General features: G+C 40.7%; 1 protein-coding gene across 5 annotated transcripts; it reads right to left on the bottom strand.

Annotated features, from left to right (window-relative positions):
- Positions 1–18,483: 18,483 nt before the first annotated feature.
- Positions 18,484–64,677, bottom strand: LRRC3B (leucine rich repeat containing 3B). 5 transcript variants are annotated; one of them, XM_038128440.1, is made up of 2 exons: positions 64,280–64,677; positions 18,484–20,883 (listed from the first exon to the last, which is right to left on the bottom strand). In XM_038128440.1, exon 2 carries the CDS (start codon positions 20,716–20,718, stop codon positions 19,939–19,941), a length of 780 nt encoding a protein of 259 aa, XP_037984368.1. In that variant the 5' UTR covers positions 20,719–20,883; positions 64,280–64,677; the 3' UTR covers positions 18,484–19,938. The 5 variants fall into 5 exon arrangements, with proteins under 5 accessions (XP_037984368.1, XP_037984365.1, XP_037984364.1 ...); XM_038128437.1 differs by lacking the exon at positions 64,280–64,677 and adding an exon at positions 64,074–64,239; XM_038128436.1 differs by lacking the exon at positions 64,280–64,677 and adding an exon at positions 63,536–64,067.
- Positions 64,678–72,089: the final 7,412 nt, after the last annotated feature.

Below are 72,089 nucleotides of genomic sequence, written 5' to 3'. Positions count from 1 at the left end.
CAAACTGGAGATTTCAGAGACTCCCACACTGGGAACACCTGTGTGGGGAACAAGGCACAGCTCCAACCCCTGCTCTGGCCATGCCCTTGGCCCCCATTCCTGGCACTCCCCTGGCCAGGGAATTATTACCAATATTTTCCAGGTGCAAATACAAAGCTTCCTCTCAGCTAGTTGAAAATTACTTAGCTTTTGGCAGATTGTTGCTGCAAAAAGAAGCTTTGGAAACATTAGCGGTACAGTAAATAGTGCTGAGAAGGCAAGTGTGTAACCCTGAAAAAATACCATGTTATTCAACTCTCAGAGTGAGTGACATGTTGTTTAACTTCAGCACTTTCTTATTTTAATTAAACATGTCCCTTTCTTTCTTTCTTTCTTTCACGAAGATACTGTCGGCTAAGGAGCATAATGATTAAAATAAAAATTAATTATTCAGATTTGCTGAGGACAAAGAAAGAATTCTTTCTCAGAAAATTTACAGTCAATCTGCCAGGGCCAAGAATTAGCACTAAGTGAAAAGAAACTCAAGTAAGCAATTAACAGCAGTGACAGCAATACCAGAGATGGAGCTCAAACCACCTGAAACATAAACGTTCTTTCGGTGCTGTTTTAGTTCAAACTGACTGGAAAATGAGAGCAGTGCACTTCTTCAGAAACTGACTTCAAACACTGAATTCTTAACCCTTGCACCATAACTCACTCCAACCCTATTCTCAAGCATAATCTTAGACACACATCTTCACGATCAAAATCGTAATTGTTTTACATTGTTGAGAAATAGGCAATTGGAGACAACATTGCTAATGTGTCAAATTCAGTGCCATATTTGGAAGAGAAAAGGATTAATCTATTACTAGTAGAATTTTCACCCACTACTTACTGTTTTGTTCCTATTTTCCTCTCAGGGCCATTTCATTGTGGGATCCAAGAAGTCATGCTAAGTCTGACACAGCTCAAATTTCAGCTAGAAACCTGTAGGTTTCTATGGTAAAGTGATGGTATAGGTAAAATGATGCAGAATCAAAGATGAAGCACAAGAAACTGATAGCCTTATTTTGATCTTTACCTGATTGTGGTAAAATACAGACCGAATACTGATGTGGAGAACTCTGATAATTGAATAGCCTGAAATGACAGTGGCCCATCCTACTGCAAGAGCAGATTTTTGGGAAGAGCTGTCCTTTTTTGAAATTTAAGTTTCTTTGAGCATATGAAGTTATCTCTATACATCATGTTGGAAATATGCTTAAAATCTGCCACACTTGTAAGTAATTCTAGTTTTACACTGCCATAGATATATCCGTACAGCTTATTTTTAAGGATAAATTATAATTATTTAAGACAAAAAATACTCTACACAAAGAAAGTTGTGTTTTACATATAATAAATTAGATTAGAAAAGGTCAGATGATAACAAAGCCTAACTATATGCCAAGACCTCCAAATACTCATTCAGCTATTAACTGGGCACTTCACACAGAAGAGCCTTGGCTCTTGGCCATTACATTTGACAGTACAAACTTGGTAACTCCAAGTGAGTGCTCTTTGAGGGTCAGATGGTTGCTGCTTTGGTTCACTTTCCACATTTGTCAGAAGCAGCCAGTCTGACTGCAGACAGAGACCAGCGCCACATGCGTGGCTCCTCTCCACTTCTCCGACATTTGGCAATGCGTAGCTGGCAACCACCTTGTGAATCAAATTACTTCTGTCAGATTTTTCAAGAAATGCAGAAACTGGAGATTAGAAAAGGAAGGCAGCCTTTTGTGTTTCCTCCTGGTGGTAAGGATCCTTCTTAGAAGCAGCCAGAACCTGGCTTTCCAGGAAGTATTCCTTAAAATATGATTTTCCTCTCAACAAACCTTGCCAAAGTAACTCATGCACAGCATTCACAGTAAAATAGGATCTTACCATTAATCACTTCATTTAAAAAGGAAAGTATTCTCCTTGTGTGCTTGAGGATTTTGCCTTTGTTGGGGTTAACCCAGAGGTCTCCTGTTAGCATTTTTCTGCTCAATTAATTCTTTCAAAGGGATTATTGAATCTACACAGATATTGTGTAATCTAGGTTAAGTCAGGAAATAGCATAATGAGAAGGAGCTACATGGAGAAGGGAGGTCAAAAAAAGCAGCAACAGGAACTCAGAAAATATGAGGATATAAATAAAAGGACAGGTGCTATCTTCAGTCCTGTAATGTGATTTGGACTCAGTAATTGACCTAAAAATAGAGGAGACTAAAAGAAAACATTCTGAAAAGCACAGTAGAGGCCATAATCTCAGCTGGTGTAATTCAATGTACTTCCAGAGGAATGAGTACATAAGTGAATCACTACAGCAGAATAATAATAACCTATATATTTATAGAAGAAGTGGCAAAAATAGCACTTGTCAAAAAAAATTACTCAAATCTAAAGCAAAATGCTTATCGAAGTAGACCGCATTCTGTGAACAGAGCTGTGATTACTATATTATGATTACACTAAAAGCAGGCGATGCATAGACTCAGTTAATTTTAAATGCAACTTAAGCAAGAAATGCTCGGTAACCATGATACAGATGGTAACAATCCCAAAAAGGAAGGGATCATGTTTATATTTTCCTCCATGGCAGTATTTTGGGAGTGACAATAGCTAAGTCAGAACAAATACTTAAGTGGCTCCTGCTCAGCTGGGTACATATCTGATCACATTTCAAACCTTGCCAGTTTTGCCTTGGATATAATTATCTCAGGCACTGGAGAATTACTGAAGGAATTTTACTTATCAGAGGCAACTGGCGGTTTCAAAGGAGGGGCATTCCCAATCAGCCTGTGGACAAAAGGAAACCAAAGCTGAGATTGCCTCAGATAACACAAACCTGACTTTTAGATTTCTTGCTTTGAAATGAGATATTAGATCTCCGATCTTCCCTGTTTCAAAACCACCCTGCTCAGTTCCTGAAAAAATTTACTGTTGAGAGACAGAATAGATGAGGAAATGCTACTTTCCTCTTTGGTTGATTTTTTTTTTCCACTTGAATAGAAAACTTTCATGAAGTTGGAAAGATTCTGCTCCAAGAGGAGTAAACAGGAGGAGAAACATGCTTTCTGGCTGGCATCCTTCAGGCCAACAATACTGCTAAATCTGTGCTTTAATCACTGACATTTTATGCAACCGTCTATAATTAAAAGCAGAGTTTTCACCCAAAATGTATCTTATGCAAGCAACATATGTTTTGTGCAAGTGAGCTTAACTGTTCCCATGCACTGAAGGAGCAACTTCATTCCTGGAGAGCTGAGACCAGCCTCCTTCCAAGGCTGCTGTGCTCCAGGAAGCCAAGCGTTACCCTTGCCAGGCTTGTGAGGAGCGATACCCTCGCTGCTGTAAATCAACGTAGCACAGTGCTTACTACACTGATTTAAACCCCCAGAGACTGTGACTCCTGCAGAAGCAGCACTGTCTGACTGCTGAGCCTTCTCGCAGTGCCAGGATAATTGCATCCAGAAGCGGTTTTCACCCACAGTGGCTAAATGCAAAGCCCTGTAGCAGAGCCAGCTCCCCAGTTGCACTGCTGGGTCATTGCATCCATTTCACACATTCGTAGCTGAGCAGCCTCCTATGAACCATTTCAGGATGGTGCACCTCAGCATAACACAGGAATGACAACTGGCAGAAAGGGCTCTGTTATCTCTTTCAATAAGGTTAAGGAATAATTCAATAGCACAAAAATCACACTGTTTAATTGAAAGTTTTCTTAGCTTTTAAAATGTTAACAGAATAGTGTTCCAGCCTTCCCAAAGATCAATGAAAGCTGCATGTGTGTGTTATTTCTTTGAGAACTAGCACAGTCACGAAGTGTTATGGAAGTGTTAGGGTTATTGGCTTTAAATGGAAGCCCACAAATTATAAAACATCTACACCAACAGCTTTGATTCACACTACTTGCTTTGCAGCTGAATAGGCTAAAATGAAATAAAACTAGTGTATATGCCTCAAGGTTAAAATATAATTTTTCTATGGAGTAGTAAAGTAAGATACTTTATTTCAAACTGAGGAATAACATCAGAAAAACCAAAAAAAAACAGGAAAATTTAAACACTACTTGGACCTGTTTGCAAAACATCAACAACTTCTCAAAAAGAAAAGAAGGCAACTTTTCCACATCAGTTTGAACCAACTCTTCTGAAATGCTTAGAAATCTCTACTAGGAGACAAGAATTGGCACCAACTTCAATCCCGTGCTGCAAAATCACAAAACACAGTTTAGTAGGATAATATAGCTCTTCTTGTTCTCTTAATATTTTCCTCTTGGCTTCTTTTGTGCAGAAATGTCCTGAAGATTCTTTTTTCATTAGTTCTGTTTTGCTTGAAACACTGATCTGTTGCTGATGTGCTCTGTGAACCCATTACCTTATCCTCTGACTAATGTGTCACTGGCTGTCCCTGCAAAGCTGACACGATGGTGCCAAGATGCCTGTAGAGCAGCAAAAATGTTTCCATGGTTTGATTATTTATACTTAATCACTTTAGAAATATCAGAAACCGTGCAACTGGTCACACACTGTGTCACCACTTCTATTACATTCTATTAATGTAGATTTTGTTCAGGTCTTTTCTAGAGTGAATCTGTTCTTTATGTACATGAGTACACTGAGTATACTCTGCCTTCTGTGCACAAGAGGCTTCTTGTTCCTCACTGGAAATTCTGACATTAGCCTTGCACATGGTCACTTAGGATGGTGCAGTGGCACTGAAATGCTAGGGAAGCCTCACTGGGTGATTATACTCTCCTAGCAGAGACAAGGGTGTCTGGGGCTGTGCAGTAACACAAATTGCAGACCAAGTCTGCAGCAACGACAGATGTGCTTAGCAAATCTGTCCAAACTTTGTTTAATAATAGGCAAACTCTTTCTCATCATGTAATGAAAATCATTACATTTGGATTGTTTAAAATCCAATTTATTCCATATTTACCAGTTCATGTTTTCTCCAACTTGCCAGAAAACTCTGTCTTAAATGTTGTCAGTGGGCTGGAACAAAAATATTGAAAAGTGGACAGTGGTGTTTGGGCTGTTTTGAGACAGACTTGTAAAATAAGCAGTTGATTAGTAAACCAATAGTCTCTTCTATGAATATCAATATTCGTGGGATGATGAATACTATTTGCTCTCAAAAGTTGAAAACACTGTATCCATTTAAACAGCAACAGCATTGTTTTAGCTGTCATAAGGCCTCTGGCAAAATGCATGGGAGGAGTTGACATGTTTTTGTAGCCAACTGACATAATTGGGAGAAAAAAAAAACAAGCAAGAATTTTTTCAGTTTCTGCAGTTTGAAAGATCTTGTCTATTGGGTCCCCCCCCACCTTTTTCTCAGCTCTATTCACAGGTCTAAGAAAAGACAGTACCTTTTACTTTTATAACAAGTACATTAAGCAAGGGGGAGCAAGTGCAAATGTGCTTGAGGGCTTAAGAGTAATGTAAGGTCTTTGATAATTCAATTCAAAACCAGGCATCTGGAAAACCTTGAGTGAACTTTAGTGTTCTTTAATGGTAGATAGGGATGATCAAGAAAAACACATTGCATCCCCCTATATATAAAATTTTGCAAGTGTTTTGCTGAATGTCATACCCATCATCAGCAGTGGAACATCTTAGCAGATGTTCCCTATACTGGCAGGTCTCAGGTGAGTGAAAATAGTTTAGACAGCTGGGTGTATAAGGGGATAACATAAAACACGGTTTATTCCATCATAAAATTCTGTCACAGAGTATATTTTTTTATCCTAGTCTGTATTAAGGTTTCCTGTTGTTTCCTCAACCCCTTTTCCTAGGATAACTGCAAATACAAGACAGGAAGGTGAACTCAGATATTCCATATCATGTAACAAGTCACAGAAGTTTGTCTCTGAGCAAACAAGCCATTCTGTTGTCAGCTACTTTTGAAGAGGTTGCAGATGCACAAATTGATCTTCATGCTGAATTTGTGAGCAAAAGTGGAAGCATTTCAGCATGTCATATATTTCTAAAGCCAGAATTTCCCAGCCAGATGATTAATTAATACTCCATTAGGATAAGATATCTGATACCAAGACCTTTAGTTCTAATGAGTAACCAAGAGTTTGGATACTCTGAGCCCTTCATCCTCATTCAAAACACTGAAGTTAATGCAGTTTTCCTCTGGCAATAGTCTTAGAAAAGAGGATATAAAAGCAATGTCCTCTCTTTAAAAGTGGTTACTAGCAAGCTGCAGGTGTTTTAGAGGAGCTCTTTAGGCTTTGCTCTTACAATGCCAGAGCCCCTCTTGCCCTGTGTGCAAAAGATACAGACAGCACATTGCCTGTAAAAAACAGCACTCTCAACACGTGAGACTCCTTATCTAAACATGCTTCCTCCCATTACGGGAATCACGAGTGGGGAAGACAAACTGTTCTGCAGGGCTTGTCATTGGATATATCTGCAGATTAGTCCCCAGCCCTTAGACCCTGCTGGGATATGTCATTGTTCTGCATTGACACAGAGGACTGAATCTTGCCTTTAGTGAATGACAGGAAGGAAAAAGTCTAAGTGGAAAGGGAAGAAACACTTGCCACAAACACCCCCACACCTAGGATGACCTGGGTGAGCACCACAGCAGTCCCAGGCTGTGGTGGGGAAGGTTCAAGGCATGCAGGCAGGAGCAGTGCAAACTCTTGCTGATGACCAGGCTGACAACCCACCAAACTGGCGAAGCCACACCTTGCCCTCACCCCAGGCAGAGCCAGAAAAAGTAGCTCCCATCTGCTTGATTCTCAAGTAGCTGTATCCCCACAGACCCACACTCAGCATCTGTGAGCACCACAGCTCAGCACAAAAATAAGGAGTCCTGGGCTTGTTTTCATTCTTCCAGGCTGCCCTGCACTTTTGAAATGAAGAATTATGTTTATTAAAGAAAGATGGTTTGATTTCTGGATTTTACCATCTTCCCAAACAGGCATTTCCAATCTTAGTCTTCAACAAGAAGGTGCTACAGGATGCCTCCTTATTTAAGAGAAATTTTTAATCACCCTGACTTCCAAAACAATCTGAATAATCCATCCTTAAAGCTCCTAATTTAGGCCAGATTTATAAACTCAATCAGACTTTTGCCTGAGGTTTTGCAAATTTGTTTTAAGTTTCTGTATACTTAGAGCTGCACAGGTCAGTTTGAAACTTTGGGAAACTAAAAGAAATTAAAACCTCTACACCAAGTCATCCTTCCATTGTAGCTACATGAGAGAAGATACATATTTTGTTGAAGTTTGTCTTTCCCATCAATTTGATGGCTAAATTACAGCTGCTGGGTCAAGGAGATAGAGGATAAAGCTAAAACCTTCTTGATTTTCGTCTCCTTTAGATCAATTTGAAAGATCAAGAGTTTAGTCTTTCACACTTTCCATGGCTTAATAAAGGATGCATCAAGGATGTTGGAGTTCCTGCATCTTCATGAAGAACCAAAATTGATATTAAAGACTTTACTATCTCTTTTATCTGAAGTTAATTAGCCACTGGAAAAAAAAATTAGCAGAGTCTAAGACAATCTGACTTAAAAAAACCTCTTTCCTTTCTCTTATTACACATCCTCTCATCTGGCTGTGGCAATTCACTACTTTTCTATTTCTCCAATCACTGTAAAATTTTGCAGGACTTCATTTTCAAAAGTGAAAAAGAAGAAAGAGGGAAACAATAAAAGTGAACCATCTGTTTTCTGAACAGCTTTCCAATCATGCTCCACAGATTCTTTCCTTCAAAGGTGAGCTTCACCCAGGTAATTCTGTTTAAAAATGGAACAATTTTCCTCTATTTCAACAGGAGTTTCTCAGTCTTTTTTGATATCAAGCACCCCAGCAGTTCAGTCTCCCATCTGCTCCCACCTAGAAGACGCTGGCAACAGACAACAAGAGTTTACATTCATGGTGCTTGAGTACATTCAATAGAATTAAGGGTGATAATAGACCTGAGAAATTCTCATTTCCTTGACAATGATGAAGATCTTAGGTAGAGACAGCCACTGTATCTAAAATTAGCTACATAAACCTGCAAAACAAGGTTTTTTAAATGCAGGATGCCTGCTTGTAAACTATTTATTCATAAATTCCTCATAGAAGCAAGTGACATAATCTTAGCATTTTAAACACTAACCTTAATAAAACTCTGGTTTAAAAGTTTTTAACTTAAGACAAAGCCTGAGACTGATATTTTAAAAGTAACTTAATTTTTTAAAAATCTTGTTGGGTGAGGGAGATACCTCTAAACTGGGAGGGAGGCATGTCTTCAGTCAGCTGAAGAAAAATTTTGCTTTTAGTGAAGTCTGTTTTACTGTCCTTGCAGTATAGCAACAACATTTTCAGTATAGTAATAGTTTTGAAACAATAATATTGAACCACAAAATTCCAGGAAAAAGAACAGGAGTTATATTGGCCTTCACAGGCTTTGGGCTAAAACAAAAGACAGGTTTGCTCCTACTTTTAAGATGGAAGAGTTCATGTTGCTTCTTGTCCTTCTATGCACTGATGAAACAATATGATATTTTCAAAATTCAGTGAAGATCCTAATTAAAATTAGATTCTCTTATCTACAAAGCCTTGAAGCTGTCATAATTTGAGTGTTATTCTTCTTGATCTACTTAGCCCTGACAGCTTAAGTCAATGTTGAATTAAACTTGTGCTAAACTATCCCCTTTATCAGCATCTTTTTCTCTGATAGGAATCCCTAGGCACAACTGAAATAGGAGAACCTTTAAAGTAGACGGGCTAAATAGTCCCCCCAAATTACCATGGATTTCTTTCCCTCATGCTCAGGGAGGATGCTGGCAGTTAAAAATACTTTCTGCAAGAAGACCTTTACTGTGATAAAACAGAACTGCTCCTTTGATTTTAATGGAATTACATTAAACTACTGCAGGTAAGGATCTGACCCTCTACACTTTTGGATGTCACCCAGGAAGACATAACAGCAGGGTAGGTGGTGTCCCAGCTTAAATTTTTTTTAAAACACATACATAGCAGATAATAGCATACAAGGGATGAATTCATTATATACACTACATTTTCCCTGTGTTTCAAAGGGCACATGCAGCTGGTTTCCTTTCCCACTGAAAAACCTTTCAGTGGGAAAGCAGAGCATGGACATTATGTATGATTCACCTCCTAGAAAGAAAAATATCTTTCCTCTTCAGCCTTCATGAAGGCTGGGCAGGGAAGAGCCAAGTATCAGCTTGAAGAGCAAAGCTGTGGGGTAGCAATATGGCAGAGGCAGATCCAGCAGCCCAGATAGGCTGGAACCTTTTTTCCTCCACCCCACTCAGTGGGAAACAGACTGGCAGCAGGAGCAGCACTGGTGGTGGGATGCCTTCCACCAAGCCAGGTTTCAGGAGCTCCAGCTGTCCAGGTAGAAGCACTCTGGCCAGCCCAGGTGGGACTGGACAACTGACCATCAGAAGCATAAACCTCCTAAAACCAAATTTCTGGGTTTTATTCACTTTTCCAGGCACTCCTGTAACCCCTTGCCTCAAATCAAGTTCTTCATCTACCCCAGCCACTCTTTTCTCCCTGGGAGCATAACTCACAGATTCTCATCACCCTTCACCTATCTCCTCTGAATGACATATTTTCTCCAACAAGAAATGAAGTTTACATGTGGAAATGCCCAGTGTTTTAGAGATGAGTAGATAGTTTGCCTCTGACACACACAGAGAACCCCTCTGAGTGCAGCTGCTAGGTGAACAAGGTGTGCTTTGCTCAGTCATGTGCCCTGCAGTCAGGCAGGGATGTACCAAGAACTTTGCCGACTCCTTCCCTGGGGAATCTCCCAGAGAAAAGCAATGTGACAGGCTCTGACATGACATGTAACATACAGTAATTAAGCGCTTCTTCATTATGGCAGAAACATTATGGCATTACTGATAAGTAAGGATTTAATTACTCCTTCATTTTTACAGAAGAGGCTCCAGTATTAAACCAGTAAGAAAACAGCAAACAGAAGAAACATGAACCACTTATATGAATACTGCAACAGCACATGATTATGGCAAGCACCCTCTGACCCTCTCCCACCCACTCTCCAACAAGTGTGCAGAGAGCTTCCCAGGGATATTGTTGCCATCCAATATTATCATCTGTACACACAGTAACTCACAACATCCAGCATAGAAATTCTGCTCTCCCACCAGCAAGACCCAGCTGAGTCAAATGTTGCTGTACCCACACAAGTGCACGTCCACACACACACACACACACAGAGACACACACACATGTATGGGAACAGAAAGCTGGAACAGCTGAGGTCCATGTGTCATGAACCACTGTGGTTTTCCACAAGGGATGAGAACTAGTGTTTCAAACCAAGTTCATCAGGAACAGCATCATCAGGCCTGCAGCGAGGGGTGCCATCTGCTCACTCTCCCTGAATTCAAGCGGCCCACACAGCTCAGGCATCTTCTCAGTTTGTGTGGCAAAGCTGGTTCTCCGTTGAGCTCAATCCAGCAGAAGGAGCGCACTCGTCAGACACCCAACACTGCGCTCACGTAACGTGAGCAGTCGTCACCCATACGCCTCTACCAGCTAAAACTGACTGCCGTACCCAGAGCCATCACCACGCTGTGTCAAAACAAATCTACTGGCAGCACATGGAAAAGCATTTCAAGACTGATTAAAGACTTGCCTGCAGGATTTTCCAAATGTAAAGCCTATTTAATCATTGCATTTCTGTGTGCTTTCAGGAAAAGCAACTCGGCTTTGAATGACTCACCCTTCTCAGCCCAAACCATTTGTTCTCTGTGCTAAGTATGGCATCTATTTACTCAGGCAGTCAGGGGCCAGGCGTGAAATGTGTGTCAGGTCTCCTCAGGTCCACGATTATGTACTGTCATATTTTTAATTGAGGTAGTTTCCATGAAAGACCTTTTTTCTACACCCTCAGGACAGCTTGGAAATTCAGAACTTGTTCCTCCCAAAACAATCACCTCTACAGTGGTGCTCACAGAGAGAACACAATGCTGCAGAAATAAAAATAATTGTGGAAAAATGCTGGAACACAAGCATTTAAACAATAGTGGTGAGTATTTTCCAGAAGCCTGCTGACTCCAATGATTTTGCTATACAGTAACTTTGTGGGTGATGGCTGCCTGAACTGTGATCCATTACTGGAAGCTAATTACATGCAGTCAACCCTCTTTCCTCTTAAATTCCTCTTTTTTTCACTCTAAAAGCCTGTCCTCATACACACATACTTAAGAGATTCTAGGGGTCTTTGTAGAGCCAAATACAAAAAAGATACTATATGTCTTTTGTCATATAAACAATAAAAAAGTTAAGGTAATTGTCATGGCTGCCAGCAGGATAAGGAAAGGATAGTTCCTTATTGCCATGCTAGAAGTCTCAGGGTGCACCACTGCAAAGCTGTGCGATGTCATTATTTAGATGTTAAACTCAAATTAACCATTTCAAAAGTACAAAAAGCAATTGCCAGAATGGTGGCTTAGTTCACCCTAAATCAGTAATACATTTATTGCAGAAATGCTGATCTCACTGAAGGCAATCTCAAAATTTCTGTCTCACATACAGTCCAAAGTACATTCCTGAACCTGGGAAGAAAGCTTGCTAACTAAGAAAGCACAATTTTAAGTTCAGCCAGGAATTTTGGTACATTACACAGGGTGAGAACCTGTGGAGAGATGGATTTTCTTTAATTATCAATTAAAGACCAATTAATTATTATTTTCAGCATTGCAATTTACATCTACTATCCTGCAACTATAGTTTCAGGGTTGCCACAGCTCTTGAAAACAAAAAGATGTTTCTATGTACTTCAGAGCTTGTTGTTTGAAGGAATACCTTTATACCTCACCCAGCTCTCCTAAATAGATGATCCTTTTTTACTTCAGAACTTCAGAATAGAATCAGCAAATTTCACTTTGTTCAGTTCTTGAATAGCCCTGTTTTTAAAAAAAGCTTCTGCATACATATATCATCTGCTCTGTAAAAATCCTTACTATATTACTCAGTTCATGAATCTTGCAAAAAACATGAGAAAAGAACAAATCTCTGCTGACCTGTGAATACATTTCCCAGCGAGGTTTACCATTAATAGCAATTGGAAATAATTTCTGGTAAGTGAAAACAAGCTTGCTTGAAGATTCAGTCTGAAGAGCCATGAAGTTTATTCAACCACAAATGTAATACTAAACAACAAAAGACTAAAGACAGGGCAAAACATTTGAGTTTGAGCGCAGCTGCAATGTGGTCAGACACCCTTGTCTTGAAAATCAAACAGGCTGTGCTGTTTATAATACTGGAACGTTTGATGTACCAAAAATAACTTGTATCATTCGGAAGGAAAGCAAGCTCCCTATGATTTTAAAGGATGAAGTCTCTGGAATCCTGAGATCCAGATCTCAGATCCTGAGACCTGTGATGTATCTGCTACCAGCGGTAAGCAAGTCCCTTCAAGAGTGAGAGGCTTCACAGATCTCATCCAAACAGCAGTTTCCCTCCTTTTACAGTGGCCTAAACCAACACAGCTGGCAGTGCTGAGGTGAGACTCTGAACAAACTGCTCTCAGTGAGGGTGGCATTTCCCAGATACAGCGTTCCCCAAAGCCCTTGTCCTTAAGGACTACACAAAGAAAGGGACAGTGGGTTTTGTGTCCTGTAACAGCCACCGGACCCAGAGCTTCTGAAATAGAATAGTGAAAAGGTGTGTTGGTTGCCCCATACGCAGTCACACTAGGAACATAAAACCCAGCATTTACTTGAGAACCTGAAATCTCTCTAGGATTACCTTAATTCAACAACTGCTTTCCTTTGCCACTAAATTTAATTAACAGGGTATAGAGATACTGTCTGGAGGGCTTATTTGTTGCAGTCACAGGTTTTTTTTTTTTAGACAACATGATACGTTTCAGTATTCTCTGTGGCTAAGAACTCCATTTATAAGAGACTTTGCTGAAAGTGAATGCTAATCTGGCTTAGGTACAGAAATAAAAAATTGGTAAACCATGAAATGCAGCATTGAGCACAAAGCTAATCCTCAAAGGAAGAAAAAAGAATAGGTTTTGATAGGGTTTTTTTTTCCCCCTCTCCTTTTTGTCCCGCTTTGATGTCTGAAGGCAACCTGAAAGTTTTGGGGTCTGTTATTCCTTCCCAATTTTCCCCTTGCTTTTATATATTAAAAACTTCCAAAGCATATTTGAAAGAGCATGATTTTATAATCATACCTATGTACAGAAAATGTGTATTTTTCTAATATATACCTAAAGGTTTTTTTACAGATATGCAGACAGGCATAGAAACAAACCTCAGTGCAGACAAGGCTTAGCTAATACGTTCAACTTCAATCTCCATTTAAGTATGAGTAATGCCAGTTCATACACTACCAGTGTTAGGGTAGATGAATTTAAACAGACCTATTTTTTTTCAAATTAAAATGGAGCTATGAAGAATTCAAGAGATCACAACCTCTTTCATTATAAGGCAGTGACTACTAATTGTGAAGGATGAAGATACCTAAACAGATGGCTTAACATGGACTTTTTGTTTGGTTGTTTTTTTTGCTTATCTGGGTTTTGTTATTGTTAGTGGTTTTGTCATGCTGGATTGGTTTTGGCATTTTTTCTCCTCAATGTCCAGTTTAATCTGCCCCTAACAGGCTATGGAGATTGCTGCTTTGCTATGAAATCTGCTGGCAAACTGCCCCACCAAAGCAGCAGGATGCTCACAAAGTGCTTTTAAAACCTCAAAACAGCATTGAGAATAACATAGATGTTTGATTTCCCAAAAACTTAACTGCTTCTCAAGCTTCCTTGCAGTAGGGAAATCTTAAAACCATGTCATTTTTTCATTCTGGCGTTTCTTTTGGAATTAGCAGCTGTATTCAGAGCCACAGCCATCTCAAGGAATTTCCTCCAAGGGTTATAACTATCTCCTAGGAGAAAAACACAGCCAAACACACTTGCAATGCCAAGAACCTACTCATTTACAAGTGCAGAAGAGGAGAACTGATCCAAGAACATGAGCTGCACTTGCCCTGCCTGGTTTTCACAAATGGGGCAGTTCCTTATGAGCTTGAAGGCATTACATCATCCACCTAAATATCTTGTTTTCTAGGAAGTTGCATTCCTTTCTGAGCCAGCTGGAAAACAAAAGGTTGTTCACAAAGGTCTGTAACAGCTCGATATGGTAGCCAATGGATGTGACTAAGGATCTCAGAAAGAGGATGAGCTGTACCAGTGTCGCCTCATTTGCTTCCACATTCTGTGTAGCTGGTACTGGGATCAGGGAGCATTGTGAAAGGCTGAGGATGGAGGTGTACTTGGCTTAAATGCCGTATGAATCATGGCTTTAAAGCAACAAAGCAACTCTTTTCATGATTAAATAGGGCAAATGAAAGCATGCAAAGGAGATACTGTTTTATCTGCATGCATGTGTATGTACAGCTAACTGAACACGACTAACCACAGGGAAATATGACTGAACTTGAGAGATGTATATCCATACATCTGCACATGCACATATACACTCATGGATGCAATGGCATGCAAAAAACACCTCCTTCACATATCACTGTGGCACGGCACGTATACGCCTGTGTCTGATGCTTGTCGGTGACTTTTGCTCCTCAGATTGACTCAAGCAAAACAAAACCAAAGCTTCCAGGCATTTCCGTGTCATAAGTGGCACTGGTGAAGTACTTATACTTTCAAGAATTCATCACACCAGTTTTCACTGGAAGTAACAACAATGAAGGGATTTCTTTGTGAAAATCAAGTCCTTAACCTTGTTTTAATGAAGAACCTGCAGAGAAATTCCCATACTTTCTAAATGGACCACCAGGCGAGCTGCAAGAATAGTATCAATTTACATCAATATGTCAAGTAAGGTTTGAATTAATTTTCCTGCAGATCCCCAGTGGAAAGCTGTCACTCCTTTAGTTAACACAGTCTTGGCACAACTCAGCACAGAGTGCTCAAACCTTGTCCAGCAGTTAGTGAGAAGACACCAACACCTACATGGGATTTTTCTTTTCCTGAACTTCATTCCCAGCCCGTGCACAGAAAATCTCCTTGTCTCCACTACAAATATCCTCTCCTGCCTCTCAGGGAGGCAGCTTGATTTGCATCCCGCTGGACATACGAGAGCATCGGTGCCATACAAATCCAGCCCACCTTCCCTTCTCCTCAACAAACACCCACAATAGCATCTCAGAGAGTAAGAGAAGCACAAACCTGTAAGCTTTTCCTAGGGAAACCATCCCCGCTTCCTAGGATGAGCAGGGGCTTTCCTTGTTGAGAACTGAATCTATATAACATTAGCATTGTTAACTGCTAACAACCTTGACTTCCAAGCATTTGTAAAGTCCTACCTTTGAATATGTTTTCTTCTCTACAGTAACCTGTACTTAATTTAATGCATGCTCTCTACAAAAATGTTTAAAAAACCCCCAGCATCCATTGCCTGATATTGTCTAACCAGATTGCTGTTTTCTGCTGCAAGAAACAGAGATCAGAGGTTCTGAATTTCCCTTTTGTTTACTACTCCAGTTATTACAGTGAGTTCTAATGTCATCTCACCTCCAAGACTGGGGATGTTAGATTATCTTCTCCTATGGAAACAACTTCATATCCTTGATTATCTTATTATCTTTCTCTACATATTCAGTACTTCAAAGTAAGTTCATTTTTCTTGAAGACAAGGAAAACTGAAATGCAATGCTCCAGATGTGTGTTCATCACAGATTTTATTCAGTGGTTTATCATGCCATTCCACCACGCTGTTTGATTATTTCCCTCCTAATAATTTCTGGTGTTTGTCATTGAAGAGCTTCCCACTGTGCCCCCAAGATGTTTTTTCCATTTGATTACAGCCAATTTAGAGAATATCCTCATGTTCAGATGTGCCATCTGCAGTACTTTGTAATTATTCACACAAAATCCAATCTTCTTTATATAATCATCTGCCAACTTAGAAATGTGAGAACCTTCTGTATTTCTTCACAGTTAGCTATAGGCTGGACTGCCCTCCATAACTGTTTATAACCCACAAATGTTATCAGCTCATTATCAACTCTCTTCTCCAGGAATACACTGTACAGCATTGCTCCCATTCTGATTTCTGTGGGACATCTCAGAAATTTCAGTAACCATTCTCCTTCAAGTCAACAGATGATTTCTTCTCACTTTCGTTTTTTATCTTTTAACCAGTAACGAATTGATAGGTGACTTTTTCCCTTTTTCAAATGCTAGCCTAGTTTCTTTCAAAACATTTGCCCTACCTATTCACAGTGCTCCCTTAATACCTGATGAACTCTTGGCTCTTGCTTTAGTTGGACTCCAGTTTCTCACTTGCTTAGGAAAAAATGTTCCCATTTGTTTTGCCCATACTATGGCTTTACACGTAACCTCAGAAATTATATTCTCCTATATTTTCCTCCTTTAGATGTCCCTCCTGAAATTTAAAGATTGTTTTTAAAAGATATGCCATTTACTCTTGTTTAGTTCTTTTTCCAGGTGTGGAAGTAGAGCAACATCCTTTTTAAAACTGATTTCGATTCACTCCGAGACCCCATCGTACATTTAAACATGTTGCAAGATTCCATGGCACCTTCAAGCGTTTAAGCCTACAGCTGCTCCTTTTACTTTCCTTCTTTTTCTTTCTAATGCTTATGATTTGCCCCTTTCAAGCTGAAAAACAAATGTGGTAGATTCTCTGCATGGCATCTATTTGGTAAATAAAAATTCTATTCTCTTCTTTTTTTTTCCTGGGAAGACCAGAATGTGGATCACCACATTTTCTGTTCATACTCAACCCTCGAAATGTATGGCAATTGCAGTGCAAAATCTTGCTACCAAAGACTTAAGAGCATAATGTACATTAACAGTGAAGAGATCTGTATCTAATAGTGTACCAAATAAAGAATAAAAGAAACACATAAAGCCTGAGCCTTAATAGACACAGACCAAATGCACTACCACAGATCTTACCCACAGAGCATACCACTAGAAAATTAGCAGAGCAAAATCACCATTAGTTTTAAGAAAAAACTAATGTTGACAGTTATCTTTTACCATTTAGAAAGAAAAATATGGATGTTTTCTGTAAGAAAATAAGGGTAGAGAAATTAATCACATTTAAGCTATTATATCCCAGCTCTACTTTTCCTGAAGCATCTTAACAGAAAAAAAAAATCACTGTATTATATATATCATTCTTATTTTCTATCATGTGCTATCTCCTGTGAGTAAGGAAACATCAATTTCCTCTCATCCATATTTACATGTCAGGTATCACAGATAAAAATAAACCAAATTACTCATTTCTCAGCAAAACTGGTTTTGTAAATGAAATAACTCCTTGAAGGGTTTAACTTTGATAAAAGTCTAAAAGTTTGTGCCATTGAATTCAAAGGGCAGCACCTAGGCTTTTCTAGAGACAGTAGTTTTCGAAAGAAAGGTGTGAAGTAAACACAGTAAAAACAAGCATCTTCTTATCTTCTTGGAACCATCCCTCCAAAGCATTTCTACAGAGTAATGCTTAACTTTGTTTACATTTGTTTGGGTCAGAATTTAAAGCTGGAAAGCCAGAAGTTCAGCTAGGGTAAAACTATATCAGATCCTGTCTCATGGATCTAGTAATAAAGAAAAAAACCAGAAAACCTAAAGATAACTTATTTATATTTTTCTTAGTCAGCTTTGCAAAGAGGGTCTCTTTTTGAAAATGTTGCTTGAAATCAAATTTTTAAAACCTGCCAAGTGTTTTAAAGTGTTTTAAGACTGACCAGGATTTCTTAAATGTTGTTTAAGTAATTCTGTCCAAATTTTGTGGAGAAATTCCTGCATTCAGCTGTGAATAAACGACACCAAATTCTTGATTGTTAGTACCTCCAGCTTAGAGTCATCTTTTAGCTAGTCCCTCCTGCTTTTTCTCACAGTGGCATATGAGCTGGGATCTTAAATATTGCTTGGGGAACACAGTGACAGAAATAAGACCAATTTTACTCTGAAGGAAATTTCAGAGAAATTAGGGAGAAATACATCAGGAAGTAATTTTGCTCAACCTATACAGAGACACTACATGTCCTATTCAGTAGAGTTTGTCATAGTGGCACTACAGTGTAATATTTTATCTGTTCTCTTCAGACTCACCTATGTATCTAATCCGACTGCTTTTGGGTCCTGCAAGAGGCCACACTGAGTTTGGGGGGGCTTGGGTAGATAGTCAGATAGAGCTTGGAAACAGGAAAACATAAAACGCTAACTAAGGAGGATGTGTCATCAACAAGAGTCTCTTCTTAGAAAATAACATTTTTACTTAAGGGATTTGGTGGCAAGGACAGAAATAGCAGACAGTGGATATTTTATGGACAGACTGTGCCCTTTACAAACATTAACATTCTCTTAATTTGCCAAAAACTGCTCATAGAGATTTGCAAATGGCTAAGTCGGTCACAAGGACTCACCCTATGAAGATGACAAAAAAGTGCAAAGATGACATAAAGAGTTGACTCTATGTCCATTTAATTTTTTTTCCTCTTCTGTTATTTGCTTTGAAACAAGTTTTAGCTATTATTTTAACAGTGTTCTGAAAAAAACTAAGATAAACAAGCTTCTGCCCTCATAACAGAACCACAACAGAAGTAATAGATAAACTAATCGGAGAGATTACTCTGGAGGGTTTTTACTATTCTTTTAAGGCTGACCTTTAACACTTTCTCTTGCAAAGCAGTGTTTTATACATTTTTAATCCACCCTTCTGTAATACATATTCCAATGTCAGTTAGACTGGATCTATAGGGACCCAGAGACAAGCATCATTTTATTATGGTAATAAAGGACAAGAGGAATACGTTCTTGTGGATTTGTTCTCTTTGAAAATTTTACCTATGAAAAGAGAAAAACACTGTGTTTTTAAAGACAGCAGAGATTTAAAATATCCATTTCATATGCAAGGCTGAGTTTAACTTCATGTGGACTTTCTATTTTCCCAAACGTTTAGCCACAAAATCATACAAGAACATACATATATCCTAACACACAAGAGAATATGCCTAGCCTATATATTCATTTATTTCTTTCAATTTTTTAAAAGGCTGCTCCCTAAAAAATAGAAATCACATTTACTTATGAAACAATATACAGCTTAAACCCACCATATTTTTTTAAAAATTATCACTAGTGATACTCTAGTTTGACCAGCATACTAAGCTTGCTGCTGCCTTCTTGCTGTACTCCTCAGTGCTGAGGTCACCTGCCTGAAGCTCATGCAAGGCAGTAAGTGGGTGTAAGTTGAAGACCACCACATATCCCTCCTGGCTTACCTCTCTTTGACGTCCTGAGGTGCAGCTCCTCGAGGTTGCCTCCTCCCCAGCACTGCTGAAATGCCCTCCGAGAGGTTAAGCAAGCATCAGTCCCTTACACTCAGAGTCAGGGCACTCTGCTCTGCCCACACTGTGCCCTGTTCCCACCATGGCAGACAGCCCACAAAATGGGCCACCATTCACCAGCTGCTCACCTTGCACCCATAGGTGAGATGTGCCCTTTGGGGACTTTCCAGTCCTGGACCTCTCACAGCCCACTTCATTATCACCCTCACCTTCTACCTCACAGGTCAAGTTTCTGATCAATAAATTACTCTGCTTTACATGGTTCAAATTTAAGCTTTTATTTGGTTTTTAAATTAAAAAAATAAATTTCGTTATTAAATAGTGGAATGGGTCTAAACTAATGTTTACATATTAATTCACTTGTTTTAGGATACCACCAGAGAAATAATTGAAGTTTACCACCTGGACAAAACTTTCTGTTAGAAAGCGCAACAGTGGTGTAATTCAGTTAAACAGGAAAAAAAAGCCCCAAAAGTCTTAATGTTTACAATGAACGGTTAGAAGTAAACCTCTGGTTTTAGCGTCTTCCAACTCTAGTTTCCATCACAAAGGCAGTCATTGTATTCAGAATACTATACCACAGTGCTAATGTCATCAGCTTCGTCTGGTTTCTTTTGCCTGCTTGGCAGGGATTTCAAGTACTCAAGGTGCCTCCTTGCATCCTCCTGGTTCTGTCGGACGTAGTAAACCACGTAGGAGATCACCATGGTGAACCAGCCAAACATGGTGACCAGCATGGCGTAGTCAGTAGTCTTTTTAGGGAGGTTGCAGAGGTCGGCGTCGTTGGCAGCATTGAGGAAGGGTCTCCCTGCATGCTCATCCAGCACAGAGGTCTTGCAGATGACGTTGTTGGCCGTCTCGTGGTTGGAGGCCATGCTCCGCAGCACCTGCTGCAGCGTGCAGTCACAGTGCCAGGGGTTGTTGGCAATTCTGGCCCTGGCCTTCAGGTTGTTGAAAGCGTTTTTGTGCACGCTTTTAATCCGGTTGTCGGACAAATCCAGAGTCTGCAAGGTTTCTGCCACCCCTTTAAAGGCATGTTCATCAATAAACTCAATCCCATTTTTTGATAAATTGAGGACTCTCAATTGGTGCAAGTCCTTAAAAATTTCGTTGGGTATAGATGTTATCTGATTCGAGTCCAAATAAAGTAAGACTGTTTCTGGCGGAAGATCTCTGGGTATCTCCTTGAGGTTTGCATTGCTACAGCTGACGTTCAGACCTCCGGAGTGGGAACAGAGGCAGCCTTTTGGGCACATACTGGCAGAATGAAAGCACAGTATCATGAGGACAAAACTTTGTAAGAGCAGACACATGGAGAGGGAACGAGTTAACCACAGGTCTACCAAATGCATGCTGGGCTGTCAGCATAATCACACGACCATTTCTCATTCAGCCGACAGGGTGGGAAAAGGATCGGCAAAGCTGAAACGTGGCTTCATTTTCTTCGGCGGGATTAGTAAAAACTGGTTCCTAGCACATGGGCTTCCTCATGGTCAAGACGCTTCTTAGAAGCATGCCTACAGAGAAGAAGGAAGAAAGGTTCTTTATACCACGAACTCCAATTCTTTGTTTTCATTAAAAAAAAAAAAAGAAATAAAAAGATGTTAAAGGGAAATGCCACGCTAAAGAAATTATTTATCTTAAGTAACTCCCATTAGCATTAATCTGAGTTTAGTGCATAAATCCCCAGGACATTTTTAAAAGGATAGACTACACTTACTACAAATTGCACAGGTTTAGTCTTTAATACTCATTAGAGAAGGCACTGGTTTGCTTTTATCACACACTCTTCTAAAACAGCTATAAAACTAAATATAAAACTAGATTTTCCCTTGCTGAAGTAGAAGATGCACCGATAGGAGCTAACACTTGTATCTCCAGCAACAGTGACAGGTTAAGTGAGGAATCTGTGGTGGTTAATGTCAACTTATCTCAAAATAATTTCTGCTATTTTAAGTCCAAATCCAAGTACTTCAGCAAGGAAATATTTTTACTATATCAGGGAACAAAAATCAGGTAAAGCAAATGCTGCTACAAGACACCACAATCACCCGCCACCTCCTTGTTTGTCTCCCCCTCCTTTTTTTTTGCTTTAGAATGCTGTCTTGTACCTCCCAGCATTTGGTGAGAGCCACAGACATAATTTCTACTTCCAGTTTTTTTGAAAATTTTCTTTTCATGTAACAAAAAGAAATGGAGCAATTGCCAAAAACTCACATACTCCACCCTCCAAAACAAATAAAACTCACAAAACCTATATGCAAGCCAAACACTAAAATACCTTATTCACGGCATGTAATTTGCTAATAGGACATATGAAAAATACTGTTTCCGCTTCTCCCCCCTCAAGCTGGCTTTAAAATAGCAAACATCCAGAAGCTTTTCCATTTTCTCCTTTAATTGGAATACAAATACAGAAGTCTGAAATGCTGACCTATATGGTTTCAAAGACAACCCTTCGCCCCCACCACCACCCCTATTATGGTAAACTATGAATTTCTAACAACAAGAGGTCCATTTGTTTTCATGTACATGCTCTCTGTCTTTGTAGCAGCTCGGATATGTGTAGCCTTCAGGTTGTATTTACATATAAATGAATTACATTTTTTTTTCTAAATCTACACTGTAGCCCACTGAACAAGAAAATCCCTGCACGGAGGATATGTGTGATTTTACATGAAAAAGAAGAAACTGCATTGCAATCACTTTTTTACTTGCAGAACTGACATACCAACTGCGGTTGCTGACACATTGCAGTAATATGGATCGGATGTGTCAAGCATAATTTCAAATTCATAGCTCAAGTTCTACTTAACCCCTTCTGCTGAGGCTCAGTATGTCAGTAACCCCACAGGAAAAGAAAAATAAAACAACCCAAACCAATCTTAACAGCACGTACATTACTTGTGATTACTGCATGGCTTGGGAATGCCCACGCAAGCTCAGCATACTCTCACTGCAACTACTGGAGAGAGTAGTGTATCACCACTAATCTTCAACTTACCTATTGTTCAAATCAGTGAATGCCCAAGAACCTAAACAGAAAGCTTACACTTGGATTCTATAAAACTTCTACTCTAAAATTAAAAATAAATGTTAGCTGTTAGAAATGAGAAATTGTGAAGTTAACCCTGGAAACGTGAAACTGTTTAGAAGGGAACTAAGCAGAGCATGAAAAGCTCCCTATGAGGAAAGAGAGGTGAGGTAGCTCCTCCCGAGTCAATGAAATCCTTCATGACCTCTGTGGAAAAAAACAGGGTTTATATGAAAGAGCCCTGTTGCACTGTGTGTATCCTTCCCACTTCCCCTTTGACTCTTTGGTCACTGCAGTACCTGCTCTTCAGACGAGACAGAAATCTGTTACCGCAGGAGATAGCTCCAGAAGTTGTTTTTTCCCCAGCCTGCCCAAAAGCGCTAAGTACTTGCTAAAATGTGCAGCCCATTCGGAGGCCAAGCTGGAGCTGGCAGCTGCTCCCCCTGGCACTCAGAGCTGGCAATCTGCTGCTCCCTCCAGCAGCCCCGGGTATTGTGGCAGGACAGCCTGTCCCCTGGAAAAACAGCCACCTATTTTCTTTTCCCTTCATGTTCATGTGTCTCACTATTGTGCTGCTGTACCAAAAGAGCAGATGAGTGGTCCAGCTCATCACCACAGAAGGAGCATCATCTCATCACCTACTACTTGTACACAGTGGCTTCCCACCACCAGCACTGGGGCTCTGCTGCAGGAAGGGACTGGGGGGAAAGAGCAAAGACCCGAAGTAGTCTCGGGTGCTTCATTTTTATAGAAGCACAAAAATTATACTGTTCTCATCAGAGTGTGACAAATGAATATCAAATTTGCTTCATTACAGGCTAAAAAACCCAGTCCAACCTGGAAATAGAGCATGGACTCTGATGAGTCCTCCACAGCACTGTTACACCACCAAAGAGCATGATCAAAGAGGCTCCAAGCCCCTTTGTAGAACATCCTCATCCCACTGAAGACAAATGAAACTATTTAATGTATTAATGTGTTTAGAGTGGAAGAAGTAGAGTCATTACTGAACAGGATAGTGTTTCATGGGCCTAACTAAGTAAATTAATATAGAGAGGAAAGAACTCACAATGTTTTAAGTTGCTAGATAGAGCAAATACAAGTTTAAACCTACAATTAACAACCCACTCAACAAAACATGTCTGAGTAAGAACAAAGCTCAGCAAATTCCCAGTAAATTAGCCAGAAGAAACACAATGGGACTGAGCATCAGTCAGGGTAAATAGAGCTTTGTTTGCTTCAGAATATGCGATTGAAGGGATATCTGAGGTTTCTTTTCAACAATAAACTTAGAGCAAGAACTTTCTTTACTTCTAGTGACTGCAAGAAAAGAAAAGAAAACTAGGGTTCACACAATTCTAATGCCAGTAGGAAGATCTGTGGCTTCTTGAGCTATATCTAATTTCCTCTTGCTTGGAACACAATAAATAAAGAAGGTGTCAAAGTTGGAACAAACACAATAGAGATATACCAGCAGAAACAGTAATGACTACAGAAAAAGGGATGAAAGACACAGAATTAAAATAAATATGTGAATTAATTATAAATCTGCAAATAAAGCAAAAAAAAAAAGAAGAAAGAAATTAAAAAGTGAACGAAGGCACAGGGAAGTGACAGCAATACCAGGAGCACTTGCAGCACCATGGTTTAAAAGGCTTTTTGGGCACATTTCTAAAATACAAGTACAAACATAGAATACCTAACAGCAAGTCAAATATTGCAGGGGAATAATACTACAGACAAAAGATTGCACAGAAGAGCTCTTTACAGTCTTGCAATTTAAACAGGTTTCCAAGGCTTCCTCTTCTCAAGCTCCCCCAAGACCATTCACTCAGTGCCTACATCCAATGATGTAGGAAAATGTACAAATACTGAAATCCTCAGGGATCGCTTTTAACACATAGTGAGATTTCTACTGAGCTTCCGGTGCCAGGTACTTGCAAGTATTTGTCTTTACTGCAAACAAGGTGCAGAGACTGTATCTTAGCTCCTGCATGCAACACTACTAAATTATCTAATTGAATAATAACTTTTCCCCATAAGAAACCAGTGACGGGAGGAAGCATTAGTGCCTCCAACTACCGACGTGGAAAAAGGCTCCACAGACTCAAGAAAGCCACACAGAAAGTCCAGGAAAGACTGCCTGCAATATTAATTTATCCTGTTGTGTCTTCAAAGAAAGATATAGGAGGATAGGAATCCTATAACCATCACACAGAACAGCCAAAAAATGACACAGGATGAGATGTGTTGTTGTTTAGGGCAATACTAAGACAACAAAAGATGCATAAAAAGACAATCCATCATATATGTTTAGGTAAAGATGTCTGACTAGGGGAAGGGGTTTCTACTGCAGTGTTGAGACTTTCAGAGTCCACATGGCAGCTCTTGTCACCACCCAAGTACTCACACATCCCCTGCCTCTATAAATGAGAATGGAACAGATACCAAATCCTTGCACTTGAGAGCCAGCCACTGCCCTCAGAGGACTCAAAAGCAGAGACTACAACTAGCCTTGAGAGGTGTTCTGCCTACAGTATGTTGAACACACCCGCACACACAACCCCCTAAGCCCTCAGGTGAAATCAGTGGAGCCACTGGTTGATGACACTCTTCCTGCAAATTTGTATCTTTCAGATGCAAGAGAGGGATTTACTCCCTATTTGCTCAGCAGATGGCCTCTCCACACATTGTGTATCTACATTGTAGTAGGGTCCTTCAAAAATTACTTCCTAGCACTACAAAAATAACCTGTGACAGTGAAATACCTTTGTTCAAGTTGTTCCAGTAGGACAATACTTCCACTTGGAATTTCACCTGAATTCTCAGACAGTGTCAGGAGAACTCCCAAACATTTTTTTGAGGAAAAATCAAGTCCATTACCCTTCTCCTGACAGCTCTTCATCAAGCAAGATCTCACACATAAAGACAAAACCATGACCTAATGTATTTAATATAAATGTTTTTATGGGAAGATTCTTGTAAATCACAGAATGAGGGCCACAAATTAGGTCTGTTGAACAGGATCACACAGGTACATGCCAACACAAGAACCCCCAGACTCACACACAGCATCCTCACTTGTTTTGCCTGCTTGTCAAACACTGATGGGAAGAATAAGCAACAGCTCTCTGCTCTGTCTTCAAAGGTGGACCCACTGATGAAAAAGATTGCATCTATTACTCCAGCAATGTCAAAGCAGTCACAGCTAACTACTAATGCTCAGTAACTGCACACACAGTTTGTACTTAAGGTTACTGAAGGCTCCATGATTAGAAAGGAATTTCTTTTTACTGTAGCTGATGTGCACAGACGAGCAGGCAAGATCAGAACGGGAAAAAGGAAGAAGCCAATGGATCAGCCACAGGGGGTGAGCTGTTGGCTGCATCATGACTGTACTCAATCTGTCTGGTCTGTCACTTCTCAACCACCAGAAAAATTGGAAAAAATTATGTACAATCCAGCTTCCTAAGAATGTAGATCATAGGGAATGACGCACAATTTACCTGCCCAGGCTTACCAAGCTTCCAAGGATATACAGCTGTAAAGCTTCAGTGACTTTGCTACTAACTTTAGGCACAGTACCCAGAGAAGCTCTCATTTGAAAATGGATCCCAGATTGCACTGCAGAGCTCCACAATCCCTGGGATCAGAGAGTCCACAACAAACATCACTGTTAATTCTCAGTTAATACTGAAGGTATCCCCACAAACAACTGCAGGCCCCCCACATCAGAGACGCACTGCACGTGTCAGGGTGCCTCCCATCCTCCTCTCGTACAGTCCATACAACTCATATATGAATCTAGAGACGGCTCCTATTTCTATGGGCGGCTCTACTGCCTTCAAAAGAAGCTCTCAACACCCAGTAAGCCTTCAGGAGATCCCTGAAAAAGAGCTCAACTTTTCAAGCCTGGTCTAAGTAAAGTTCTACCCTTCAGAGTAACAACTTTCTTGCGTGCCAGCATCGGAATTTTGATACAGAATTAGAAAAGTCCAGGAAATGAGACTCCTACAGGGCTCTTTTTTTAGACATCTTTAAAGCAAACTTGCACTTTGAATAAATATTAAAATTTTATAACTAAAAATCCATTAAATGCAGCAATGAAAAAGATAATTATTTTAACTTCCAGAAAATTACTGAGATGCTTTATAGTTTTGAAAGACCTGACATTATTGTAACTTTTTTCCCTCCTTTAAGACATCGACTATGTTGGTTTATAGAAAAGATGCTCATTGATAAATCTAGTATTTTCTATTAAAACAGGTCTTATCTTTGCCATATTGAATATTTTTGGGTTACATTGGGTTTAGCAAGTTAACCCTTGAAATAGAAAATATGACCCTTTCTAATTCATTGTTTCCCATGAGTTCTGTTTCCTGTTATGCCAGTCTGCTTATAAAACACACACCCCACCCTGCTATCCCCCATCCACAGAGCTGTGGTTTATGACTTCGTACTCCTCTTTTTTTCACCATTGTCATAAAAAGCCATTTACTACTTTAGCTCTAAAAATATTACCTTGCAATTAGTATTGACAAAACAGCCATAAAATGGAGATTATAGGCTAAAATTAACAGGTGATTATCCATCCTGAAAAGTCCAGTTAGCTAAAGGACTAAGGACAGGACAATTTTATCTGAACCCAAAGAAAGAGATTTGCCACCACTGCTCCCAAAAAATTGCTAATGTCATATTTAGGAAGAGTTAAAACAGAGAAGATATTTGGAGAAAGAACTATTTACATACCTCCTGCCCTCAATAAATCTTACACTACTGGTAAATACAGACCTCCCAGTAAGCTGCACACTGGGCTGTCCTGTGCATCAAGCTTGAGAGCATCTGAGCCTCTGGAGGCCAGCAGAGCCTGTGCCCACTGGGGAAAAACCTCCATCAAATCCTGCCTGGCTCCACCGACATCTGCAGGCTGAATCAGCCCACAAATTTTAAAAACACAAGATTGATGTAAAAGTAAGAAGTTGAGGGTTTTTTTTTTACACACCTATGGATTTATGATAAAACTACACCATGGCAATGTGACTGACTGAGTGGGTACTGAGCTGAAAAGTGATCATACTTGCAAGCTGGAGCTGGACAGGAGCAGTAGGACCCAAAGGGGGACGCAGCAGCCACTTCTGACCTCTGTGCTGTCTGTGCACTATAAAACATCAAACTGCATGGGTACCAAGTGAATTCCTCCAAACAAACAATACAAACCTTTGAAACAATGCCACCTATGTGCTGTCAGCACACCCCAGCCAAGGGCAATCTCACTAGCTGCACAGACGGACTGCGAGTCAGGCAACTCAACCCTCTCCGTGGCTCCAGGACAACATGAGGAAATTCCATTTAGCAGATGAAACAAGAACCTGGTTTGGATTCCCAGGACAACCTGTGTCTTTCACGCATCTCCCTCTTTCACTCCTCAAATGTGGAGGCCTGGCTGCTTCCCAGCTCAGCTACCTTGAAGGTAGGCAGTTAAGATGCTGTGAAGCATCAAACCAGAGAAGTGCCACGACCTGCTTGCAAGGTGCCAGGTCATTTAAATTCCCAGATGATGAAAGTCTCCGGCAGTGGAAGAGTTTCAGGATTTCAGAATATGGCAAGATGAAAAATCCTAAGGCAGTAAAAAGAGAAATTAATAGAAGCCAATGGCAAATGAGGTGGGAAAAAAGGGGTGCAAAAGATCACTGATTCTATGAATAATTGAAATGTCATGATTAATCAGTGTGAGCCTGAACTTAAACTACATAATGGATTCATTATCTAATGAAACACCAAATGTACTCAAACTGAAATATTCTCCCCTAGGACAGGACTCAGAATGCCAATCGACATTTTGTTCCCAAAAAGCATCCAGTATAGGCATCTATATATAACTGCAAACCTTTTCCAGTTGTAGAAGCAAAGTGTGTAGGTAAAGGTTTATAGATCCTGAGCTATGAATGCCCTCCCTTACCTGTCACAGAGTAATAAAATGGTTGAGGAGAGCCAAATGAACATTTTAAGCTATAATTACTTTCTGATTGTGAGATCACTGAATGTATCACTCCTTATTACAGATTAACATCTTAATTATACTGTGTGGGCAAATGAATCAGCACTTTAAGACTGATAGTTGGGTTCATATTAAAAAATGTATTTGACTTTTTTCCCTTTTCACATCAAGTCAGGAATTATTTCACAACTCTCAGCTGATAAATAATTGTGTGAAACTTAGCAGATATAATAACAGACTGATGACAGAAAAAATATTACCAATCATCTCCTATGATGCTTTGCTCTTGGAAGTCTTCTGTGGCAACACATTTTTTGGAATGAAATTTGGTGACATGTTGGAAATTAAAGAAACTGCTGCTGGGGATGCTGTTAGACCTCATTCTTTTGAGCCTTAACAAAGATTGAATCACCTGCTTTTTAGAAGGTATTCAGTGGTGCCTACTTTTCCTTGTTATTTCCTGCATCCTCTTCATCTGACGTAGACTACAGACGGTTCCTGCCCCTTCCCTGAGCAATATACCCTGATGGGAAATATAAACAGCATTTTGTATGCACACCTATGCCATTTGAAAAAGAAAGCAAAATATTACGTACACTTACAGTGTATATGTAGTGGCAACATAAAGCAAGTTAAAAATGAAAGGCACAAGATGTAAGTAAGATACATCATAATCTTTATCATCATTTATCACTATATTTGGAAGAAATTGTCTTGACAACCTATAGAAGAAATGAACAAAAGCTCAAGATATGCCAGTTACTGCTCAGCAAACACATCTGCAAAAAGATTTTTTTACCACTACATAAGCACATGAAGAACCACATTACAGATGCCAAAGAAAAACACTCCAACACACATAAATGACTACTTGTGAAGAGTTCTCCAAAGCCTCAACATTTTTTCTAGATTATTAGAGTACATCGGAGTTTGGGATTATATTCTACCAAGTCTCGATCACATTTTTTGAGAAAACATCAACAACCATTCTATTTGGCAAGAAAATCCTTTCCAGTTGCAGTTGAGTCAATCCTCCACATGATCTATAGTAGAAAAAAAATATACTCTGAAAGCTTAAAATAACCTGAAGTGGAAATACTTCATCTTCCTTGGGTAAAGAGATTTAGACTAAAGTATTTTCTGAAGTCTGGTTATGAGGAGAATACCTAGGAGTCTTTCATGAATAAGGAATGCGGTAGGTTTTCAAGAAATCTGATACAACCCAATGGAAAATGTTTTCATCATAAGATGTCAGTTTCACAATATCTGCCAATTTATTTTTCTCCCATATTATAAAATAACATGATCAAAGTGAAACAGACAAGTGCCCAGTTGGAGCCATATCTTTCCAGGAGCTAATGATGGATGCTCCTTCAACTTAATTAGGCAGAATCTATCAGATCAGAGAAAATCTTGTCTTGATCTCAAGATAATTACACTGATTACCTCAATGATTACCAGCATAATCAGTGGCAAGTCTTGCAATTTAATCTTGATAACTGCATCTGGTGACTGCAGATGGTGTCCTTGCCCAGTTGAAGACCCCGTTCTATTTTTGCCAACTGCAAATCTAACCCCTGCTAAAAAAACTGTGCTATCAGAAACTGACAGGCCTTTAAGGAACTAAGGCTATGGCACAGATAGGCAAGATTCAGACCACCTAGAGACTCTTCTTCCACTTTTAAGGGTGTTTATTTGGTTCTGTGTACCATGATCTTTAGGCTCATTTGAGGTTCATCCAGAAGACAGAGGTTGTAATTAGGCTGGGGAGGCTGTGCTGATAATAAAGTCAGCAAGGCAGGAATGAGCATGCTAACCTGAGGAACAGGTTATGTTCAGTGAGGAACACGCTGGTGGCTCTGCAAAGCTGTCATCAGTTGCCCAAAGCAGCAGCAGAACAGCTGCTGGCAGCAGACACCTGGGCACCAGCGAATGCTGCAAGAGAGGTGCTGCGAGCTCCGAAGCAAGACAGGGAGAAGGAGAACAAAGCAGAGAACGGCTGAAAGCTGCTTTTTCCAGCTGACCCTCTGTCACAGAGCAGGTTCCCAGGAACTACAATGGGCCACCATTTCTTGGATTAGAAGCTCAACAGGAAAAACAGATGTGAGCAGAGGAAGTGCAACAGTGACAGTTCAGCACCCACTTTCACGAACTCTTGCTTTTACTGGGTCTAGATTACCCTGCTGTGTTAAAACCCAGGAAGCCAAGGCTGTTTCTCTTCCTGCACAACTTCCCAGTGACACAAACACAGAGCAATAATTCATAGCACAAAGAATTGGAAAGGAAAGAAGCCAGCAGAAGCTATTACTGAAATGAAGCAAACTGAATAACAGTAATACACAAGATGAGACTAGCAAGAAAAAGAACATACTTCCAGAGCAATTACACTGAAAAAAAATCTTAAGGGGGAGAAAAACCCCCCACAAAATAAATTAGCAAAAGAGGACAGCAGTTAAAATATAGTACCTCAGCAGTTATTAATTCAGCTCCTTGTGCTTTGAAATATGCTACCTGTATACTAACAGGACCTTAAAGAAGCATGCAGAGGTAGAGTAATTCATTTAGAAAAATGCAAGAAAAATAAAATGTGTACCAGCATATAAAAGAAACCTATCAAGTTTGAAAGTTCCAGTTAAAAGCTCTAAACCTAAAAGTGAATGCTCAACACCACAAAACCACAAGCTTCTCCTAATGAAATTAACATTGTGACTTATCAATATAATTCAGAAAACAGCAAGTATGGAATAATTATGAGATCAATAACCAATTAAGCAACTTTAAAAGACAGTCAAGTGACCTTCTACAATCAAGTGACACACTGAGTTAGCTGCAAGCCATTTCACCTTGCCAAAGAAACTGGCTGACCAGTGATGCTGGTTTTGCTGTGCCATTTGCATAGCTGAGAGAGCCAAGAGCATTCCATTTCTGCACCAAAGGTGTCAAACAAAAGCATCATAACCTACTGTATCAAACCACCCAAAAACCAAATCCCCACTTCTAATATTTTAATCCATGAACAGCTTCAAATAACTGTAATTTCTTTTTCATTAGCTTGCCAGAGAAAGTTACCTTTTTTTTTCTGTCCTAATAATAGATTTTTCCTTCTATATTTAGGTAGCATTATAACTCTAAAGGCTCAACATGTGGTAATCTGGAACAGTCAGACACAGGGATTTTGTACTTTCATGAAAGCAAGACTACCAGGTTCCCATCAGGACCCACTTTTAGCTCTGCTGGCTGCTACTGTCATTAGAGGCTGTGGAAAAAACTAGCCCAAGTACAACTTCTGCAGCCCTGCTTCAGGTGAGGATCTCCCAAGAAAGCAAAATCCAGCAGTGTAAAGCTTCAATGCCATCTTGTCCTGGCAGCACTTCCCTAATTAAGAATTTAAGGCCAGATGGAGCCATTAGATCATCTAATCTGACCCCCTGCCTACCACATGACGTGTCGTTTTACCAGTAAACCTCATATTGAGCCCAAAAATGTAGGTCAGACTGAAGTACGTCTGAACTGAGAAGACTTCTGTGCGCCCAGGGCAATACCTTTTGTGCCCACTGTTCTTGCAGCACCCTGTATCAACAATGATCATAAGAGTTAAACTACTCTAGCAGACATATTTGCTCCACCAGGATCCAGACCCCAAGCAAGAGAGTCTGTTTTCAAAAGAAAGGCTATACTGAAAGATAATGTTCCACTGTTCATCATCAAGAGCTGCATGTTACCACTGTCTCCAAATGAAAGTTAAACAAACTGGCTATTTTTTAATCTGCTTGTGAGTTACATCAGGCCCTCAGCTGCCATTAAAGAACTGTTCAAATTACATGTGTTACATCTAGGCAACAATCAGCATGTTTTCATTTTGAAATAAGTGCTCTGGAGCATCCCCAAGGCTTCCCAGAAAGTCAGGTAATTTATTTATTTATTTTCAACCATGTAGTAGTACTTTTCCAAAGTCATAACAAAACTTGCTGTATTAAGTTTCTCTTCTGAAGACATACAATGATAGCAAGTCGTTATTACAACTGGAGGGTTGCAGGCTGAAATCCTTTAAGGGTTCTCTAACCCTTACTCAGCAAAAATCTTTAGCCTGTTTGCAGCTCATCAGCTTGGCAAGGGGCAAGCGAGCCTTCCATGTTCACAGCGCTGAAATAAAAGTTATCACCAACTGCTAAATGAAAGGAACAGCTCTGAAGAAAAAAAAATCTGCTTTTCTCAGTGGAAATAAGCACCAGCCTTTATCAAACATGGAACCTAGCTGTGCAAAAAACAAAAACAAGGCACAGCTGCTCGACACTGAGTGTGCAGAGATCTTCCAGTCAGTCGCTTTTCCCAAGGAGAAAACAAAAGGAAGGAAGAGCCAAAATGAAGTGTTGCAATGGCCACCTCCAAGAAGAGAACAAACCCTTGAGGTCACATTTTTACTAAAGGAAAAGAGGTCTTTATCAGCAGCACTAGAGCACAACAGGAATAGACTGAATCTTGGTTCAATAAAACCCTTATTTTAAAGACAAGAATGTATCAGCTCTTTGTGTGTCTCCTCTGAGGTTATACAGCCAAGTTGACTTTGGCAGACCTAGCCCTAGCTGACACAAAAAGCAGGAGTTGTGAAGGGAAAAAAAAATCTTGATTAGCTGGGCAATGATCCAATAAGCAAGACACTCGAGGCTGCAAGTTCACAGCTGAAGAAGCTCAGGTAGAAATAATTTATAGCAAATTAAGTTAGGTCATGATAATGAAATTTAAAGACATGTGGGGCACCATTTATTTCACTAAGGCTTGTTGAAAAGTGAAACCCAAGCAGAGCTAACAGGAAGGCTAATTTAACTCTGGTTACTGTTGGTACTGGCACTGAGATAAACTTAACTTGACACACTTGGAATGGGAAAGAGAATATAAGAATAGGATTTTTAAAAAAACTTTTTAACACCATTTCTCCACATTGCAGGAGAAAGCAGGGCAAATTCGATCCTGTGAATCATGGCTGCTTGTTTCCCAATTTTAAAACATCCTGGCACACAGCCCTCAGTGGCAAGTGCAGTGAAAATATCTGATTGCAAGGGTTGGGAAAGGAGGGATAACAACATCTGAATTGTGAAGCCCCTGCCATCAAGGAGCAGGAGGGAGGATGGAAAAACCTAATGGGAAAAGATCTTGTAAGAGGTGCAGTCCCCTTGCAGGTCACTGGAAACCAGCAGTGTAGTTGTGATATTTTATGAAAATCCCTTTGCTAGGATTTTCTTCTCCTGAGAAGCTGAAGGGCCTCAGCTTCAAGTATAAACAATTTGTTATCTGCTACTGTGGAATGCAGCAGGTGCTTTCTTGATTGGTCAAAGTGAGATGTTTCTACTTGGTGGCCAATCGAGGAGGCAGCAGCTCTCGGACTCTCTAGGAGTCACAGAACTTTGTTATTCATTCCTTTCTATTCCTGTCTCACCTTCTGATGAATCCTTCTCTCTATTCTTTGTAGTATAGTTATAGTGTAGTCTTTTTTAATGTAATATATATCATAATATAATAAACCAGCCTTCTGAAATGGAGTCAAGATCTCTCCATCCTCTCACCAAGTCCTATCTGCCCTGAAAACCCACGGCAATACAGCAGAAATGACAGGAGGGATGCTGTCATCATTGAGGGCTCTGCAAGTTACCTCAACAGGTTATCTGGCGGCAGCCTGGGCTTTGGCTTCACTTGGCAACAGATGAGGTGCATCATGTCCTCAGCTGTCCCTCCTGCCACCCACGTCCCCCACGCTGTGAAAAACGCCAGGTGAAGGGGAAACAAGAGTCACCATAATGGATGAATGCAGCAGTTTGCAGGAGGGGGGAGGGAGAGAGTAATGAAAAAGTGTTAATATTGAAGTAATAAAGCTTGTGGCCATTTTTCAGTCTGAAACGCACAACACCATAAAACAATGCTTAAAGGCACTCACTTCTGTTCCAAACCACCTGCACGCTAAGGCACCCTGCTATTAGCACATAAGTTGTTTACTACCAGTCTTATTTCAGTCAGACTCCAGGAGAGCCATAAAGCTGAATTTCTTCACTCAGTACAGGAGTCCAAGTGGCCTCAGGTTTTCCTTGGTATGCCAAGCCCCAGTGTGTCACCTGCAATCCCTGCCCAGTCACTAACCCATTCATTTCTAGTAAGATGTATAAAAGTCAAATCAAAGCAAAGGGAATCTGTGCCTGGCACATGGCACAAATATACCCTCCTTCTTGCCTGCTTCTCCTCGAGCTCCCAAAGCAACAGCTACTCTCAGTGAGGTGTGTTCAGCACAGCTATGATGGTGGCTTTATCTGCCAGTAAGCGTTCCTCGTGTCACACTTGCCTAAAACAGTTCTGGGCACTGGTTGGTAAAACGAGACTTCTATTTCGTCTCCTGAAACAATTTCTTCAAAAAAAATGTAATGGAGAACTAATGAAATATAATGGCAAAGCAAATAAATAATGGACATTCTTTTGAAATTAAGACATTTTCATCTGCTTATTTGTCACTTGCCTCTTTTTTTTGTTTGTTTCTTTGGTTTGCTCTTTTGTTTGGCCCAAATAAAAACATGTAAGTTCAAAGCAACTCACTCACTTTTTTTTTCCCCTGTCAGAAGCAAATATTAAAGCCTGTGGAATTGGAAGAGGGAAAGAAGAAAGAGAACCAGAAGTTAATCTCAGACCTGTGCAGGCACCATGAAGGGAGGAAGCCAGATGTGGGAGTTTCACATGGGAGACCACACTGGCTCACAAGCCCATGGGTGAACTCCTTACAGCCTGGAGCCCAGCGAAACTGCCAAGCCTTAACAAGTTCTATAAATTATACCATCTTTGTGGGAGCTACATGACAAACTATGAAACAGCTCAGCAGCAGCAGCAGCATTCTCTTGATCCTATTCTATAGAGAGATACATTGGTATGGTGAAAAAAACAAGTTTTCCCCATATTTACACACATTCACAATGACAGTCAATAATGAAAAGTACCCTGTTAACTGTCCTCCTTTTTTCAAAGGCACTTTTACCTCTTATGCATTCAATTCCCACATCTGAATACAAGTTAGGAGTGCAGGACATAAAAAAGTCCAAATGGCTTAAACAACACTGTTGAGTCCCAGGCTATATACTATCAAGAACACCACAACAAGAAGTAAACCAAACTGTATCACCTGAGATCAGCATTTTTTAATCTTTTTCCTTGTGCTTCCCATCACAGGAAACATTATCTTACTCATTCTTCTTTCCTTAGTTGCCATAGATGCAGTGCCACGGTGCTGCAGCAACATGCAGCCATCTTCATAAGCTGGTTCAGATCTGAGCACTCCTGCACTCCTGACTGCTTCCCTTCTTGCTTTCAGCCTGGCAAAGATATCCCCCAGTTCCATCCTGCCCTTCCTCACTGGACAGTGAGAATAACAGACTAGCTCAAGCACAGCAAAACAGATAAAGCTTCTGTAATGAAGTGGTGCCATATACTTTTCAGTGTCACTCATTCTGGTCCAAGGACAGTTCGCATGCACTCCAAAAGGATGCTTTCTGAAAACGATAAATCTTCCTTCTCTTCCAGCTGCAAGGAGAGCCCATCCTTGCAACTTACATTTAAAACCTTTGCCTGCGGAGCAGCCCGTGTTAAACCTCAGTCAACATAGTGCTGTCGACCCATCTTCACACCAATCCACGATATGTGAGCAGCGGTAGGGTGTTCACAGGAGCAACAGCCACATGTTATTGCACCACCAGGACTCTCTAGGTGCTCTGCGCTCAAAAGTGTCCCCAAAACACAAAAGGGAGACACCCACAGCTATGGTATCAGTGTGTGCTACCAGCCACCACACGGCTGCAACATGGCAAGCAAGGAGATTGCAGGCTGGCAAGCCCATGGCTCCTAGGGGTATGAGCCTCAACAGCCCCAAAAAGCTACTATGATGGGTCTGCTTTCCCTTTCATTAGTACATTCAACCCCTCCTTTCTCTTACCACGAAAAAGCTGTCATTTTGCAAATAACCCCTCTAGAATTCTTCAAAGTTGCACACAAAAATGCACTTTGGCAAAGACCTCTGCAAACAGGGAGGAGTGGGCAAGTCAACCATCAATCCAGGAGGTGTCTTACAAGTCCATCTACAATACTAACCCGCCACATCATCATTTCATATTATAAAGTTACTTTCACAGCTGTACAAAAAGCTCCAGTAAGAATGAATGATTATTTCTCCATCAATGACTTTAACATCTGCCTTAGTAAGGCAATCATTTATTAATAACAAAATAAATAACTAGGCTTCTCTTAGAATAAATTTTAGTAGTAAAATGAGAGGAAAAAAGACTCCTATTTATAAAATGTTAGTACGTATTTTATTTAAAGTTATCCAAGTATTTCCCAGGCAAAATGCTACACCCTACCTTTACTCATTAAAATAGGACATGGCCTGAAGTTTAATGAAGAGGAAAAATAAATTTAATATCTTTTCCTGTACAGCGGCATTCTTTCAGTTAAGTAGTTTTTTATTTCTGCTGCATTTTTCATAGCATCCATATCAATACTGCTACTAACATTTTAATGGATATTTTAGTGTTATTGGAAGATACATGTTTTCTTTATTAAATATGAATTTTGAAAAACTTGGAAAAATTAAAGACATTATACAACATGAAAAACTTCAACCAAAATACAAAATTTAAGCCACGCTGGCATTTTTCTGTCTTTCTAAAAATATGGTACTTTATTAGTTCCTCCTTCTAGAGCTCTCTTCAAAACAAAGACAAGGTGCTTCATTGGTGCACTAAAGGTTGCGGCTCTTTATGAACAGGTGAACAAGGTGGCCCCACTGAAGGCTGCTCAGCTGGGCTCACACTCAGAAGCTTAGCAATGATCTGAAGCAGAAGCTCAGGTGGTTGTGGTGAGGTCCTGCAATGTGTTTTCAGACGAGACACCTGATGTGGGCTATGTTATGAACGGTCCACCATGAACAGACGCGCACACTGCAATTCTGACTTCGCAAGATGTGATGACAGCAGCAGATATGCTGAGGAAAATTAACAACCTTTTTTGTTTAACAGTGCCAGCAGAAAGCAGCCCAGAAGTTGGTACAGCTACTCTTGGGAATAATTACTGCAACACTTGCAGCCTCCCACTAGTTTTGAGGCAGTGCTACAGTTCCCATGCACAGCCATTCTTGCTTCCATGGAGGAGGAGGAGCAACCCTGGCAGATCTCCACGTGCTGCTAGGCTGAGTCCCAAGTGCTGCGCAACCCTCTAAGAGTCACTAGCTGTTTCTGGAATCTAAGAAAGGGAAAGGTTTTTAAAAAGTTATGATGAATTTAAATCTGGTGGAGCTGTGCTGGAAAGGCAAATGAACACTGCTGAGGATGAGTGGCTCCTCAGCTCTCACTCCATTCAGTGTGGATGCCCCATGTCCCTCTGGAGGGCACGGCTGACCAACCTCTGCTCCCCATCAGTGGCACATGCTCAGCAGCAAAGGGATGATCTGTGCTTTGCACCCGTTAGCCCAGACTGCTGCTGGACTTGGAGCTCAGAAGAAGGCAGGAGCCAAAATCCTGCCTCAGGCTGATGGCTTCACCCAAGAAGCAGCAGATTCTGGTCCTGCTGAGCTCAAGAGCTGTCAGGTTCCTGCTGAGCTGCAAATAAAAGCTTCGGTTTATTTTTTCCCTGCTTCTTTCTCCCCATCTGACAACTGCACATGAACACTTGTAGATTGGGACTGTTACACCCCTGCAAGCTTAAAACAACCTTGCTCAGGCACGGACGACAGCTCTCAATGGCAACATGGATGTGACTGCAGACTAATTCCCCTTGTTCTGACACATGAAAACTATCTCTGAAATCGCTGCACTGTCTGTAGTCACTCCTGTTTCACATCTCTGCAGAGTCAGCACTCAGTCAAGCAAACACAGGAAAGAAGCACAAAGAAAAAACTCACACATTTTTGGTAGATTCATACCGCTTTGTGCAGAATTCTTTTTTAGTGTAATCATGGAAAGACATTAATAGCTTAATTTAAATACAGGTCTATCAACAGACTAAATTTTTTAATACATGCACTCTGCACAGGACTGGTTTGTGTCTAAAGTACATTAAGTGAATCTCTGATATCTGGAAAGACAGACTACTAGGAAAAAAAGGGCCATCAATTTAAAAAGTACTTCTTCCTTCAATATTCTGTGCTCAGGAACTCCAGGTCACTGCAACCAGTGAGAAAACCTGGAGCCATAAAGGCTTGTATTCAGCAGAGAAGGATCCAGTGAAGGGACATTTAACTACACTGGACATACACAAGCCCATGGATCCAGGGGGGATGCATCCATGTGTGCTGAGGGAGCTGACTGAAGTTTACAGGAGGCTACTCTAAACTTTCAAAGGTCATAGGGATCAGAGGAATTTCTTGAGGACTGCATGAAAGCCAGTCCTATTTTCAAGACATAGGATCCCATAAACTACAGACAGGTCAGTTTCACCTCCAACCCTGGGGAGGTGATCAGCAAATAAATCTGGGAACAATTACCTTAACATATGGAGTAAAATTAAATGACTGGGAATAGTCAGCACAGATTTATGAAGGCAGAAATCACATCTGACCAACCTGATAGTTTTCTGCAATGAGATGCCTGCTGAGATGAGAGAGAAGTGGATGTTATTTATCTTGACTTCAGCAGAGCTTTTGATGCTGTCTCCCGTAACATCCTCATTGACATACTGATGAAGTACAGACTAAATAACTAAATGGGGAGGTGGAGAGAACACTGGCTGAACTGCTTGGCTCAGAGGGCTGTGCACAGTGGCACAAAGTCCAGCTAGAGGCCCATCACTAGTGGAATACTCCAGGGGTCAGAACCGGGACCAACATCATTTGACATTTTCACAGCCAACCTGGATAGGACAGAATCTCCAGCAAGTTGGCTGATAAAAGAAACCAGGGAGGAGCAGCTGATGCACCAGGTGGGTGTGCTGCCATCCAGAAGGACCTGGACTGGCTGGAGAACATGCTGGCAGGAACCTCATGAAGTTCAACAAAGATGAATTCCAAGTTCTGCACCTGGGTATGGTTAACTCCATGCATCACTACATGCTGGGGCCTGATCAACTGGAATGCAGGCTTGCAGAGAGCAACATCAGGGCTCTGACACACAGACACAAAGTGTGTGCCCACACGGAAAGGTGGGTAACAGCATCATGGGCTGCTTTAGAAAGACCATCACCAGTAGCTTAAGGATGCTCCTCCCCCTCCACTCAGCCCTGGTGAGATACCTGCACAGAGCTGGGTTAGTCCTGGGCTTCCTGGTATGTGCAAAACATGGACTGCAACAAGTCAGCAAAGGCCACAAAGGTGATAAAAGAACTGGAAGATGTGATGTATGAGAGGCTGAGATTCAAAGTACTGTTCGGCCCGGAGAAGGCTGAGGGCAGGTCTCATCAGTATGTATAAACAACTGATGGGAGACAACAATGAAGACAGACTCTTCCCAGTTGTGCCCAGCAAAAGGACAGGAGTCAATGGGCACAAATTGAAATATAGGGAAATCCATCTGAAAGTAAGAAAATAATTTCTTTTTCTTTTGTTCCCTCTCCCTACTGTGAGGGTGGTCACACCTGGAACAGGTCACTGGAGAGGCTGTGGCATCTCCATCCAAGCCTGGTGAACATAGCTCTGAGCAACATGCTTGAGCATGGCAGTGGACTAAGCAATCTCCAGATATTCTTTCCAGCCTCAATAATTCCATGATTACTTCCAATCAAGTTAAACAGAACAGCTGAAAGAACTACAATTCAAGAAGAAAATACTCAAAAGCAGCAGAACTTAAGGCAGAGGTAATTCTAGGCTTTGCACCATAATGTTGAAATCCTACAGATGCACATTTTTATTTCCTCTTTATGTTACACATGACTGCACAACCTGTGTGGTGTGTAAAGAAGAGATTTCATGGGGTTCTTCACTTGCAACAGGGAGTTAGTTACACACACATACCCCAAACCAGAATTTGGCTGTAGATGTTTTCTATTGCTCAGATTTTATGAAATATCTTACCACTGAGTATAGTTTCCACTATGACTACAGTAAGTAAGCAGATCCAATTACAGATGTTCTCTTTTAAAAATACTATTTGAAAGGAACATGGTGTAAAGCATTAATTGAAATGATGTTCCTTTCCACAAGAACAGTGCTTCCTGAGAAATGGTTATATTAGCCAACTAACATTGAAGAGACACAATTACTGTGTTGCTCTGTGACTCTAAATCAAAATAGTATCCTTCTTTTTTAACTCACAGCAGCATCCAAAAGCAAAGGACCAAAACTGCAAATGTTTATTCATTTTCGTAACTGAAGTCAACAAATTGAATTACTGAATTGATAGCATGACAATATCCCCAGTAAATATGCATACACTTATCTGTAAACTCTTGAAAGGAGAAGTTTTTTAAATGACAACAAGTCACAGGCAGTCAATTTATTTAGGTAAATAAATTCCTAAGAACCTAATGGACCAATTAAGTGATTAACTGAATTCAATGCATCAAACACCAACTTGGGTGCCTACTCTCATACAAGCTGTTTTAAAAACACTGCTCTTAAAGAAACCAAACAAACAGAGAGAAAAAAGAAGTCTGAGCCTCTTTTTTGAAATGCTTTTGAGCACCAAAATGCCACTCAAGCTGGCAAAAAAACAAGGGGAAACTTTCATTCTGTTTTCTGTACACAAATTACAGAAGATAATCCTCAAAGTGTAGCTAGAAAGCTTCAAAATGAAACAAGCCCACTGAACAAGCTTTCTAAAATTCCAACTTCTGTTATTAATTTTAAGATGTCAGTCAAATGGATGGTAATAGGAAATACATTTTTCCATCCTTCATTTACAATGCTCTCTTAGAACATCTGAGGCCAATTCATAACCCTCTACAGGGATATGACATTTGCCAAGAGAAAAAAAACAACTCTGCAGGAACAAGCCACCAAGGTTTTCCCTGAAGCTTCCTGTTGGGATTTGTAGCCTTAAAAGGAAAAAAAGCTTTTTTTTATGCTGGTCCTCAGCTTGCCAAACAAAGAGCCCTCGGGTGTGCTTGGTATCTGTCATTGCATTCGCTCAGGGATTCTGTGTGGCTTTCTCTTGCTATCTTCCAGCAGATCCAGCACGGATGTTTTCATCTCCTGGCATCATTCAACCACTCTATCAGGCTATTTGCTTAACCCAGAAACCCCAGAGCCCCTCAGGAGTCCGAGCTCTGAAGGAAAGTTCAAGCACCAGAAGACACTGCAGAAGCAAGGCATTCCACCTCTGCCCAATACTTCTACAGGTCCAGAAAATCTGGAGGTGAGAAGGGGGGCACCTCTGCTTGACCATATTTTTTTCCAAAGCCACCAAGGGAGTCATCCATGAGGATAACCTTCACTTGTAAGCAAAGGACCTACGGGATCATGCAGTTCCTGCCTTGGGAAAAAAAAAAAAAAAAAAAAAAAAAGCAACTACCACCTGAATTTTCAAGTTTTTCAAGTTCACAGTAACAGAAATACCTTTGGAATTCATGCAGTAATAGCACTGATAGCAGACAAATTCCTCTTAAATGCCCTGAACAATTTGGTTTTACACTTCAAGGCAACAAGTTTAATTTCTTCTACTGTTTTACATTGAAGAGAAGTTCCCTTAGGTACTAAGCCTAATAAAAAGGAGCCCACCACATACTTGGCCACAGTCATTACTTTTGAGCACTGAAAACCACTGCTCACTGCTTTTCTCATAGTGGAAAAGGGCCATGCAGAGGAAATTCAAATGACCAGATAATTCATAAAAATACTATATAATATGATATATTTAAGCATGGCTACATAAAGTAAGCAAGATTAAACAGTATGGCAAAGAGAAGAAGTGAAGTACAAACATATTTTCCCTTATAACACCAAACAGAAGTCACATTCATTTAAGCAAATATTTTTCTGTATTGATAGAAGCCAAATACGTGGGGTAAACTGCTGTGCTTTTTTTCTGTTTGCTTCATATAAAATCACACAGAAAATGTGTGTTCACATAACACTAACAACAAAATGCTCTTTGCTATATTTCAAGCTGTTTGTAATGAACATTTTAGCTCTCTCAAAAGGTGAAGAATAAATCAGCCAACCTCTTTATGCATGCCCTGTGAGGATACCCATCATCAGTAAAAACAAATTTCACTAGCCTTAGTCAGCAAGCTGCAGTGGCATGTGGCAAAACTATGACATGCACCAAAAACTTAAACTTCTTAACTGGTAGCAAGATACAACAGAATATGCCCACTGAAAACTACCCAAATTTCCCAAATGGCCTTTGAATAGCTTTCCTTTTTGAACAAGAACTTCACATTATATCTGTGCACATTATTTTCCCCTTCCTCCCTGAATTCTAAACATTTTTCTTACATTTACTTCTTCTGAGATTCAGTAGTGACAGTTTCTTCTTTACACTCCTACATATATTTTGCACAAGCTGTTAAACAGAATTAGTCCATGCTCCTCTTTCACATTTTTCCTGTGCTCTGAAGGAACCTAATACACAGACTTCTGAGAAATCCCAGCTTTGACCCTTACCACCTAGCTACTAACTTGTGCAAACATGGTTTTCCAGGCTGAAGAAAGATCTTGTGGACTGTAGTCATGCAGACACTCCAAATGGCCACAAGAAACATTTACCAGGTGAAAACAGGTCCCAGGTGGCTGACAGCAAAGGAGCGTGAACGCAGCCCTTGGAAGACAAGTTGAACATGCAAATGTTAACTCTATGCTGCCTTTAGCTACCATGACATCCCTTACAAACAGATAACCAAAAAAACATTGCCTGGCATCATTTCACATTTTGCACTCTGCATGTACAATAACCCAGGTGAGTCCTAAAGGATACCATCTGCAAGAGGGCTGGCTGGGACTTGTACCTAAATACAAAAAGAAATTATTCATTTACCTTGAGCATAAAGGTACTCACTCCTCAAATTTAATGAGAAGTCTTTATTGCAAATTTCCCCTTACCATTCAAAATCAGCATGAACAAGTTAGAATCACCTAGAGAAGTGATATATTGTGGTATTCACAGACCTAGCAAAACAGAAAGATTGATGTAAGCAAATTCCCTCCACCTCCCCAAAAAAGGCAAAATTACACCCTGCTCATTCTTTCAGTTGGAGTTCACTAATTGCCTTTTAGCTGGAAACAAGAACAACCAGTTTTGTGGAAACAATCACTAGCCTTAATGTTTGATTTTTAAAAAAATAAAAATAAAAATACCAGAAGCGATACTAGGAAGAAAGCAAAGTGAAGCAGCAATGTAACTGTCAGATTCTGGGAGATGAAATAATTCAAGTCTGAACATCCTTCGTTCCCCATGTGGCAGGGCCACATGGCAGCAGGAGCAAAATCATCATGTGCAGTATCTGAAGCCCGTGCCACAGAATAGAAAAAAAAGGTGGATAATAAAGAATAAACCTATTATGCAAGTGCTGATATGTTTAAATCTGGTGGCACACTAGCACTTCCTGCAGAGCTTTCTGCCAAGCACAGAATCCTTGGGGAAAATGGCTTAATCCCCAGCAATGACGCAGTGTGAGAAGCCTATCTGGGACATACTTAATGCCGTCCTCCACACGGAGCGTGCACTTCCAGGAATAAAGAGTTAGTCACCATGTCTACCTCCACCACCCATCCCCTCATCTTTTGCATATCCTGCTCTGCAGAGACAGGCATTCACACCTACAGGATGCTGCTAAGTCATGTGGGGACATGGCATGCAGGGAACTGCTCTTCTGAAGAAAACGCCTGCAAATACAATGGACATCCCACTAAGATTTCTTTTTTCACATGGATTCCCACAGGTGGTTTTGCTACACCCAGTTCCTGAATGGAAGCACCAATCTGCTTTTGCACCAATCTTCTCATGAAGGTCAGAAAGGTCCAGAGAGCATCTTCTTGCATACACTGAGACTCAAGGGAGTCATATGAAACAGATAATTAAAATGGTTTCAAATCACAGAATAACTGAAGTTGGAAAAGACCTCTAAGATCATTGAGTCCAACCATTAACCTGGCCACATCCACATCCATCACTAAAGCATGTCCACAAGTGCCATGTGCACATGCCTTTTGAATGATTCCAGAGATGGTGATTCCACCACTTCCCTGGCAGCCTGTTCCAATGCCTGGAACAACCACTTCAGTGAAGAACATTCTCCTAATATCCAGTCTAAACCTCCCCTGGTGCAATGAGGCCATCTTCTCTGTCACTTGCTACCTGGGAGAAAACAAGAAGCCCCTTAGGTATAGATTCATCTCCAAGTTACACGAAACCATTTTTTTTCCATTTTTTCCCCTTCTCTGTCGAATTGTGATTTATGCTGAATGCTGTAAACATTTCTAGTTAGCTCACTTCCAAAGCTCATCTCAGAGTGAGATAAGATCACATGCAGCAATCCCATGAAGCAAAGGAATGAGTCATCGGTCTGAAAGTTAAGGAACAGACAAAACTGTAGATTCAGACCAAGGTAAGCATAGTAATGAATGAAACAATTCTACATTACATCTCTGGAGAGAGCAGTCTAGAACAGCAACTCATAAATAGACCTACCTAACACAGCATTTAAAAGTATATATAGGGTCACCAGTGGGATACTTAGGATAAAGACTCCACGGAATTCAAGAAAGGGGGAAAATCTCCCTGAAAAATGCTTAAAACAGCTGTAGAAATTCAATTACAGCAGCAAACACTTCTGCAACTAAGTTGGTCAAGTCTGTGTCCTGTGTTTTTACAGGCAGGCATGAAGACTATGGACTCCGAAAATGTAATTTTTAAACAAAGTAAATAATTTAATTGCCAGTGAACTCTATTCATTTTAGTTCTACTAAAAGCAGTACAATTGTCTACAAAGAAGAAAAAAAAGGCAATAGTGCAAATGCTCTCTCATTTTGAATACAAGTGGTTTCTTCTTTGACTAAACAAAGAGCACTCAAAAATGAGAGTGTGTCTCATGAACCACACTGACAAAAAAGGCTCAAAATCTGTTTATGTGATTTTGCTGGTCTATATGCAAGTAATCTAGGTAATAAGCTTGGACTTCTACCACAGCAACTGAGACCAAAGCATGTCCCCAGAGATCTATAGCCTGATTAGTGACAGTAAGCTGAGATAGCACAGCCCCAGCTGCTCAATATTACACCAAAAAAAAAAAAATAGAGGTGGGCAGGTTCAGAGAAAGATGCACATATTGGTTTCACTCCTATTAACAATTTACCCCTACTATCTCACTCACCCACTCCCTCTTCACCAAAGCATGAAATGACAGCTGCTTAGATTTAAGCTGTTCAATATTCAGTTTACTGTCATCACAGATTACAAAATAAATTGACAAAATGCCACCATTCCACACAGCAATTCCCAAAAAACACGCTAGCCCTGTGAATCTTCAGATGTTTTGCTCTCCTGAAGTCTTCTGCTCCGTCTCCACTTAACCAGCCACAGCTCCCGCACTGAGCTGCAGCCACAGCTCCTTCTCCTTCTCTGCTCCAAGGCAAAACTGAGGATCACTGAGGGTGCAATACACATCAGGGGGATTTTTCCCCCCAATCCTTCACCTGCACTTGAGCATTGCATCCCAATAATTTCCGTTTAGTTACTGCATGCTACAGAGATCATACCTACCATCTCCAGGGAACCTTATCCACATCCAGGGCATGACTGCCTGAGCTAATTTAGCCCTCACTGAGAGAAGGAAAAGAGAGTGGGAAGAAGGAGAGCCTGGAAATAAGGCCTTCAGCTTGGCTCTTCAGGAAACTTCCCCACACAGTGACTCTGCAGGCTCAGGTGCACCATTCACAAGTGTAAATTGGGGTGGTCCTCTTCCCACTAACACTTCAGCCCAGCCATGCTGCAACATCCTGTGCACTGACTGTGTCATCTAGGCACGGTGGACACGCTCCAAGTGTCTGGCTGAGAAGGGTGAGGACCTCATCAGGGAAAGTAATACCAAAAATGTATTAAGAGGAAGAGTGTTCAAAACAGGGCAGTGCCATTTAAAGACCTCCAACGTATACTAGAATGTCCCACGGAGGGAACACTACTAAATTTTTATATTGATAAATCCAGACACATGATTCAACAGCTTAATAGGATGATAACTTTGAAGATTATAAAGACTACATCTCTTCTTCTCCAATCTGGACCTGCTTTTTCACTTACTGATTTTTTTAAGGAAGCTCAGCTTTCATCTCTATTTCATGGCTTCTAATTAGCTTATTTCTCATTTTAAGTATTTACAGCTTGGGAGTTGAAAAAGCAATGGGATAAGTGAAGAGCAGAAGAAACAAAAATTGGCTATGCAGGATAACCACTCCAGGAGCTGGACCACCTAACCTGCAGGCAGGATGGAAAGCAGCTTGGGAATGTCTCCTTCCTGTTCATGAAAACACAAGGGGCTGTGACTTCCCACCAGACTGCAGCTGCATCACACCTACCACGCAGTGACTCAGAGCACCCCTGCCATACACACAATTAAGTCCTGTCAAGCCACCACTGACCACCTCTAGTGCACAGCACATGGCACGCTTTAATTTAGCATTAGCAAAATACCAACAGCCCCTGGAGAGACTTGGATTTAATTCTACTTCAAAAATATGTTCACTGTACTAGAAGTAAAGTAGCACCAATGAATAATAATTACTAACTGTCAGCTCTTTGAACATTTTCATACCTCTACTGAAAGTCTTGGAAAGGATGGCTCCTCTCTCCCAACATGAATGCCAGAAAGAGTATTTTTTCTGAAAAGGAAGACCACATCAGATTGCAAATGTTAACTCTACATTTCCTTTCTAAACAGTCCAGATCCTGAAAGCAGAAGGAACAAGAATACAGTATGTAAAACTGCAGCTCAAATGTTTTCAGCAGCCCAGTAAAATCCTATTGCACACATTTTTGTGAGTTAAGAAACAGATCTGCTGAGAGGCACAGCATGTATTTCATGGCAACAGTACAGATCCATGTTACGGCTTCCTGGGAAGTCACTGCTGTGTAAAAGGATATGACTGGCTTCACAGGTCAAGGTAAAATTTACTGTCCTGAAACAGACTGAAAATGAAAAACAGTCAGTGTAGCAGTCGAAACACACAGAGCTATCAGAAGGGGATGAGGAGCAGGATACATCAACACCAATTTATACAATTTAAATACCACAGGCGATGCTCTTCTTCTCCACCTGACAATTTCACTTTTTGCTTTCCATTTTCCCTGGCTTTTCAGCCCTTTGGAAACCTCACTCACAAGGGAGAAGATGTCACATTTCCACTGGAACAAAATTGGCTTATGACACATTGTGTAATTCCAAAAATACATTATGCATTAATTAGACATACTCCTGTCATCAAGACCTTAATTTCTAAGATCTGCTTTTCCAGATACTATTAGAAAATTCCTCTGCCTCAGCTACCTAACTTATAACACTTTAGGAGGCAAAGTGTCTTCTTGCTCATCCCAAGGTCCTTCACCTGGAAAATTCACAAATCTCCAGGGAAGGTCTGCTTGAATCTCTTTTTGAACATACAACGTTCTCACCCTAGCGAGTGACTGCTGGTGAGCTGCTTTTCTCAGCCAACACTTTGTATTTTAATTCCTGTATTTTCTTCACTAATTTCCCTCCCTACTTTTGGTTCCTATCCACTCTTTCACTTTGTTTTGCTCTCCAGATCTGTGTGTCCCTCTTTGTCACCAGACTACCATGCGTGCTGCAGGTTATCTCGAATTCTGCAAAGGAGTACAGTCATGATTTCTGTGCAATACCCTACAAGCTTGGGAGTGTGTCTGGCAACTGTTCAAACTGTTCAGGTAGAACCCTAAAACTTAAGTGGGACATTTTCTGTAAAATGGATGTGCTTCTGCTACATAAACTTTATGCCCTCCTACCTTCTCTAAAATTACAGCTGCTTCAGTCTTGATTGTAAAAAGGCAGGAACAGAGAGAGACAGGATGTATACACACGCTGGTATGCTTTATAATGCCTTCTGATGGACAATTAACTGTAGTCTGTGAGTCAGAAAACTGCAAGAGATCTACCTCACACAATTTTATGACCTTTCTTAGGAGTTATATACCAGTTCAGGTAAGGTGCCATTCCATCTTCACAACAGACCTCACCTGGTTAAATACTACACTGCTCTTGCAGATAGCGGAATAATTACATGCACACACAAATCAGATGATGTAGTGCTATGTATTTTTCACAGAATGTCCAAAAGTCCCATTCCCTGGTTTCAGAGTTTGATGATAAACAATGTGAGTGGGCTCCAAAAACCAGAGATCCACCCCAAACTGTATATGTTGCTGACATCAAACTTGCCACTCTAAATCATCCCTAAATTAAAATATAAAAAGGACACTTCACAGAGATAATAAATACTAATAACTTTTTCACAGCCTTCAATACACACTCATTTGCACTTGTGAAAGACAATTACAAAACCTTACTCTGACTTTATGCATCACCAAACCAAAACAGTAAATGTAATGTACCCACATACTCCCTTTGCACTGCTCTCTGTGACTGCAGAGAGTCTTGGAGAAATGCAAACCAATATTGATAAAATAAAGATTTCCTTTCTGTGTCCTATCCCACTGTTTTTTGTTTAATTGCTTCCTTGTCTCGCCATCAAAAATCAGAGTACCATTTACTGTCACAAAGCTGTCCTGGACATAAAGGAAAAGCAAAGTTCTTATTTTTGAACCAAATTCCTTAGATGGGAGCATTGCCCAAGCAAAAGCAGCCTGGCTGGGCTGTGTAGGAGGGTAGGAGGCAGGGGATAACAATCTTAATATTTTTGGATGCAAGTTTAGGGAAAAAAAAAAGCAAAGACAGATGCTGTTAGCTGCAGAGGACACCTGAGAAGTCACTCCACAGCACTCCACACATGAGCCAAGACTGATCTTTCTTTTCCTTCCCACATACCTGGGCAAGCAGCCCAGCTAAAAGCACACAGCACCAGCAAGGAGACTCTGCTCTGAATGTGCTCTTTATACAACATACATTAGACAATTTGACCAAAAACACCCGTAAATTCTGCCCAGAACCAAAAAAAAAACCACCAACCAGAGCCAAAGCACCACTGCCAAGCTGGAGAAAATGACCCTGACTTGGGGAGCAGCTCTGGCAGAAGCAGAGGGGGAAAGACTGGAAGATGTCTTCTTCTGTTCAAACATGCTCTTAGTCATGTCTTTGTCAGTAACTATTGTTTTTCTGCCAAGTTTGCATAATCCTTAGCACAACAAGGTATGTTTAGCACATGATCTTTCAAAAATACCTTTTTTAAAAAGAAATTATTTGTGCAGCTATAAAATCTAAAAACCTTCCGATTACAGATTTTACTCTGGTCTACTTCATTACACACCTCGTGTGTAAACTTATTACAGGAAAATGTTACCTAATTAAATTTATTATGCTGTGTGGGGTTGCTTTGTTAACTTAGTTAATTAAAAACTTCTCAATTTATGTAATTTATCATGGCATGACCATTGTTAATGAAGCTCACAAAAGATACTGTTGGATAAATTCATGCAAAGGAGAAGAAGCAGAGCAGAATGAAGGATTATGTTCTCAGACTTGCGAAGCAAAGAAGCCTGAAATAAATGGAAGTTGTGAGTGTTTGAAGCAGACAGTGCATTTATTGTAATTATTTCAGGCTGCATGCTGATTGGAAAAGATTAACATAAATAGGAGCTGCTATTGCAGATGTTTCTATTCTTGCTAGGAAATCCCTTGAATATAGGAAGCACAGAATAAAAACGTGAAGATGCTGTACTACAGAATTGCAACTTTTTTTCTATTATTTTTTTCTGTTCTGGACAAACCAGAAGAAATATAAATAAAGCTTTTAATCCTTCAGGACTTGAAGGAAAAACATCACTTCTCTCTTCTTCTATCTTTAACATGATAAAACCTCCAGATGTCATCTGACTACCCAGCAAGGAACACTTTGCACATTCCCTCCTCCCTTCCAGAAGTGCCCTTAAACTGTGTGGCACCCAGGTCACCTCCAGAGGCTATATGGCCTGCAGCTACAACCATAGGCAGTGAAATAAAATCCACAGTAATTAACAGCATTTAAGAACCTTGTTCCTCCATTCACAGCAGCAAATTGGATACATTAATAATTCACATGTAATTCTGGTATTTCTGACTTCCTTTCCACATTAACCAATGGCAAAATTTCCATTCAGTCTGGAAAAAAATACACAGAACTCTTCTTTTGAAAATTTTCCAAAATTTAGAAGTAGATAAAAATACCCAATGACAGTCCTGGAGGTGTGTATAATACCTCTCATGCTATCTTCTGTTTACCTTCCTAACATCTCATAATTTGTTTCCTTGTCTCCCAAGGATCCTAAGAAACAGAAACCAAGAATTAAAGTAAATGACTCACGGCAGGGCTTTTTTGACTGCAACTTCAACCTTCTCAGGTCACTGCAACACTTTTAAAAAGAAGTATTATACAACTATTCAAGCTCTTTGGTTATTTGTGGACCAGCTGCATGAAGTATCCTCCATACTGGTAAAGATCAGCATGAGTCAAAGATGCTGCTTCAGTACAGTATCTGCCTGAACATTATTTCCTGTGGTTCTGCACTAAACATGAAGCAAAACATCATATTGGGCCCATCCATACACCAAGGTACATCTCCTTTACACTGTGTTTCACAGTCACAGGGCACTCAGCCACACCACCACGAGCTAGTCCCTAGAACTTCCCCAGAGCCTGAAGACCTAAGGGGTTCCTCAGACCTGTGCTTTGTCCATACTGGATGATGCCAGGAACGTGTCAGACCTAAACACAGTTTTCTTGGCCCAGAAGAAACATCCTCTGCTGCCTGGGACTCGCTCTTGTGCAAGATCAGGGTCCACCAAGGTACCCCAGGGTGCTGGACACCACTGCTGCCAGCCCTGCTAGCAGATGGCCCTGGCTCTTTCCCAAAAGAGATCAGGCTGTTGAGGAGGATGGTTGCATGGTGACCAGCGGCTTGAACGCTGCCAGGAACCAGAACCCCACTGAGCACCTTTTTCTCACAGCACAGACACTACCGTGGCGCCCAGCTATGACAGTTTCAGTGACAAACTCCACTGACAGCACGGCAGGTCTCATACTCCAAATCTGTCCCTCTTTTTCAATGTTATGAAACAGTATCATCGACTGCAGCTCAGGTGCAGCTTTAAAGTAAAATGTACTAGAACAAAAACAACAACCCTGTCTAACATTTACAGAGCGACTTTCAGCGGAGTGGATCTCATGGGATTTCTTAAGCCTTTCCAAGCCAACTGTATAATGCCACAGGTTTTCACAAGTGTAGCTAAGGGCAGACTTTGGGTGTCCATACATATGATTTCTTCGATTCACTGCCAGCTGGAAGGGATCAAACACTGACAGAACACAGAAGCAATTCTATGTAACCACACTGCAGAGGAATGAAAGCATGGCCAGTGGCAAAGGGAACTCACCACAACTGCTGGGCTTTGAAAAAGGAGGGGGGGGGGAAAAAAAGTGCTGCTTCCTCAACATAGTAGGGTGGCAACAGAAATTCTACCCTATTTACAGGGGGAAGTGAGGGATTTATGGGCAAAATTACATATTCTGCAAACCGCTGCCAAAGGACTGCCCTTGAATGACTGAAGTGAGATCCAAATCTCCCTAGACTAACTACCTAACAGGGCTCAGCAGGAATGAAATGCATTGTATGACTGTCACTTCTATCATTTTGAGCAGAATCTTGTTTTAGTTGTCTGTCAGATGACAAGGGTAGATATGAATTCAATAGATGATACTAAAGTCCCAGAAACAGTTATTTCAAGTATTTTTATATTGCAAGTTAGGAACAATACCTCACTTCCCATCTGGAATAATCCTGTATTCAAACCAGTACAAATAACATCCAGTCTCAAGGTGTTTTCATTATGATTTTGCATAAGTCTGTAAAAAATGGAGACAGCATGCACATTATAGACATAAATCTATTATGCCTTACACCCACATAAATCAAAGCAATTGCACCAAGCTCAGACACAGGTTTACCTGAAATCTTTAAATATGAGTGATTTTCAAGCAAAAAAAGAGAAAAATAAATCCACAGTAGTGATGTTTCCAAACTAAATACCAATCTAATCACAACCTCTGTACAGCCCCAGTCTCAGGTCTGAACCTAGGCACCCAGTCTCAGGTCTGAACCTATTCCCGTGGTTTCTTTTTCTTCAATAATCCAGCTTCTTCCCCAGCAGGTCCAGCCACCAGCTGCAGCAAGGGTACAGAAAGGGTAGCTCCAGGCACCTGCACTGAAAGACTTCTGCTGCCCTGTTTCATGCAACCCTTAGCCCTTATAAAGGGTCAAGTTGGTGCCTTGGAAGAGTCCTCTGCAGCTGACACCTCAAAGAGAGGGTAAACAGCTTTTTCTGAGAGCAGCAGCAGTGTAAAGGGAAGACAGCAGGATAAAAAGAAAGCTCTAGAAAGTTTAGGGACCGTAAAGATTCTCATTAGTATCAAAATACTTTCAAGTAAAATTACATAAAATTCACTTTTTATTAACTTATAATAAGTCTATGTCATAATAAAACATCTTCTCCCCCCCGATTGGGAAACACTGAGATTTTTTACTTGTTTAAGCATTATGAAGACTCTTCTGTCACCTGAGAACACTTTACCTTCTTATTTAGAAGGACCATTTTCCTCTGAGAAAGAAAAAGAACTATTCACCTCCCATTTCAGACCTTCTAAGCCTGTTCTAGGAATTTTTTTCTTTGTTGTACCACCATCTTTCCTGGACTTTGTTCTTTAAAGATCACTTTGGTCCAGAGGAAAACTAGAACAAGGCTTTAAAAGTATTGGGGAAGCAAAACAAATCAAAGAAGAAATGCCTGGCAAGTTAGAAAACACTGCAAACCCATACTGCCAAAGTCACATGGGTACTCCCTTCCACCCAGTGCTGAGAACACTGAAATCTCATCTATCCATTTCACAACTACACCATGCCACTCATTAAGGAAAAGGAATTGAGCCCTTTTGCTCAGTAAGGTTTTGGAATAGCCTTCCTGTAGCCCTCAATGACAACTTTGAAAGCCTCATGTAAACAACAGCAATTAAAAGCACTGTCTAGTTACACTGACAATACTCATGCTAACAGTCAAACTGGTGTTTTAGACTGTAGGAAGTGTAACTGAATCTGGCAGCAGCAGAACTGCTAAAGGTACTAAAACCTTGCCATAATTCCTTTTTCACTCTGGACCAGCCACCCATCCTATAAGGAAACTCCACTTTTGTAGAAAAGCTCAGCTCTTGAGCAAACTTTTAAGGGATGCCGATCACTGCTGACAGCTGTGAGCCCAGAGACTGAGCTCCTGTCTGAGATGCCGCCCTGGATGCATTAGGAGCTCCGTGACTTGGCCTTTGCACTAAGGCTCATGTCTCAGCCTTGACAAATCCTCATGACCTGTGCATGTCTAAAACACTCATTTTCTCAGGGCCCAGAAAAATGCCTCCATTGGGGCTGCCAAGAAAGCAGTTGTAGGCTTAGCAAGGACATGCTGTAGTATTAATGGCGTGTTTTATCTTTTACCTCTCACCAGAAGTACAAACCTTAAAGGAAATGTTTCTGCAGGTGCTGATTACTCTGCCTTTCATCTCTTCAGATGAGCCTTCTTACAGGGGTATTTTATCTGGTACATCCCTGCCAGCTCTTTACAGACATCACTTCCCTCTCATTTCACTTTCTCTAAATCCTGACATGCAAACCCAAGCTGAAGAACACCACCCCCATCACACCTGATGAATTAGTAATGACAGCAGCTGGTGCTTTTGCTTAGTCTGTTTGGGTTTTTCTTCTGTAGGGTCAAAGAAATCAAGTTCACCCTTCAAATGAACCAAGGGTCAAATCACTAATGAAAAATTAAAGGCTTTCACCATTATGGGGAGCTACAGCACAGCCCAGAGTTTTCTTTGGTTCTTGCCACAACCATTGAATAGCAATGTTCTCCTTACGGCATCTGAGGAATACAGTGCTTCTCTCTAACCTGAAGGAGCACAATGGCATAGGAAACAGGTTTCAGAAGGTTTACACAGATGGGCTTTTTCTTTTTTCCCATTCTGGTGTGAAAATGTTGAGAATAACGTAATTATTTATATTGCATTTGTTTTATAAGTGAAAATACAGATCACTTGCTTTTAATTTCCTTTTTCCAGGTTCATCCTTCATTTAGTAGGAACTATAAAAATTCATTTGAAAAAGTAATGTATGCAAGACTAATAAAGTTCAAGTGCAAAATATTTTTAGAGGCAGCTTAGGTACAACTATTAAGTTGTCAAATAAAACCATCTAGTCTAAATTATACCGGAAAAGGGTCAAAGTTTATGGCTAATTTCTCCGATTGAAACTGTTTCCAGAAGCACTTCCATGCCAAATGCTGCTAGGTAATTCCAAGAAAAGTCAGGTGTATGAGTAAAAACAGTGAATCTGAGTAATATCAATGTTAGCAAGAAGCCGACCCCTCACCAATCTCCAGTTTTCACTACCACAAACTTTCCAATTCTGTATTCAGGCTACCTCTGTGCCAACTGACCACAACACGCTCAGTATCTGTAATTAAAAACAAACTTGGTTGGGTTTTTTTCCTAGATGGGAATACTGAAGTGCACTTCCCCGATAGCTGATCCTTAAAAATTCAATCTTTCTCTGTCAGCTGTGGTATTTAAAGTCACTAAAATGTTACCCTGTCAGTGCCCTTTACCTGCAAGTGGCTGGTCCAAAAAGAGAAACAAGGTGGAAAGGGCTGAGACCAAATGCTTTTAAAGTCACATTAACTCCTCATACACACATCACATCTACATTTAAATGTCAATTCTACTTCAATACTACTATTTAATAAAATCAACAATTGACAAAAATGTCAATTCTACTTCAATACTGATATTTAATAAAATCAACAGTCAAACCCCTAGCCTTACATACTTTTAGAAGAAAGGCAACAATATACCTTTAAAAAATAATTTGAGGAATCCGTGGATGCTTAGGAAATGGAGGAGGCTACTTGGAGCAGCCAAGTGAATGGAAAAGCACATGAGGTCACAGAATCACCCCCTAGCCCACCAATGCTTTACATTAATGAAGAACTGCTCCGCAAGCCTGATAATATTTTAGTCTCCCTTTGCAAATGCCCAAGCATTCCCTCGGTATTCAAAGCTGCACTCCACAGCTTCAAGAATCAGAATTTAAAACCAGCAGTCTCACCCCACTATTAAAATATTGCTGCACTGAAACAAGACACACTAACTCCAGTCAACAGGACTCCTTTTGGGACCCCACAGAACACCTGCTCTGCAAGCCCACAGCAAGAAGAAAATAAAGGACCTGTGCAACCTCACTTACTTTACGTTATTCTAATGATTTCCCAGTTAATTCAAACATCCATAAGTTTTAAAATCCATTTACTTGACATCAAAGCATTACCTGCCAAGTCATGCATGCCACAGTGAAAAAAAACACTAAGATGACAGTGGACGGAGCTGACACTGCATAGAGATTGTTTCTCTCAGGGAAGTTCTTTGGAGAACAGTCAGGGTCTGTAAAAGTATGTTTGTGGTGATACAATCATGGAAAGTCCAGATTGGAACAGTACTTTTATAAAAACTAATCCTGAAAGTAATGTAAAATATATTGCATCTGACCTGTGGTCAGATTTCACCTCAAGAAAGACCCCTAGCATGACAGCTTTTTACATGGAAAAAATAAATACACATCTGTGAGCTGAAATCAGTGACAAAGGTGTAATAGCAAACATCCCTTATGGCAAGCTTGTGAGAAAGGGCTGTTCTCAGAAAACAAAGCCTGAATACAAGAGGGTACATCAATTATTGCTGCACAAACCAGACTGAAAAAACAGCACACAGCTGATACGTCCATAGTTGTTCACACAGCATAACAATGGGAAGGGCTGAGATGGCATTAGACAACACAACAGCATGCATTTCCATTTTTAACAGATTCATGCAATTTTTTTTCTTTTTTTCCCCCACAACCAAGGGAAGTTGCAATGCTACTGACATTGCATTGACTGTTGCTTTTCAATGTGTTGAAAAAAATCTACTACAATTAAGTAATTGGTTGGCCTCTGTCCATTTCATTCCCCACTGTTGCCCTGCCTCACACTTGCTTGAAGAATAGAGAAAAAATTGTTGAAAATGTGGCAGATAGTGGGAAAAATACCCAACTGTTAAGCTTGACTTGTTCAAATTAGGTGGTATTTGTGCAGATGGAGCACCTGCCATGACTGGCAAGAAGAACAGTCCTGTCGCTTTGCAAGAAACATTTTTGGATCGAAAGTTATTGAAATACCATTTGTATCCATCAGGATTGTTTCCTGAGCCAAAGATTTAGGTTTCTTGCATGTCTAAACACTGTCAAGTCCTACTCTAGCAAAATAAGTATTTATAGAATCACAGAATCATTTAGGTTAAAAAAGATCTTTGAGTCCAACTGTTAACTCAGCACTGCCAAGTCCACCACTAAACCATGTCCCTAAGTGCCTTATCTATATATCTTCCAAACACCTACAAGGATGGTGACTCAAACACCTGTTCCAATGCTTGATAACCCCTTCTGTCAAGAAATTATTCCTAACACCCACTATGCATCAGAGATGCCAATAAGTATACCAAGTAATTGATGAAAGTGATGAGCAGAATACAGATTAAATGTTTTCTGTCAAAGGGCAAAACCTGTGAAGGACTCTGGAAAGAGAAAATGACCAATATATTTTTTGAACAGAAATTATTAAACCTTTCAATGACAACAGTCTTGCTTATAACCAAGAAAGGATCAGAAATCCGGTGTATAGGGGACATGTCAGCTCTGCAGCCTCAAAACACATAGGAAAAGAAAGGATTACCTGGATTGCATGCTGTCATCCATGCGCTGCTTTTCAGTCAAAGCTGCGATGTTCTTATTCTACTTGAATTGTGTGCTTTGGTTTTATGCAGTGTGTTAGAAGTGACAACTAAAGGGCTAAGAACTACCGTGATCTGAAGTTTGAGGAGTTATTTCATTCTAAGTTAGAAAAGCCTAGAAACCAAAATTTCCCACTTGTATCTCCTTTTATAACACCATTATATATATACACCATTCTTCGGAAAAAGGTTTCAGTTTGAAATCTCTCAGCTTTGAAAAAGAGGAGATCTCCTTGAAGCAGCAGAGTAAAAATTGGTACTGCCACCTGAAGAACAGGACCAGGAACATCCAGAGAACAAGAAAGCTGAAAATGAGGACTTACAAGCAGCTCTCCTCTGATACAAGCCTTCCCTTTTAGTGCTTGTGCAAACTGGGACTGACACATATTCATAAACAGTAATACTCTATTACAAACCTTGTTAAAAATAGACCGTTTAAAAGTCACCAATTCTCATCTCAATGACTTGGTGTCAACAAAGCTGAAAACAAGGGCAAAAAGGACGTTTAGAAACACTATCATGCTATTTGAAGGCTGCAATGGCAGAATTAGTCTGTTAACTTCATTTTAGGAGAAAAGAACTAAGGGTCACTCTTTTGACATTTATAACAATAATTACATTTAATAAAATGTAAGAATCAAGATAAATTTTAAAGACCATCTGCAGTACATCTAGGGAAAAAAACCTAACAAAACCAAACCTAGCTCTGGCAAGATTTACTGTAAAGACTGAACCCTGGATTTACCAACTTCTAGCCTTGCAAACAGTCAGTCTACTGCTGTTGAGGACCTTCCCTCTTCTGCAACTCCTATTGATTCCACAATTTTTGCTCCTGGCAAATGCCTTTTTTTTTTTTTTTTTTTTTGCATAGATGGAGGTAAGTATAACACAACATCAGCATTTCCACATAAATCTTCAGCGTGAAAAAAACCCAAAAACTTACTAAAGTATTTTTTGAAGTGTAAGAAAAGGCTTTTTGGGGTTTTTGCTTTTTCTTTTTAATAAAAGAGTATATAGAAAACAATATACAAACACTACTATGTGAAGAATTAAAAATAAAAATAAATGAAATGGAAGTCTAAAGAGATTGTGCCTATTTTAATTTCCAAACATAGACTAGAAACAGGTTAAAAAGTCAAGAATTAAAATATCAGTAACGTTGATTTATTTTGGTTTTAATGCTGATAAGATGAAGTTTCATCACTAAGATATATAACCACCATTTCTTGCTTAATCATATATGACCTAACAAGCAATTTCATATAAAATTTTTGTTGCAGCTCCTTTTTTAAAGAGGAAGAAGCATTTGGCTCTGCTTTTAAAGATGAGGGAGTATTAGCAGGAACTCAATACTGTTGACCCAGCACTTTTCCTTTTCTTTTAATTACAATGCCTTTACAATGGCAAACACCATGGATTTATTTCCACATCCAATGGCTTTACCCTTTTGCTGCAAATTATTCACAAGCACACAAAAATGTATACTTTGCAAGCATTACAAGAATATTTTGAATGAAGCAAATTCCGCCAAAACAATACACATTTGTAATCTGCATTAGGGAAACAGCCTTCACATGCTTTTCATGTGTCCCACTAACTCCCAACGCAAACACTTGCAATGAAATGCTGAATACTTATGAACTCTACATACAACGTATCTTTAGTGAGTACAGCTGCGAAAGTGTGTAACCCAATTTTGGTAAACTGCAAAAAATACTCCATTTAAAACCAATGCTATTGTTTGGTGGAGGAAGCAACTTTGACAGAAGTAAATGACAGCACCATTACAACTAACAACATCCACAAAGAAAGCCTCTTAGGAGAGCCTGACACCTAAGATATGCCATCTTTAAAAGCACATGCCCTATTAACTGAGGTTGTGCATCCAGAGGATGAAGTGGGAACATGAAGTGACCCCCAACCCCCCCAGGAGGACAGTGGGTGCCAAACTTCCACAATTTGAGTGAAATACCGGCTGTTATGCAAGCACCACAATGTAGAGGTAATATTTTCCAACTGAAAACTCCATAGACATTCCAAGTCCATCCCCTGACCCTTTGGTCCCTTCCTGTCTACCTTCTATTTTCTTTATGCATTGTTTCCCATTCCTAACCTTTTAAAATTCTGTTCATCTCACCTTTTGCTGTCACTTGAGAACTGAACTTCTCATTTATTGTTCCTTAAATAATTAAACAGTGTCCATTTGCTTTCCTGCTTCCAGGCCAGAGTAGCATCCCATTTATGTATTGTCTCTCACTTCTATCACTTTTCATTTTTTCTTATTAGCGTATCTTTATAGTACTATTTGGCAAGCAGAGGTTAACTTTTTTCTTCTTCTCAAAGGATAAGTTAGCAGCTTTATGAAACTGCTATTAATGAAGTGCCAAATTAATTTAAAACACACACACTAGCTAGCTGAAAAGCAGAGGTAAACCTTAATCAAGCACATCAAGATCTGTAGTGGTAATTTTCATCTCTGTTTAAGTAAAAAGTCCAATTATCCAGATCAATGTATCTCTGAAAAGGCTTTTTACCAGTCCCATTTCCTCAAGAGGCATTTTTTATCTCCTTTCTGTCAGCGGAGCTGAGACACAAAAAGCCAAATTCAATTCCTCAGCAAGGCTTCTAGTCCCACTGAAATCAACCAACACATCTTTTCTGAAGGCCCATGGCAGGGCCATGACAAGCCTCCATGACAGCACGGAGCTGAGCCAGAGGGTTATGGTACAGCCCAGATCACCTCAACTTCAAGAGTCAAACTACTCAGATCAGCCACTACTTTCTCCCTCTACTTCTCCTGTTTTGGGGGCATCAGGCCTCCTACATCTGTTCCCATTTGTCTACCTCTCTTTTTTTCATCTCTACGAAAGTTCATACTCTCCAGAGAAAGAAACACCATTTAAATTCAGCAACCGTTGCCTTTTCCTTGCTGATGGAAAACAGAAAAACAGAACTCGGGAGCAGGGATGATCCTTATGAAAAGGACTTCCCCCTGTCCACTGCGGAAGACAGTCAGATATACGCCCGTTTTTAAAAAGATCTGCTTGGTGAAGGAACTCGGTGGAGCATTTAAATAACCAGAGAGAAAAATAAAAGATTTTTTGTTGTTTGGTAACAGTAAGAGTTGTGTTTGCATTTCCAAGCTCAAACTAAGCGTGTAAAGCAAGGCCAGCACTGGATACAGGTGCTGATGGGATAAGCAGCGCAGGTCATCAGTGGCAAGTACAGACACAGGCACCAGTCACCCACAGAAATCCCCATGAAGCAGGATCATGCATCTTTAAGCATTGTGAACTAATGACATCCTCCTCCACAGTAAGTTCTACAGCAACTGTTTATCTGATGCTCTGATGAAGCAGTGAGTAAAACCAATACCACATCACACTCCTTTTCCCCCTGGGATGCACCCACAAGTCTGCCGTCCACCCAGACTAACAAACCACGCCAGAATGACGGAAGCACAGAAACTACTTATGAAAAGAGCTGGACTGAAACTAGAAGCAGAGATTAAATTCACCAAAACATCTCTAAATTTGACGCTACTTCACCCACAGCACATTGGATTTAAGCGCAGAAGATATACCTTGTTCATCCATGTATTCACAGGCTGTAATCCCTTTAAAAACACTTATTGAAGGTGCTGAGAAATTCCTAAATCCTTTCTGCTTGTACATTCAGTAGACATACTGGCATTTGATTCATACCAGTACTGAAGCGCCCTATCAAAATTGCACTTTCTGGAGGTTACTCTTAGTAAATAAAGTATCAACTTAAAAATGCTTGGTCAAACAAGCCAAGGTAAATGCTACATATTCGACGAACTCAATTTATTCTTGGCTTAAAATACCATTATTTTGAAATAACTAATAATAATAATGTTTATAAGTTTCTAAATTGCTTCACAAGAGTTTTCTCTAAGCTTATGAACAAAGCTTACTGAATGAGGCAAAATTAGCGGCATTATTTTGCTAGCCACAGAACACTAAATTAATTTGCATTCTCTAATGAGTGCTGATCCAAGGACCAGGCATGCAGATGACAACAAGGACAGTAGTTACATGCAAATCCTGTAAGTGATTACAAATGCAGTATTCCACTCTGAGAGGAATTACCTTCCTCAGTTCATCTTCTGATTAACTGAAGTGGCAACAAGAAATATTCCTACCCATATTCCTTCTTGTTTAAATCATCTACTTCATTAAGAAGTTTAAAATCTTCCTGCCAGTGAGCCATGTATCCCTTGTGCTACTCACATAAATATTCCTAGTGAAGTGACAGGAAATATTCTTAAAAACAAGCCTCAGAAGCACCTTATTATTTAACTGAACATCTAAAGGTGCTTTTGAAATGAAGCAATACATTTTCTCTGGCTTTAGACACTTGAGTTAGCACTGCTGAATACAGCTGAATTTTATGAATTCCAGTTCTCCTGCTGAGAGGATATTTCTTTAGCTGACATATCATGCACTTGCTCTGTTACTCTAGTTACTCTAACGCTGTTTCAGTGTGAGCAGGAAGAATTTCCTACCTCCCAAAAGATTTGATATACAGATCCATAAAGCACATGGAAAAGACAAATCACACCTGTACCCTTAAGTCTTGCTATTCCATTTATATACGGCAAAGCTCTCATGGACTTTATTAGCTCAGGACTGGATCCAGAGCACAGACTTATATGCCTATTAAATTATACTTCTCTTTCAATTAATCTCACATTTGAGGCAAAACACATTGATTCTTGATAATTGCAGGTACAATCCTCATTTGCTCAGGCCCTGATCCTCAAGACACTCAGCAGCTTCAACCCGCCCTAAGGCAACTGGAAACTACAATCACGCAGGAGCTTGTTTTGGCTGGACTGAAGTCAGCGCAAATTTTACAGCAAACCTCAGGGGATGGCAAGATCAGGGTTCAGTGACCCAGCCAGCAATAGCTGAATAAATGCAAGAGATCCAGACTTAACCTCACATTCTTCTCTTGCCAAAGTCTAAATCATCTCATTAGTGCCAATGGGCACAACCCAACATGGTGCTGCACGCTGGAACTCTCTGACCATGGGCCTGATCCTGCTGTCTTGAGCCATGAGAAAATCACCTGCAGAAGTCATCCCACAGAAATCCAGGCAACCTGCACAAGTAACAGCTGCCACAATCACAGTTATAATTAATTGAGCAACTTTACTGTTTAGAAACTAAACTAGAAAATTAGACTGTGAACATAGCAAAGGTTTTGCAAATTTAGTTCAATCTACAGCTTATTTTCTTTCCCTTTAAACCAGACTAGGAGCTTATACTTTTTAATTACTAAGAATAATGTCAATAGGTAAATCATAGGAACACTGTGATGCTCTATATCAAAGCCTTCAAGCAACTGCTTTCAGCAGGGCATGACGCACACCTTCCAGTTTAAACCTTCCAAATTATTAGACAGATTACCATAAGAAGAAATTTTTGACAGGTCTTTTCAACATTCAAAAAAGGCTACCCCAGTCAGAGTTTTCAGCTTGAGGAAGGGCTGTTTTCCTTTCTTTACCCCATCTGTAACATGTAAATAACTCCAGAACTACTTCTTTGAGGAGAGCACTAAATGTTGTTTGCCTGGTTCTCATTCTGACTCTTTAGGTGGTTGGTCTGTTTATGCTTTTCAAGTTGTTTGGCTGTTTTCATTCTGTAATTACACCATTTCTGCTGTCTAGGGACAGCCAGAAAGATGGGACGATAACCTGCAGCCTCAATCACTTTCACATTTTCTAAACGATACTCTAAAATCTCCCAATTTTTGAAGGCAGAAGCAAAGATGAAAAGAAGAATTCTCGCTGGCACATCTGAGGCATTTTCCAAATTTTTGGCGAGGGAAATTCTGGACGTGTAGCTTGCCAGAAAGGCGAGAGAAGAGCCCTCGATTCCCACAGACACACAGTACCCAGTACCCGCTGGCTGCAAGAGATCACCACATTTCTGCGCGGGCTCAGAGGTCGCGACCGTGCCCATCTCGGAGCGCCGGGTCGCACGGAGCCCCCCGCGGCCGCGGGACCCCTGAACCCCCGTTCCTGTCCCGGGCCGGGGGCACCCCGCACCCCGTCACGGCCCCCCCGGGGCAGCTCCAGCGCCACCCGCTACGGTTCCGCCCGGTGTTTCCCCGGGCAGCGGGGGCGTCGCAGCTCACCTGGGCGCAGCAGGCACCGCCGCTGTCCTGCAGCCCGGCTGCCGCCCGCCGCTGCCATTTGTTGCTCGCGTTCGGAGGGAGATGCCCTCTTCCTCCCCACCCGCATCGCGGCCACCGCCACCCGAACCGTAGCAACTGGTCCTGACAGGTCTCAAAGTGGAAAAATCCTACGGCAACACACACGGCGTCTTCCCTCCCGTCCCCGCCTCCGCCGCCCCCTTTCCCCGGCAGCCCCGCTCGGCGCCCCGGCCGCCGCCCGCAAGCTGAGCAGCGCGACCGACCTCCGGCAGCCCGCCCGCACCCGGCCGGGCAGGGACAGCGGCCCCGGGAACACACACGGATGGGAGGGGCGCTTTATTTTCCACCGCTTTTTCTGATGTTGCTCCGGTACGGGATCGGGGGCCGCGGGTCTTAAATCCCTCGTTTGTTCCCAAACGAGAGGGTGTCAGCCCCCTTCCCAGAGCCTCCGCCTCTGGATTCCCTCTCCATCTCCCGCTGCCCCGGCGGAATCCCGACCCCGTCACCCCCCAGGACTCACGGACACCGGAGGTTCGCTAGCACGGGCTGGGGGAGGGGGCATCGCCGGTGGCCCTCGCCGATCGCTGCCAGGCAAGGTGGCACGGCACGGCGGTAGCCCCTCGGAAGCAGCAGCGCTGATCACCTTCCCCCCGCTCCCTCCCCGTCGAGTTTCCTCCCGGAGCTGCCGCCCCCCACCCAGCGCATCCGCGGGGCGCCGCAACTCACATCGCGGCGCCTTCCCGCAAAACTTCTCGGCGTGTGGCCCCGGCGGCTCCGCTCCGCTCCGCTCCGCTCGGCGCAACAGGCAGCGCTGCTCACCTGGCGCGGGGCCGCCGCGCCATGGGAGCGCCGGGCGGAGCCTGCGGGCGGCGCGGCGGGGCCGGGCGCAGCCAACGCCCCCCGCCCTGCTGCCTCCGCCGGGCGCCCGCCGCTCGGCTGTGCCTGCCGCGCCGCCGCTCCCCTGCCCTGCGCTGCGGCTGCAGGCACGGAGGCAGGCGGGCAGGGAGGGAGGAGAGAGCGGGGCGGGGAGGGAGAGAAGGAGGAGACCTCCCTCTCGCTCCCACCGCACGGCGGGGAGGTGCTGCCCGCGAAGGGTGATGCTGCCCGTCCGCCTCCCAGGGCTGAGTGTGGCTCTCACTCTCCAGCTTTAAGGGCAGGGCTGGGTCGCCCGCGCAGGGTCGACGGAGATAGATAGCCCGGCCTGTCGGGAGCACCGCGCGGTGCCTTCAGAGGGTGCTTCTGCTCCCCCCAGTGCCCACCAGGTTCCCCAGCAAAATACGAATAAGGTTAATTGTTTTGCTCATCTGAGTGAACAGCTGCCATTGCCAATGTATTATATTTGCTACGATAGGTGAACTCATACTATGCTCAGCCTCACCAACCTTTTGTGCTTATCCAGTTATTCACATCCTGCTTCGGGTTTACCACGGTTCTTGCGAGGGTGACTTTATTCTCCAAGAGGTGCTTCCGTGAAATGTGCTGTGTTGCAGCAGTTGGGTGGCCTATCATAACCCAGACTTTAGGAAACATCACCAATTGGTTGCCTCTCTCATTCGAACATGCTTTCTCTGTTGTGCGCTTTTCTACGCTGGCTCTGCAAAGTAAACTTTCTATTCATTTTGTGCAGCAAAAATTTTGTTGCTTGTCTCTAGTTGAGAGTACCTGAGCAAATGGGTTTTAGAAAGATCCATCTTAGCTGGTTTGCTTTAAGGTGAAAGCTGCCTAAGAAGCTCCATGAAACAGAAAATGAATTGGCATTGATTTCCTCTGGGCTGCTTTTTTTTTGCCTCTAACTATACAAAACTGTTTTATCTCCATATCGGCCATTGTCAAAAAGAAATTCCTAAGTGACAAGGACCAGTACTGTGGCCACAGAGAGGTGGTCTTTTGAGGGAAGCGGGGGGACGAAAGAAATGCATTGCCAAATGTCAATTTTCATCATTAAAACCTCAGTCCTGTGAGTTTTTATCCAAGTAAATATTTACCTCTCTGAGTACTCTATCTGAATCATATTAGCAAGATAATGCAGGACCAGGCCTTGGTACTATAGCAAAACCTGCTGTTTTTTCTCCTAGGAATATTTGCAAATTGGTTCATGAACACTTATATGCATGCCTATAATTTTGAATTGTATTTAGTATAAGAGAAAATAACAAATACAAAAAACAACTTGATAAAAATCACTTTCATTAGTCCCTTGCACAACTCTCACACTGACTGACTGAGCCCAGCTTTGAAGACACAATCAGTTAAAAAATAAAAACCTAGTACATGAGCACGCACTTCTTGTAGTGTGTTTGTGTCACACAGCTGATGAAACTGACTGAAGCCATGACTGCATTAGCAGCCCTGTATTATTTGCAATGGGAAACAATTTTCAGGCTTTGTGAGTTTTATTCCTTTAGCTGAAACCGACTCAGATTCATTTTAAGGAAGTAGAAAAATATTAATCATTGTTGATGACTCAAATCCAAAATCTAACATGCAGCATTCCTTTCTTCAAATACAGCTTGTCTTCATATTTTTACTGTTTGGTATATAGTTATATGGCAGCAGGGTGTAGTACCTAGAATGGATGCACTTGGTTGCAATACACCACATTACCAGCATTGCAAACTTACTTGTAGTGATTTACTGTTGTTAAATATTTTTTTAATTAAAAAAAAAGAGTTAGCAAATCTTTTCATTTGGCTCGACACGCTGTCCCCCCACCATCCCCCCCACCCCCCAAAAAAAGGCAGTCATTTCCCTTTAAAATTTAACCTCTAGTGGTACTTTATGGAACGAACTGTTTGCATTGTTAAATATCACAACAATATAAGAGAAGACTGATCTTAGCATGCATAACTTAACTTACTGCATTAGCCATGATGTCATTCATCCTAATGATTTAAGTGTAATTGCCAAGGAAAACAGAACTTCACAAAAAGATAGAAATACTTTGTTGTTGTTGTTGAAATTGCACGTAATAATTTTTTTTTTTGACCAGCTGCACATGTGTAGCTGGTTTGCAGGTTAGTATTCCAAGACTCAGTCCTGAGAGCAGCTAAGCATCTTCAACTTCAGTTGAAAAGTGGGAGTTTAGTATGTCTCTGAAAAGAATAGATGAATTTGTTCTGGGGAAAATTACTGTAAAGGGATGCACAGCTACTTGCTGTTAAAAATGTCACAGACTTTTAAGGACTGAAATACTGCCGATGTCATGGTGGTTGTGTGCAGAAGAAAGACTATGTTATCATTCCAGGTGAAAGAAACTTTGGTCCTTGAACGAACCCAGGAGCAGATTTGCTGACTGGGTCACGGGCATCGCCTGTCCATTTTACATAAGTAGAAGTGAAAGGATTAGTCCTCTGTTAGGAAGGAGGGTAAGTTTAAAGGATAAGGAGAAGGTAATTTGGCTGCCCTCAGATAAGAAAGAAAATGTTAATATTTGCTGACTTCTACACATAGTTAGGAAAATCAGGGAGCATTAAATAACAGGGGATACCAGATGGTTTTTCAGTTTCTCTCATAAAATAATTTTGATAAGTGTTTGTAAATATTTAAGGGCCTGGTAGTACTGATCTTTACACAAATTATTTTTTTCTAATGCAAAAACCCTACATAATTCAGCAAGACTGTTTGTGAGTAAGGATTATTCATATAAACAAGACTTTAAAGGATTAGATCCTTAAAAATGTATAAATATTAACAAAATATTTCAATGGCTAAATTAAAGAATCATCTGGTACCATCTATTCCCTTTATTTTCTGAGACATTAATAGCTTTTTACAAAATCAGCAAAGAATACCGCTTCTTCCAGTACTGAGATAAATTGAGTGACCTTCTCTTTATCCCTTGACTAATATTCCTTTCATTACAGGATCAATTCTTTTCATAGCCAACAGTAGTATGAAATTAATATTCTAGATGTAGGTGCATTAAAGAGCTAAATCTCACAGCGTTTTTAGCTCTAGTAGCACATGGTTAAGAGTTTAGAGGGAATATTCTGTTCATGGTCCAGAGTGTGATTTTTTTGTAGAGAGCAGTGCAAAGATATTTTAGGGGCACATTCTCCTTGGAATTACTCCATACTACAATGGAGGACATGGGCAGGGCCCAGAGCAGTAGTCTGTGTTGAGCCAGGAGAACAGCAAAAAGCATGACATTTTCCATCCTGGAAATATGAAAAGCAACACAAACCATAATGTTTACACTATAGTTGCATTCCTAAATTGTATACCTGTTTCTACTCTCTCTCTAGGCTCGATGGTACCAGCAGTCCTCATTCTCCTCTCAGCCCATGGGTACTGCTGCTGCATGTATAGGTGATGAGGTTTTGCCCTGAGATGATTAGTAATGAATCAAAGGCCTCTTTACAGAGGGCCAGTACTAATCTGTTGTGTCTCTTAATCTTTTTAAACTCTGTGCTGGCAATGTGCAGACCATCTAAGCACAGCTGCTCTCAGAAGGCTTTGAGGACTGGGCATTAAACACTCCCTTCAAGAAGCACCAGTAGTTTCTGTTGTTCCTGTATTTGGCAGATTCCATCATTTGAAAGCTTTCGTTGTTCTTTTACTTAGTCCCTTTATAGGAAAGAGATGAAGTGACTTTTAGGAGAGAGTTTCTGTTTTAAATAACAGAAGATCCTTAGACTGTCAGTAATTCATTAACTCTGAGAGAGAAACAGTGGTTGTAAATAAGCTCAACTAGTTCAGCTCACACTCCACCTAGCTCTGATTTAGAGAACAATGTAAGTAGGGAAGTATATTTTTCTGCTGTGTGCCCGCCATCCATTAGCTGAAACTGATGTTTTGGTCTTCTCACAAAATAGCATGTGTTTCTGAGATACTTAAATATTAGAAAAAGAATAAATCTATTTAATCATGGTCAAAACAGGCTAGTGACAGTTGGTTCTTAACACATGCACTTGCTGTGGAATGTTTGGTTATTTTGAAGATTTATATAAAAGATTACAGGTCTGCAGGAGAAAAGCAGCTGTATTGATAGGAGGTACTTGGATTTCTGCAAGGCAGTTAATACCACATGACATTTTGATTTCAAGTCTTGCATTACATGGAATTAACAGGTCACCTATTGCGAGGATTAAGAAGTGTCTCACTGACAAATTTCAAAATGTTGCCTTTTAATGGGAAGATTTCATTCAATGTGAGGAGATTTCCAAGCAGAATCAGAAACAATCTTTGCCTGATACTGTTTTCCTTTGTTTTCAGCACTTCGGGCCATGAGATAGAATCTTTACTTTAAAGGCTTGCATATAGCATAATAAATAAAGAAGATATATTACTTCTGCAGTAATTTGATTTGGCTAAATGATGACTGTCCAACAGACAGCACACTAAATCCATTTCACTGCAGTCCAAAAGCTTGTAGGAATGGACGCTGTCTCAGAGAGCAGAGACTCAGGGAATGATAAAAAGTGATTATCCTAATCACCCCTTACATGAGATCTGAGTACATTGGTGAGGAAAGGATTCAGCACAGTCCTTGCATGTTTCCAAGATATCCAGCACAGTTCTGGTGGCTGCACTTGAAAGAAGATGAGAAAATGTTGGAGAAAATCCAAGTATTTTGTATGTCAAGTACAAGTCTTGAGATAGGAGGCTTAAAGAGCTGGACATATTCTACTTAAGAGAAGAGTGAGAGGACACAGGGAATAGATAGCAACAGTGAACTTTTTCACTCTTGCTGACAAAAGCAAAACTAAATCCAGTAACTGGAAGTTTCAGGTTAGATGTAATCAACCTTGAAATCAGATGCAATTTCCTAGCACTAAAGGTAATTAAACTCTCTAACAGCTTATGAAGGGAGGTAGTGCATTCACCATTGCTTGATCTTATCCTAAAAAAGGCTGTCTTTCTTAAATACAGCTTTACTTCAGCTTCTGGGACAACTTGTAATGGACAGAGCAGGCTCAGAGAAGGAAAGAGGGTCACATCAGGCTAAATCCCCTGATGATCCCTCTGGCCCTGTCCATTAGAACAATGCATCTGTGCAACTTCTTCCATTATGGCTGGAACAAGATGGCTTGAATTGCACCCTGCCCACTCAGACATTTTCAGGCTGGCATTAAGGTAATAAGTATAATCAAATCCCATACTTGAGAGCTCCAGTTGGCTGCCTACAGCAGAGAGGAAGAATCTCTTCTCCACTCCTCTGAGAGATATTTGGTCTCATATATTCTGCAGAAGAACTTTTTGCCTTCCCTTGAACCATGTATTATTTATCTTGCTGTAGCCAGGAAGAAATTAAACCAATGCAGAAAATTATTTTAGACATCTGATGCTTGGGTTTGAATTAAGCCCAGTCCAGAAGCAGTAGAAATTTTAATAGCTCAGATTGGCAAGCATGGTAGATATTTTGCATGGATTTTTTTTTTCTGTGGTTGTCTGGGCATGCCTAATCAGTACAACATTTAATAGGCACCTATATGCAAGACAGATTAGACAGTTTGATGATCTCTCCTGGCCTTAAATTTTAAGGAAATTCAAAACTTGTACATAACAACAGCCTCTAATTTCCAGGGCTCTCAGACCACGGTTATACCATGAGTCATAAGCACCAAATAGTCTCCAGTGCCATTGGTCAGAGATAGAAAAACTCAGTGAGAATTCAAAAATCAAGCAATTCCCACCAAAATTTAAAAATACACAAGCACAAAATATTGCCAATTGATTGCAGGTCTTTGCCTTGCAAGCATCAGAAGAAGTTATCACAGGTAGCAGATGATAGGTCTCTAATACAGCCTGTAGTAGAAGAGACCTGTCCTCACAGCCTCTGCCATCAGTAGTCCCGTCCTTCCTAGGCTGACAGACACAACTGCAGGACAGTGGCAGCTTGGTTGTGGAAAAGCCCTATTGAAAGCAGGTTTCTGAAGACTTCCAGCCTTAAACTAGGAGGTATTCCATCTTCATGACTGGTGAGGGTGCTCAGCATTCCTGCAGGGAAACTTGGATATTTAACACCTTCTCTGGCAAAACATTTATAAACACACCATGGTGGTTTTGTGTGGTTGGAAGGTGTGAGTGGGTGCATCCAGAAAACAATCACTGAATAAACATAAATTAGCTGTTTCTCTGTGTAGACTGAAATAATTAGTGAAAACTTGTTTCTAACATCTTACCCAAAGGGTCATCAAAAGGAATGACAGAAGACCAACTCAGACTGATGAAACAAGGTAGAAACACATCTCCACGACTTACTGCCTCTGAATAATATACTTGTAAAATAAGTGTTGTGTGTATCACTAGTAAGTGCAATGAACAGTGTGACACTGCAAATTATTAAAAAACAAAAACTGTATTATAGATCCCCAAGATGTTTGCACCTATAAGCCTACAAAATCATAGTAGGTATAGCTTCATATAATGCTTGTCATTACAGAAAGTGGATGTTTTTGTTGCTGAAGGGTACGAGAAGAGGACACATTATAGCCTTAGCTCATCAATATATTCTTCTCAATTTAGATTTATCACAGGTTTCTCTTAAACTACAGTTTTGTTTAAGAAAGGGGCTTGTGTCATTGAGTGTATGTACAGACTGCAAATGATGTTTTCCAAGCAACTCCTCTGTTGCATAATCTTTGCTGTCATTTTTAGTAGCTAGATGGAAAAGATGTTTCCATAAAGAATCACTGTTTATGATGGGACATATAAGAAACAACCAACACTATCCCAGAAGCAGATTGCAGGGTGTCTGGGCAGAAAATGAGAAACTTTGCTGGATTTATTGTCTTCCTTAAGCAGAAAAGGAAAAAAAAAAAAACACTTTAAAAGGTAATCCAGCAACAACTGACAATAGCATAACACCTATGCATTTCATCCATCTGAGATGTGGACATTTTAGACACTGTTCAGAGGATATTGAAGATATTTCTTTCATTATGAACAGTATCATGAGGACTTACAGAACTTGATTGCTCTGGTAGAATTCACATGGTACCCAGGATGTGCTGTCTTGAGTCTTTCAGAATAATTGGCTTGATTGACTGGTTTTAGGTTGAATTTTTTAAAATTATGTGTATTATTGTTATGTACAAAACTCTTGGCCAAATTTGCTGGGATATTGTGAATATTTACAGAAAATGCATATTTTTCCACATATGTATGTGATATTTTTCCATTAATATAAGTATGTTGTGCCCCAAAGAAGCTGCCAACCTAAGACACTGATCCTGCAGGTATTTACACATCTGCTCAATATAATGTGCTAAGAGTACTAAGAGTACTGATATTGACTTCAATTGAGCCTTTTAAAAGTTTTAAAGTAAACTATGTGCCTAAGTCTTGTGTTGAATGACACTCGTAACAATACCTACAGAAACACTGGGAGAACAAAATATGTAGGTTAAATGATACCTCATGCTTAGGCACCTAGATAAAATGGGAAAGTATATGCAATTTACTATCAAGGCAGATCTTGCTCACAAAATGAAACATGCTCTATAAAAGCAGTTATTACTATGAGATCGCTGTTGTTCATCTGCAGCTAGTTTGTTGAAAAAAAAGTGCTTTTATCTTCCTTAAAATTGTCTCA

This window comes from Motacilla alba, chromosome 2 (assembly GCF_015832195.1).
Source record: "Motacilla alba alba isolate MOTALB_02 chromosome 2, Motacilla_alba_V1.0_pri, whole genome shotgun sequence".
In the NCBI taxonomy this organism is placed as follows: Eukaryota; Metazoa; Chordata; class Aves; order Passeriformes; family Motacillidae; genus Motacilla; species Motacilla alba.
The sequence above is the reverse complement of the archived record's forward strand: the minus strand, read 5'-3'. Positions and strand labels throughout refer to the sequence as shown.

What these genes read in the sequence shown, in the direction of transcription:
- LRRC3B (XM_038128440.1), bottom strand. Translation starts at nt 20,718, where the DNA reads ATGCATTTGGTAGACCTGTGGTTAACTCGTTCCCTCTCCATGTGTCTG.